The sequence below is a fragment of the Anomalospiza imberbis genome, chromosome 3 (genome assembly GCF_031753505.1).
Source record: "Anomalospiza imberbis isolate Cuckoo-Finch-1a 21T00152 chromosome 3, ASM3175350v1, whole genome shotgun sequence".
NCBI lineage: Eukaryota > Metazoa > Chordata > Aves > Passeriformes > Viduidae > Anomalospiza > Anomalospiza imberbis.
Window position 1 is genome coordinate 33112001 of NC_089683.1, and position 72089 is coordinate 33184089.

General features: G+C 40.7%; 1 protein-coding gene and 1 long non-coding RNA gene across 3 annotated transcripts; both read left to right on the top strand.

The window, feature by feature from the left end:
* The first annotated feature begins 6563 nt into the window (after positions 1-6563).
* SH3BGRL2 (SH3 domain binding glutamate rich protein like 2) lies at positions 6564-43401 on the top strand. The gene is made up of 5 exons (XM_068182995.1): positions 6564-6568; positions 6678-7353; positions 27604-27789; positions 39649-39735; positions 40831-43401. The coding sequence occupies exons 1-5, from the start codon at positions 6564-6566 to the stop codon at positions 40840-40842; spliced, it is 966 nt and encodes a 321-aa protein (XP_068039096.1). The 3' UTR covers positions 40843-43401.
* Positions 43402-45999: 2598 nt separating this feature from the next.
* LOC137470481 (uncharacterized) lies at positions 46000-48802 on the top strand. 2 transcript variants are annotated; one of them, XR_010997090.1, is made up of 3 exons: positions 46000-46268; positions 46366-46490; positions 47154-48802. It is a non-coding gene; the product is annotated as an uncharacterized lncRNA (long non-coding RNA). The 2 variants fall into 2 exon arrangements; XR_010997089.1 differs by having other exon boundaries at positions 46003-46268; positions 46366-46422.
* The last annotated feature ends 23287 nt before the right edge of the window (positions 48803-72089 follow it).

Consider the following 72089-nt stretch of genomic DNA (forward strand, 5'->3'; position numbering starts at 1 on the left):
AGCAGTTCTCCCAGTGGAAAAACATGGATGCAAAGAATATCATTCTTTTTCTGCAAAGAAGAGATGGTAAGATCAAATGTGGCCAGGGGTAACAGTACTGAGTTTTGTAGCTGACTTTTGGAAAGTGCTAAAAATTCCACTTAGCATTTTCACCACTTTACATTTTACAACTGAACAACAGTTGCAGGTTAATTAGCCCCCTATGGAAAATACTACTTTCCAACCACTACCTCCCCAGTACCTTTATAGCACAGGAAATAAATCTCAGGTAGCTCTGAGACAGTAGCAGCTGCACCAAAGTTCTATTCAGGGAAAACATTGTGCAGAACACAGGACACAGAAATGCAAAATATAACCATTCTACGAATCTAAAAGGAATAAACAAATATTAGCAAATTTTTCTGGGTTACCCTACCAAAGAATACAAAATGTACATCTACTTTGACAGGCAGGTCTGTGTTTAGTTCAAAACAGTTTGGGTTGAGACTTGTAAGGTGATGCATGGAAGGACATGAATGATTTCTCTACCTATCATCCGACACACTGTATGGTTTCTCATTTATTTGGCTGCCTTTTCGTTTGGCTTGCATTGCCTCCTACATGTTCCTTTGTTCAGTGTATTGGTTGCACAGGTTGTATCTATGTTAACCTGATGGTGCCAGGCCAGGCACCTGGTTTCCATTCTGTGTGCTCCTGCTCTGAGTCCACATCTCTTCATCTTCTGTCCAGGCAGTAAAAGGTCATCTTGGTTCAAACTGCCTGTGACATTGCAATCACTTCCCATGTAGGTCAATACAGCCAGTCTGCAGCACAGGCATAATTACTGCTGCCACTCTCCTTTTCTGCCTTCTCCCTCTACCAGCTTCAGCTCCCATTTGCTAGTCCTCTCTCCAGATTGGGTCATCCCCTCTCCAGTTTGGGAAACAGAACCCATGTGCTTTCTCCACTCTTTCATTCCCCTTGGCCCCTGCCCAAGAAGCCAACAATGCCCAATGTCAGAGCATCACTCCCCTGGTCCAGAAGAATGCCAGCAGGTTGGCTGCAGTTGTCTGCACTGCTTCCACGGAGTTAAATTCATGCTGCTCGTATGTCCTGTCTGTGGAGAAGGGCTCTGTCAGCTCTGTGTCACCTTCTGCAGAGAGATGGGCTACACCTGAGACAGGGTAGGGGCCAGCAGACCACTACTGGCCACCCATGCTGCATGTGGGGAACAGCTTTGGCCTCTGAGATGAGGATTAAAGGTGGGTGCCAAAGATTTTTTGTGATGGTTCCTAAATGTCATCTCAAACTTGTGACTGAGTACAGTCTTGTGCACCCTCACTGGGAGAGTGGGCTTGAACCCATGCTTGAAATGCAGAGCACACATAATCCTTATCCTCAAATTTACATCAGCTTTCCACGTTTGAGATACTTTCCCACCTCTCTGTTCTGTGAAACATCTAAAAAACTCCAAAATACTATAAAAATGATAACTATTCTTAGTTAATTTAGTGTATACACTTTAGGAAAGTTGCCAAAATTAATGTACTCAACTGCTCCTTATTCTCCACAAGATTACTCTTTTTGTCCTTGCATGTGTAAATATTATTGCCGATCCCCTTCTGCATCCTGCAAGAAATTAGTCTTCTAAAGTGCCTTGTCAGAGTGGAACTGAACAGATATGGGAAAAACGCTGAAAAAAAGCCAAAATGAATGTGGTAGTAGATTGTTTTTCTGAGGGCTTGGCAGAAGATCCCTCCCGGAAAAGGCTGGCAGGAATGTAAGGTTCCATGGCTGCTCTTTGAGAGCACTTCACATCTTGAGTGCTTGCTAATTTAGGTTTCATTGGAATGGCAGATGGGGAAATGAGATTTGTGGGGGCTTTCATCCCTCATCCCTCTGCAGTAAGGTTGATTACTAAATGTTGTTCAAATCAGCAGAAATATGAATGCAAACCTACTGGACTTGATATTGTTGGGCCTGATTTGCTTGCAGTATCTTGTGCTGAAAGTGTAGACAAGGTAGAAGGCTTGACACTGACTGAAACCTGTCTGAACTCCTGCTCCTCAATCAGAGCCACCACCTTCAGTAACAGTGGATCTTTAAAGACACAAGTAGAAAATGAACTCTAGAACTTCTTACACAATGTAGCTGGAAGCTTAAGGAATGATGACTGATTTATACAGAATGGGAAAGATGTTTTAACCTCCAGATCCAGTTGACTGAGCAAGTCAGATGACTGACCTATATCAGATGTGGGATTTCACAGGAAAATGTTTTTCTTTTCAAAGGTCCTTAGTATTAGGAATTCATGGAGGGAATTGAAGCAGCCACAGATAATAAAACTAGTCGTGTTTTAACTAAAGAGCAGCAGATTGTGACTTCACCTAAAGAGCAGCCGCTGAGAAGAATAGATTCATACAGGTTTTTAATTGTCTAAGTACATTTAGATTTAATGGCATGAAGGAAGGTTTACTTAAGATCTCTGGAATGAAAAAAAAATTGTTTGTTTGGGTTTATTTTCTTCTGTCAATTATAAAGAGATGATACAGAAATAATTCTGAAATGAAAAACAGATTTACCTCTCTGCTTTCTTCAACATGCCACAAATTTGTAAATGCAAGAATCAATAGTTTTCTCAAAATTGTTCCAGCTCTGTCTCTTCCCAAGAGATAACATATGGGCTTCATCGTAGCTTCAGAGTAATTCAAGGCAAAAGAAAAAGAGCTCTCTCTTGGGATGTTATCTCTAAAATCTGAATGTGGGGAAAACTGAGAAATGCCCTGAATGTAAACTTCTGGCCACAGTGAAGGTTCTGGAAAGAACAGAAACTGAATTTGTTATTGAGAAACATCAATGATTAATAAAACATTAAAAAAAAATTTGCAAAGGATGGAGTGATCTGGACTAGGAGCTGCTTGACCTGTTGTGCATGCAGAGGAGGATTCATAAGAGCATTCACAGCCCTCAGCTGCAGGCATTTAAGCACAATGGAGAAAATGTGGCCTGGAGGTTACTTCTGTGAATAAAATGATACTTTAAAAATACAGTGGCTTCTAGGATATATGCTTGGGCTCCAAGCAGCTCATGTGCTTTCAAGCTGTGTCTGGCCAAGACAGCTATCAGCCACCACACTGAGTGCCATTACTCAACAAGTGAAACAGTCCTGTACTTACATTACATTATCTTGGCCATTTTGTATGGTTTGGAGCCTTTCAGTTATCTTTCTCTGGTGTTCTGCAGTGCAAGAGCAGCTGATGATACTCTATAGCTCTGTTGAAGATGTAGCACTGTGTCTTCTCTACCCTTTAACTTAATTTTCTTCTCCCTACTAAGACAGTCACATTTCTACCAAAAAAGATTGATCTGAACTGTCAGAGCATTTAATGGCATACTAAATCTGTAATTTTCAACATGTTCTTATACTTGGAATTTTTAATAAGTGATAAAGATCTCTTTAGAAATTTGAAGTATGTGGACTGTTGCAGAATCAATGAGACTTCCCTTTTTCTTAGCAATATTTCACAGAACCCAGAGAAATAATTGATTCGCACCAACAACCCACAGACCAGAAAACTTCTAAAATGCCTCGGACAGACTGCTTCTTTCAGCTGGAAATAAAGCCACCTTAACAATTTTTTCAGTCCCGACCATAATATTTTGTTTCTCCTGTATTTTTATTCTATGCCTATTGCATCTTACTATACAATCATTTTTTATCATAACTAGAATGTTCTTTGTTCAAAGTTGTACTTTTATACTTCTGTTTCCACATACTCATGAGCCTTGGGTTTGTGTGTACATTGTTACCTTAGCAGCAGTAAAGTTCTGTTTAATCTTCCATGAAGATCTGGCATAACAATGAATCATTCTTACCACAAAATCTTTAGAAACTACTCCTGCCCCCCATAAATTCTCATTGTCTACTCCAGTCTTTCTGTATGTTCCTCCTGTAAACATGGGAAACTGCTAATAAATCATTTTAGCAATGTTTATAATTTATTACATTTCTTCTACTTAACTAAAGGTTCATACCACTTTGTCTTCAAGTGTCCGGAACTCTATAATAGAAATGGAGTTACAGGCGTGGCTTCAGGACATTTACCAGCAGCAACTGCAGGACAAAGGGCGATGTCCAATCTTAACCTGTACAGCACCTGAAATTGCAAAACATCATAGGGTGATATCCAATAGGTTTTACACACCATAGAGAAACAATTCTCTGCTTAGGAGCCACATAATGTAAGATGCTGCTCTACAAGCTTTAAAATATTCAGCTTCTCAGTGTAACATTTATTTTTCCTAACTTTCTGGATTACTTCCACAATGAACTAGTTTCATTATGTGTATGTAAAGACTGGCAAAAGAGAGACATGAGAAATCTGTCTGGATTTTCAATTCCCATGTTGCATCAAAGTTGATACTGAAAAGTGCTAGGTGCAAAATTTTTAGCCCAAAATAGTAAATATACTAACAAATTGAGAAATGCAAGAAAATTAATTGGAATACAGGCTGAGATTTTTCAAAATCAGTTCCAAAGAGTGTTTGAAAGGATCCTTTAATTAAGTTGTTGCATTAGTTATCAAGCTGAATGTAGGCAGGGAGCCCCTACTCTTTGATGATTTCCCTAAATATGTATGGAATAAAGATGCTGAAGCTTTGGCTGAAGTGGTGCCAAGTATGATAGAGGGAAGATCTTCGTGAGCTCCGGTACTTTAGCTCCATTTCAGTCCATCAACTCTGGCAATGAGTTTAGCTGCTCAGACTCTGTTTTGAAGTTCAAACAGTAGGAACCTACCAACCCAAGGGCTGAAGAAACAAAAGGGAGACTCTGAAAACAATAAAAAAAATGTGCAGTGTCTTGTCTGTCATTTTCCCCCCATAGCTTTTGAGGATTTATGCAGCTTATAAACAGTTTCAAATGAACTGAAATTAAAGTTGTCTGTTTTCCACATGGGAAAGGAGGCTGTATCGGTGGCTTTAGGAGCTATCAAAGGAGAGGATTCTTATATGAAGAGGAAACAATCTTAAAAAAAACCCCTTAGTTACAGTTTCTACAGTCCCTTTAGAATTCTTAATTTTTTTATTTATAGCTCATGCTTTTTCCATATAATGCCATTGCCACATACCTTCTCTGGTTTATTGGTTAGGTGTCAAGGCTGTCTTTGAGATGTAGGAGCATTCTCTTCTATTTAGTGAGAGATAAAGTTGTCCAGCACCCTTCAAATCAGTGTATCTTTTTTTTTTCTGCTTTGCAGTATTTATTAAACATATTAGTGAACAGGAGTTATTAATATTATAGTTTAAATCTAGTTAGTGTATTAGTGCTGTGAGTGAATCACGTACAACCAGCTGCAGTGAGTTGCCCTGATTTTGTTTAATAAAATGAGAATATGGCCAAAACAGAATATTAAGCCAAATATTTTCTAGTAGTGAGAAAAGAGAAATATGTAGGAAGTAAGCACCTCCATCTTTTAAAGAAAAACTTTGAGACATACAGGAAAATTTGTTGTCAGAAATAATCCTGCAGCATGAAGGAAATTCACTGAGTAAGGTAATGAGAATTTTCCAGCAAATTCCTATAATTACTCACCTATCACAGGATTTTAACAACTTGCTTGGTGTTGCCTTATGAACCAACATAAAAACAAGTTTGTCTCCTTTGCTGCTTTGCTTGGTCATTCAGCAGCAATTAAACAATAAACACTTCTTGTTCACCAGTTTGTGGTTTCCATAGTAAAGGTTATGCTCAAGTGAAGACAGGAGCACTGGAAGCCAGTACAAATCTTAACCTTTGTACCTAAGTGCACTCCAATAAAGTTTACTCTTTTTCAACAAGCACTCTCACAAAAGCAAAGCAATGCATACATCTCTGCAAGATTGGTACTCGAACTCCTGTTTTTAGGAATTCCTGATATTATATTCCTGTTTTATATTCCTGAACTTAAGCTCCAGTCCAGAGGACAGTGAAATCAGTAGAAAGCTTTCCAATGAATCCCACAAGATAAATCAAGCTCCAAGAGAGCACTGAGAGTTTTATGGCTCTTGCTAGGTACCTTCCTCAAGAAATTCAGGATTTCAAAATAAACAATCAATATTAAGAGGTACAACAAGCTTTAAGGATATATTTAGCAGCAACTCGAGGTCTGTGGTTAGTCTGACAGTGGAAATTCACTGAGGGCAGTGGCAATGCAAAGGTGTGAAGGAGGATGACACAGCACATTTCATCACTGGGGTGAAAGGGTGTGAAGGGGAAATTTAGTCAGAGGGAATGAGCAGCCATCTGGCTGCGCGGAGGCAAGTAGGAGGATGAGGGTTACGACTGTAGTAATATGTGTAAGGTTGTGAGCTGTGTGGTTCTTGACTTTATTTAAAGGCAGGCTGCATCCTCACAGACTCAAAAGCTGATGAGGACCGAGTTGCCCTTGGTCATTTGCAGATGAGCTGACTGATGAAGGGTTATTTGGGGTTATCTGCTTATCCTGATGATTAAAAGCATCTGTTCCACAGCTGACAATATTGGGAACTGTACATCCATACCAGGGAGTGAAAATGGGCAGCGCTTTTTAACTCCTTTGGGATACATGGCGTAGGACAGCCCTCTGACCCATTGTCCTGCCTCTCCTGAGTTGTCCCTGTTGCTTGTCTTGACAGGAATGCCTGTCCAGAACGGCTCATTTTCCATCCCTTTGCCGCAGTAAGCGGCGGCCAAGGGGCCGGACCCGGACCCAGCGGATCAGATCTGGCGGCTCCGCATGGGGTAGAAGGACCAGGAGCAGTCTGAACTGGACTCTCCTGCCGAGGGGGAGCAATTTCAGGCGTTGTTCACCTCGACCTGCGGGCAGCGCACCTGGAGGGCGGCACAAGCCCCTCTCAGCCTCTCCCAGGCGCACGGTGGCAGCGGGCAGCCCCGGGCTCTGGGGCACGGCAGCTGGGGCGGGCAGGCTGCCGCACGCCTCCGTTTCCCCGGCAGCTGGGGGCGGGCAGACTCTTTCCTGGCTCCCTCCTGGCTCCGTGCTACGGCTGTCCCCGCCCGGGGAGGACTACAGCGCCCGTCGGTCCCTGCGCGCCGCCCACACCCCCCCGCCTCTGCCGCTATCGCTGCCTCCTGCTAGCCGGGAGCCGGACCCGGCTCGCCCGAGAGAGAGGGGCTGCGCGGGCAGGGCAGGGCAGGGCAGGGCAGGGGGTGCTGCGGGCGGTGGCCACGCTCGGGGGTGGCGGCGAGGTGGAGCTGGGCGGCCGCGGCCCCGTCCCGTGCTGGGGAGCGGCTCCTCGCAGCCTCGCTGCCCCGTCCCGACCGCTCCTGTCGCCGCGGCTCATGAGGTGAAGATGGTGATCCGCGTCTTCGTCGCCTCCTCCTCGGGCTCGGTGGCGGTGAGTGGGGGCGAGCGGCGGGGAGCAGCGAAAGGAGCGCGGCCGCCGCGGGCAGGGCTCAGCCTGCGGGGCCGGGGACTGCGCGGGGCTGGCAGCTCGTCCTCCCCGCGCTGCCCAGCCTGCCCTCGGCTCCGAGCCTTGTCCCCGCAGGCCGGCACGGACCCGAGACCGTCCGTGGGCTGCCCTGGGACGCGGGGCTGAATTTGCAGCGATTGCGTGTGCGATGGGGGCGGAAAAGACAACTCTCCTCCGCAAGGCTGCCGAAGCTTAACTAGCTCGTAAATTACCTTTGGCAAACCAGGCACCCCGAAACCTTTGTAGGGGACAAATCTTGGGTGTATTTAAGGGTCTTAGAGGTCGTTAAATGGGGCTAAACTTTCCCTGTTGGGAGGCGACCAGCGCCGCGGTGCAGGGGAGACCATCCCGAGGAGAGCCGAGCCCGGTCAGGTGCGGTGCCTCGGTGCCTGCCACCCACGGCAGGGTGGACAGATAAATACAAGAGACTTGGGACAAGCTTCAGGCCACCAGCAGCTCTCTGCATTGAGAAATACTCTGGAATAGGTACAGCTCTTCTCAGACTCGCTTTTGAAGGGCATCACTGGATTCTCTGTTTAATTGAAGCTTGTACATTATTCTCTTGTTTAATTAATTATGCGTGTGACCTGTGAATTTCCGTATTTTCATATAAAGTGACAGCTTTCTGTTAAGGAAGTATGGGCATAAACATCCTACTGAATTAATTCTTTAATAAGAAACATCAAAAGGATTTAGATATAATTGATATTCTTTATGCTTCAGCAGTGAGTGCAGCAGCACTTTCTGTGTTTCAGAAGGAGGTAGCACATTCCTGTCTAAAGGTTTATTGTCTATTCAGTTCCTTCAGCCTTTTACTGTGTGGATCTAGTGTTCAGTTCGGTAACATGATGACAGGTATATGTTCTGATATGTTTTGGCATGAAGTGTTCAAAATGCTTAGTGGCTGTGTTACAGCTAATAAAAACTAATTATCCATTTCAGTAGCCAACTGAGTAAACACAGCATCTTCAGAACTCTGTAATTCATGTCCATCAGGCATCCATAAGAGAAACATCATCTTCCCTGCATAGGCAGTTGGTTCATGCTGTGGTAGTGTAGCATTGCTGGGTTTAGTTTCTGTTTCATGCCCCATGGGCTGAGCAATATGCATAGTTTTGTATTTTGTTTTTATTGGAGAGGTAGAAAAGGGCCACATAGTTCACTCACCCTCATGTCCAGTCTGCAAGGAGGATAGGAGTTTTTGATTCTGCTCTCTCCTTACCCTGTCTACCTGCAAGGTACCTATGCAGTTAGCAGAGCACTATTATCCTCATAACTATCTATTAACCCAGCAAACTAAATTTGAGTCAATTGACAAGCAATTTAAATTGCACATCAGTTCTCTTGCTGACTTTTTTTCTGGGTTGGACAGCAAGAAGATGACAGAATATAGGTAACAGTTTGCATGCTGGTGATAGTCAACTTTCTTCATCTAGTCAGTAGTACATCTGAATGCAGCCTAGCCAGAGCATAACAGATGATTCAGCGATTGAAGGTACTGTTATAAAGGGCCAGAGCTCTGACATCTCTTTTCTGTCTTTTTTTTTTCATCTGTGTTATCACAGCATTTAAGAACTTTAATCATGGGCTAGGTTCCTGCTGTTCTCAGTGTTGCATTACAGAGGCTTTCCATTTTTTCTGTAGGCTTTGCAGGGGGTGTCCTTAGATCCAGGCTAAGGATGGAGGAAAATGACGAAGGAAACACTATTATTAGCTAGTTATGTGGGGATCTGCATCTGGAGAAGAAGGTGGTTACTGTATTTCATGTCTTTAAACAGTTTTAAGGGAAGTTTTAAACTTATTATCATCTTTCTAGAACTAAACCTTAGTGAAAGGAAAGAAAAAAGTATTTGAGTCATACAATTGTCATCTCCTCCAGCCTTCAGCACTACACCAGCTATTTTTGGGGATCCTGTGCAATTCACAAGACAGAATTATTTCCCCATCGAGAAAAAATAAGTACCCTATAGACACCCTACTCTGTCTGCTACTAAAAATGTTGTCAGAATCTGTGGTTTAATTTCTACCTGTAAGTCAACTTGAGTCAAATTGTAGGCTAACTGCTTATAAGAGTGGGTGTTTTTGACCAGAAACTTCTATATGTAACACTGACTGACAAAAAAAAAAAAAACAAACAAAAAACAAACCAAACCAAAACAAAAAAACCCAGCAGCATCATTGTGATGTAATTATTTTTCCAATCTCTAGAGATAGTTAAATTACTCTTTATCTTAAAATGGAAAGTCCATGTAGTCTCTAAAGTAAGCCTTTGTTTTGGCAAATATTACGAGCTAAACTCTTTGTGTATGACTCCTTTTGAAATCTTCAGAATTCCCAGGTCAAATGATAGGCATTTGGCTGAAACATTCCTGAGAAATACACTGATTGTATACTCAGAAAAGGGTTTAGTTTATATAAATATAACTTTATCTAGAAGCTACTAAAGTATTTATTGATCTCAATACTTGATGTGATTTGTTTTGGGCTAAAGAAGATAAAAATATATAATTGTCATGCATAATTCTAAGAGTCTAGTGCATAAAATAATTTGAGGGTCATTCCAAAGAGTGAGAAAAGGAAGTAATTGAAGCGAGTGAGAAGGAGCCAAGAATAATGTGAATTTTCCCTTCATTTGGTTTTGGAGTTCTCCCTGCAGCATCTTCCAAACATCTGAAAGTTCTTAGACCCCTGAGAGGTTAATTCTTGTAACTGCTTTTTGTTTGTTTAATAAAACTTGTGACTATAAATGCTTCATGAGCTTAAAATAACTCACAGATCCTAAAAGGTAGCTGTTGCTGGAGTGGAAACATTGATCTTCAGTGTTTAGTGAAGCTGGACAGCGGGTTTAGCCTTAGGGACGCTGTAGAGAAGTTTCTGAGACCTTCTTGTGGGAAGGGATGGGGGAGGCATTGTGCGTGCAGGTGATTTCTAAATCACCTGGTGTTGTTTTAAGCATGCATTAGGCAGATTCAATCGAATCACAATGTGAAGCCTCTGAGTAGGCAGACAGGCATGTTTCTACAAGTCTTACTGTCTCCTGGTCTTTCTGACCTGAATTTCTGCTTGTGTCGGTAAGCTGTGTCTCGAATTCCAAGCACTTCTTTGTAGGGCTGGGGAGGCAGGCTTTGCTACTCCTCTCTGATAAGGGCAATCAATGTTCTTTTGTGTCTAAGAGAAAGATTACTTTAAAAGTAGCCTTTGCTTTTCTCCCTCAGCAGTGCTTCACTGTTCTCAGGAAATAGTTTATGCCCATGTTTTTCACCAAATCATTCCCAGATGACTGTCATTTTATCTGTTTCACTTTCTCCAGTCTATCAATAAAAATTTACACTTGTGCTACTGTACTACATACATAGTCCATCATAGTTAAATGGTTTTCATTGTTTTAAAGCAGCTTTACCTTTGTCAGGAAGCTGGTAGTATGAGCTAAGTAACTTTAAGTTTGGAATTCCTGCAGTTACCTAGAAATGCCAAACCAGAGAAGATTTCAGTCTTGCAGTTAGAGGGCTGAAGATCAGGTAAGGGGAATATCACTGAAGAGCTGTTAAATAATGGAGAACCTTTAAACAACTGCCTCACTTGTACTTTCTCCTTTGTGGTATTAATTTATTGAAGCTTCATATGTTGAGCTGAACAGATAATATAGGGAAATGAGTGAAATTATGGCACAGCATGTACAGTCTGCTTTGACTAGTGAGATATGTGAAACATTTTCCATTGAAATTTTTGTATGTTCACAAGATGAGAAAAACAGGTCACTGAAATGAATTCCTTTTAGTTCACAAAGATAAGTGCTGCTCAGCCACATTCTTCAGGAAAACATATTTGGGAGGACAGGAGAGTTTGAGGAAGAACAGCAGTGACCTGAAAAGAATAGACTTTTTTAAGTGACCAAAACTTGGACTTTGACTCTTGCGACTGAAGAGGATTATGGATTTTTTAGTAGGAAGCTTGATAAGATAGGTGCAGTTATAACTACATTGTTTCTATAGCAAATATTGGCTTTATGAGCCTAAAGCTCTCTTTTTGATTAAGCGTATTATGGAGGTCAAATGAGTTGGATTTTTTGTTTCCTGGAATGACTTTAAATCACATTATAAAACTTTGGAATGTCAGAATAATTATAGTAATGTTTGTTTGGTTCACTTGTTGTTGGGTAATGTTGGGAGACGAATATAGTGCTAGCATTTTTAAGGCTAAGCCTGTTTCCAATGGATGATAAATTCAACTCCACCCTTGTTTGTAAAAAGTCATCGTAACTCAACATTTCTCACAGCACTTATCAGAAAGATTGTGTTTCTTGTTGGAGTTGTGGAATAAGTTAACTTAGGATATGTCACTTAGAGAATATCCACCATCTTAACTTTTTTTGTTGTTTTCCTCTCTTCACCCCAAAAGCACAACAGTCAAAACTGAAAGTGATTTGGTTGAATGATATAAGAGCCTTTTGAGAAAACAGTATAAGTTATGGTGGTCATTTGGAGGGATTTGCAACTTGTTGCATGTGATTTATGCAAGTTCAACTAAAAAAATAATGAGCTTTGTAAATTTTAAACATTATCATGATTTTTTAGTACTTGAATTTTGTAAAATCAGAGCAGGAGGTAAACTAGCTTTTCAGAAATGAGACAATAATCTTTACAGTTGGAAGTGATCCTGAAATATTTACCTGGGAAGTAGCAGTATTTTAAGTGCTTAACCATGGTATTGTCTACATCTGTCAGCGTGCTGAGGATGCACCTATTGGATTGGATCCTCAAAGCCTGATTTATGGATCCCACATGAACATCATACTGTGTCACTTCGCCTGTTCAGGTGGTGGTGCTTTTGGCTGTGCTCCTACAGGGCACTGCTGTAACCACAGCAGTGCTCCAAGTATCCAATCTTGGACATTAGCGATTATAATAGGTGCATAGGAGACATGTGGGGACTTTGTGGTTCTAGTCCCTTGACTTCATTCTTCCTCAAGTTTCTTAGTATCAGGTCAGGTGACTCATATTCATTTTTGCTGGCTTCTGTCAGTCCTATTTTACAGGGTTGTGGTAGAGAGAGCCTGAGAGCCTCACTCATGACTGTGAATTCTGTGAGGCAGGGAGGCCAATGTTGAAGGCTTTAGCTGGTTTTCACCTTAAGGACTCTGCATCTAGGTTTCAGGTCTGTATTCCAAGTCTAAACTCTAGTTCCATTCTCCTGCCTTGTGATGGAGAGAACTGTGAGCCTGTGAATAGCAGTTCAGATCACTTAAGGAATGTGTTTAGGAGGGAGCTGAGTGTGAACCCTAGTCACAAGGGTGTGGGTTGAATTTGTGTATGGTATTTAGTACCTAACTGTTGCACCACTCCTGTATGCTCTAGGGCTTTTCAAATATTTACGCTTCTTCTTGGCAGGTAGATCATGTCAGAAATAATGCCACTTTAAAGAACACACTTTGGACTACACAGTGTCATGTGCAGAAAGTTTCTTACCAACCTTTGATTACAATCAGCTGTAATAAAACTTCAAAGGAGGTATTGTTCTGACTGAGGTTGTGAAGATTTTTCCCCTTTGTTTTTCTATAGAGTCCAAGTCCCCAAATGGACATACTTCACTGATGGTGACCTGTTCTCCTTAATCTTCCACCCATATTGTTAAAGTCTAGAAATTCTTTTTCCTAACTCTGGTCATAGTGCCAGTGATTGCTGAACATTGCGTATAACTGAATTTGATTATAATAAATGAAAAATAATATTTAAGTAAAAGCTAACTTGCATGCAATTTATTAAAATTACTTAGGAATGTTCAGAAATTGGGAGTTGTGGAAAAATAGCACTTAAGGAAGTTCTTAATTGTATAATATCAGTATCACTTTTATGTTTATCAATCTGAGTGCAACTTGAAGATAGAAAATTGTCACTGAGCTGGTAGCTCAGAATGCATCTCTTTGCTAACAAGTACTCTAAGGGCAACAGCTTCCTCACCTGCAGCCTCAAGTGTTGGCCCTCTAGGGGAGTCTGTCCAAAAGGAATTGCTGCAGTCTTTGTTTTCCTTACAGTGTGGAAGCTTGCTAAGAAGGGTAATCAACACAGAAACACAGTACTCCATGGAATCTATTCCTAGCTGAAATCTACTGTATCCAAAAAAGCATGACCATGTTCAAGTATGTCAGTGTTTTTTAACAGCTTAATTTTTTAATAAGATTTACAGAAGATAGTTAACATTTCACAAGTCCATTAAGTTGGCAAATTTTCTTCCTTGGCAAGGTGAGGGTAAATGTAGAGGCGGTGGTAGTGTTTCTTACCTGTGACTGTCAATGCAATTGGTCTGCAGATAGCTGCCAAAGCTCAGAAGACCTTCTGAATTCCTCAGTAGCTGAGATATTGTTTCCATAATCTTCTCTCCTGGGGTTGGTATATTGTTTAGTTGGCACCCGTTGGATGGGCAGATGGACTCAATTCAGAGACCTAAGTCACTGTTGTCTGTCCTTTCTGAAAACATCACATTTCAGCGTGTCTCACGTAGATGAGCAAAGGGTGACCTGATCTTTCAAGGAATGACTCAAAGTTGTTGGTGACTAAGCAGAAGCAGTGACTGAGATACAAATATTGTACAGGCAATTCATTTAACATAGCTTGTCTTATTGGAAGAGAACACGGACACAAAACTTCCTTTGTTGTCTTATGTGGGCTGTAGACCTCCATCTATGAAGTATTTTGGGGTGAAATCTTTTAATTTTTCTGTTCAAAGCTGTGGCAGTCTTTCCACTCAGGTGTGCTACTATACTGTAAGATATTTATTAACATTCTGAAGGGGCTGAGTCTAAAGCATGTGAGAATCCTCCTTTTGTGGTCATAAGAGCTACAGTGATGAGGAACATACTCAAAACAAGTTATTTCTATCTCATTAGTGGGGGAAGGGAAAATCAATTTGATTTACATTAGTAAACAAGCTTATTTAGTATAAATTTAATATTGTACTTCACGGTAATTGAATTTGGTACAAAGAAAAGGGAGTAACTGTCTTACTAGCTGATTTCTGAAGGGAAGTTCTTAGGAGATGCAGGTTGTTCAGGCAGTCTAGTGAGTCATCAGTGACACTATGCCCTTCTGTTGCTGCCCATCTGCCTTGGGTAGGACAGACCTTGTCTTCACAGTTAAGAGTTCCAGGATTTGTTATTGTTGATTTTGCTGTTCTATCCCTGGATAACTGATGCCCGTCATTCCTACTAAGACAAAATGGGAAAACACAAGGTGTTTGTCATTTTGCTGCAAGGAATAAACTTGCAGAAGTTAATGCCTGGGAGTGACATTTGCATATGTATCAGCTTGCATTTTGTTTGAATATGCATATGTAGGTATGTACTTTTGCATGCACACATATGTATGGAGAGATACAAATATCCATATATATATATATGTGGATATGGATATATATATGTTTATGTATACATACTTGATCCTTTAAATCACTGATAGATGCTAATTATCCCTCAGTAAAAATAAACCACTGGTTTTAGGATTCCCAGGAGAGAAATGAAGTCCTGATGCCTTTAGGATGCTCAAGATATGTCAGCATCTGTCAGGGCCGTGTCAAAAATGCCTGCTCCTTTATTGCAGCTGTGGATGTCTATCTTCAGTGTAAGCTAGAGAGCAGAAATCATGGTGATTGCTCACCAATCTCTATTATTCTATGTTATTCCATGTGTCTGGTCTGTGCTTAAGAGTTTTATTTATGTACCTTACTTCAGCTAATGAGTTGTTTGCAGAATATCAGAATAGTTATACCAACATACGATACACACCAGTATGATTGTGCTGGCTAAGGGGGACACTCAGTGGAATAAAATAGTTCCTTTCCTGCCTAGGAAAAAAGTAACATTGGTGTAAACAATGTTACAAAGATTTTTATCTGACAGCTCTGGCAGGGATATTGGAAGACTTTAGTGATGATAACTTCAAAGTTGCTCTTCTGCCTGTTTCAGAGCTCTTGGGCTGAACACCTGGCTGTGTTCTGGCCTCCTCCATCACAGCTGTGAGCATTTGCCCTCGTGGGTGCGGAGGTGGCCGAGTGAGACATTGGCCCGTGGAACCCAGCGTCTGCAACACCAGGCCATGTCTAGCTGTGCCCCTGTCACAGGGGTAATGATAACCTATGCCAAGCTTCTGATTGTGGCAAAGCCCTGAACAGCCACAATTTCTGGCTTTCTGAATGTCCCATTTCATGGGATTGTTCTGTTGCAAACTCTGCCAGCAGGGTTACTCTCAGAGCTTTTTTTTTTTTTTTGTGAGAAGAGGCCTGAAACCATGAACCTATACTTCATATTAAATGCAAATCAAAATGATTGGGTAGTTCCATTCACACATGCTAATATGCTTTCCCATTGTCTTTTGGATTTTTATGCTGTTACAAAAGGGCAGAATATTGTTTACTTTCATAGGTTGGGAGATACAGCCTGTTGTGATTCTTTTCACCAGTCCGTGTAGCACAGGTCCTCTGAATTCACTGGACAGGTCCTACTTGAAACAAGAGAAAGTTACTCAGAAAAAAATTCATCAGAATTTAACCGTGGAAATACTATTTAAACTTTCACAAGTTTGTTTTGTTTCCTGGCATTTCTGTATGCTGCAAAGGATGATGTTGGGTATTATCAGTGCTATTAAAACATTTATGCATGGTTATTTGGAACAATTTAGTAGTAACATTACAAATCAATTAAAGACTGGTTTCTTAATCTGTGTTTTTCAGAGAAAATCAAGTGAATTTTTGTGTGACTTCATTTGAAAGGAAGCTTCCTTTGATCTGATGAACAGTAGAGCATCAGCAACTGAAACTTGTCATTAATTGCTGCAGGGCTAGTGAAATTGTCATCCCTGTCCAATCTAAAGAAATGCAATTCAAGTATGCTTTAAACCTTTGATCTGCATCTGCATCTCCTAAGGTCAAATAGTCTTTCTGAAACATATCTAATTGAGTAATTGGATAGGTTTATGTAGAAACAGACAGGAGTGGCACTTGAAGGATGCCTACCATCACATTCTACAGTATTTACCAGGTAGGAAGCTAAAATTAGTTAGAAAAGACATACAAAATTAATCTTTGATCAAAGAAGACAGCTGCTATGAAGGCCCTGATGTGCAAGCAGTCCCTTCCTGCTTGGTCAAACTGGCTTGCCTGCAGCAAGGTCTGTTTTCTAGTAAAGGTTCCCAGCATCAGGCCCCAGGGAAGTTTGGAAGTCACTGGGTTTATGCAGTGTGGTGTTCAGCAATACCTTTGGCTACGTGGAGGTGACTCCTCTTGACCTTACAGGAGATGTGTCTGCAATTTTATGGAATAATAATCAGATGGCTGCTGTGTTTGGGGACGCACCTTGTCATTAAGAAATGGGTCTTCAGAAGTATAAAAGAAAAGAGAATTTACAAATACAGAGCTGCAAAAACACACAAGCTACATAGATATAGTTGCATTTGTTGAAAGAGAAATAATGTTGACATTTATTAATAAGGTTAGAAACCTTGTTCTGCTCAGTTGAGTCAAAGATAATTTTGTTACCAATCTGAATAATAGCAGTGGCAGTCAGCCCTGGTTTAGAAAAATCCATCCTCCTAGCCTTACAAAAACATGAGAAAATGTTGCAGTAATATAGTCCAATTTTATCTGAAATACGACATTTGTCTCAAGCCACAATGCATTTTTCAGTTGCAGTTTCATATAGTGCTGAGAAAACCTGTAAATATCTGCAAAAACGTAGCAGAACAAAATCTGGATGACTTGCACTGCTGTTACTGCTGTTATTTTAAAGTGCATTGTCAGGGGTGTGTGTATCTGTAGTTGGCAGAATGACATCTGTGCTGTGTGGATAGTAACGGTCAGGAGAAAATAGTGAAAGCACTGACAACTTTATTTCACAAACTTGTGTTTGAAATTCTTGGGAGCATGTTGGAATCATAGTATCTCTGCTTCTTTAAGGTGAATGAGTAAGTAAATGCAAGCATAGTCCTTCTTAAGGAAAGGCTAGATGTTTTTTCCAAGTGGTCAAGGGGATTTATCATTCCCCCAAATTCATGGAGGAGGATTAGTACCTGTATGAGAATAATATGGCTGTGACCTTTTGTTTTTGTAGGAACAGGATTCTGCATTAAACCCAGCATGTCACTGCTGTGCTAGACAGTACTGCAACTCTCAAGCTTGCCTTGATGTGCCTTCAACCCTCTGCCTTGCTGTCCGGAGACTGCTGCACGTGGCATCTTATGGATCCACGTTCTGCATCCACTGGCTCTGGTTTCAGAAGTAGCTGGAGTGCATTTGGGTGTACCTGGTGTTGGGCTATGGGCCCTGAGTGACAAAATCTAGAGGCTGCAGCTCATGGTTATGGCAGGAGAGATGGCCAGAAGAACTTGTATCTTGAGCTGACAGAACTAAGACCCCACCCAGATGAAACAAGGCTAATTGCTGGTTACATCTCCTGGTAACACACTGCTAGGTGTTTTTATCCATTCTGGTAGATAAATATTCCTATTCCACTGGGTTTTGCTGCTTAAAGCTAATAAGAAGGAAGAAACATGACCTACTTTTGTTCGTGCTGAAAATTTTCTATCTCATTTGCAATAAATACAGGAAATACAGCTGGGAATGCTTTATTCATTGTGACAAAACAATGTGACTGATAAACACAGAGAACTAGTTCAAACACTTTCTGTGTTCTGCTGACTCATCTCATCACAAAAAAAAAATTCTGTGTTTTCATCTTAAAAGTTCAGGTGGTAAACATGTTACATAATAGGAAATGTACATTAATTTCTTGTTAGGGGGGAATTTTGTTTTTAAACTTTTATTTTTCTTCACAGAATTTAGAGTAGAATGGAATATTTCAGTTGGAAGTAACCTACAGTGATCATCTAATCCAACTGCTTGACCATATCAGGGCTCACCAGAAGTTAATAAAAGCATGTCATTAATGACATTGTCTAAATGTGTCTTAAACAACTGCAAGCTAGGATGCCTGCTCCAGTGTTTGACTCCCTGTGGAGAAAGGCTTCCTTATGACAAGTCTGAACCTCCCCTGACAAAGGTATTACACATCCCATCACTGGATACCAGGGAGAGGAGATCAGCACCTCCCCTTCCACTTCCCCTCCTCAGCAAACTGTAGGGAGCCCTCTCTTTCTCCAGACTAGACAAGCCCAGGGCCCTCAGGTGCTTCTTACAGGACTTTCCTTCCAGCCCCACCACCAGCTTTGCTGCCTTCCTCTGGATGCATTCAAGGACCTTCACATTCTTCCTGAACTGTGGAGCCCAGAGCTGCTCATGGTACTTAAGGTGAGGCAGCACCAAGGCTGAATGCAGGGGGGATAATCACCCCTCTGGATCAGCTGGTGATGCTGTGCCTGGTGAACCCAAGGATGTGGGTTGCCCTCTTGGCTGCCAGGGCACACTTCTGAGTATTAGAGCATTTGCTTACTTTCCAAAACCTGCTTATAAAGCTGCTGTCTTTGGTGCTATTTCAGTGAACTTTAATCAATTACCAAATATTTAATGTTTTAGGAAAATAAAGAAAAAAAGTGGATTAATGATATTTTACTTCCCAAAAGCATTATTCTACAAAGGAAGCTGATGCATACAACAAAGCAACATCTCTAAATCCCTGCAGATTTTTAGCTGTAGCAGTTTTGGACTCCCATGTGCAGGATACCAAACTATTTTGCACTCTGCTTACTCTGCAGAACTGTGAGACTAAAAGATCAACTTTCTATTCATTTGTGCAGGACTGAGTTTCCAATAGTTTAGACTTGAGAGTTCTCATCTACCTTGCTGAACTAGAACTTTTCTGGGGAACAAAGGATATTCCTCAGAATCAAATAAGAAGAAATAAACATGAATAAATGTAATATGGCATGGAGATCAGAGAACAATTTGCATTTAGTTAGTAGGTACCGAAAAGCAGTTGTAATAATAAAGGTTGCAGTTGTCATAGTTGTATTTATGTGTATGTATTTTGACAAAGAAGATAGATGTTGCTTGTTGAAAGGGTTTCTTTCATGATGCAAAATACTTGCTATAAATATGCCACTTTGACAAAAGGGAGTAGTACAAAGAGGAGGTAAATGTAGAATGCCAAATATGAGATTTAAATTATTCTCTGGCATCTTTGAAAGGTTTCTGCTGAAAAAATGCCTGAAAATAACACTTTATTTTTAACCACTCTCTTGAATTACTGAAACATATGGTAAATTGCAAACAAAACCATCTATCTATTGAAAGAAGTTAGCTGCCAGCTAAGATTCGAATTGTTAGGCTTTTGAAGCAATAGTCTAGCCCTGCAGGATGGTTCCTTCAGGAGAAGTTCTTGATAGCTGAGGATATATTTTACGAATCCCTGAGATCTTCCAAGCTGGTCAAAGTTTCTCCTGTCTCTTGTGCTAGCCACTAAGATCCTCACTTTGTTGAAAAGGAAAAAAAATGTCCTAATACATAATTCTAATAATTTTGGCTTTTTGGCTCACTGTTGGCTGAGACATTTTTAAAATCAAATGAAGCTATGGGCAAACTCTGGTAACCTGCCCTCTGTTGTAGTTAGAGGTGAAGAACCATTGAAGAGCCAACACACTTTCCCAGTGTCCTCACAAGGAAATACCTATGACTAGGAAAGATCCTGTATCTGAAGCAAAAATATAATTTCAAGCATGCATTTTGTCAAATAGAAATGTTTTCAGGATAGTGTAATTCCACAGATTCTTCCCATGAGTTATAATCTAAACTGGCAGCGGGCTTTGCAAGCTCCCCTACTAGAACACCCAGCTTTGCATCCTGACCTTTAATCTGGCAGTCACCTGCTGCTTGCCAGGCTGGGCAGGGAATCTTCTGGCTATGTTACTCAGTCTGCTTGGAATCCTTTGGCTCTTAGTCTCACTAATTTGGAGCTGCCTGTACCCTCAGTGGGACTTCCAGGTTTTGGTTCAATTCCTGCTGTGCAGTCTTCAAGTTTCACCTTGTTTTAGCCATTTTTTATTTCCACAGCAATGCTGTATATTTTAGTTTCACACTGATACAATAGAAGAAAATTCACACCATTAATTGGAGGGTAGATCCAGCATCAATGGCATTCTTATTCTTTTGATGAGGAAGCAATGAGCCAAATTTTGGGGTTTATAGCATCTGTTTTCCTACAGTCCATCAGAGACTCCTGTGTAAATGGATTTTCAACACTGTAAGAACACATTGTTCCTACTGCAAGAAGAAAATTATAGAATCACTTACTTTATTTGTGTACATTGCTGGGAAGTCTTGTTTCCCAAAATACAGAAGAATTCAAAAGAACTAGACTTGGGTATGACTTCAGAGGCTTTTCCAGCTGCGCATATCTCAAAGGCAGCCTGTGTGGCACTGTCTCTAGGTGATTTTTCTGTAGAACGTTCTTTTTCCTTTCTTGGTGTTTCCCCTTTTTCTGTTTCTTCCACTTTTGTCTCCTTTTCCCTTTACTTATTGAAACAATACCTAGTAAACCTGTGAGCAAATTCCTGTCATCTCTTGTTTTTAGCAGTGATAGTTGTATTTATACTTGCTAAAGACCCCATTGTGTTTCAGAATATTACACTGTTACTTGCACAGAGAGCAATGATTTTAGACAAACTGCCTTAAAAAATAAACTTTTCCCCTCACCTTGTGATGGACATATGTGCACACACAGAAATAGATTTAAATGCATTTATCAGAGTGCAACATCTAGCTAGGAAAATATGAGGCTAGCAGGCATTGGGCATGGAGCAGTTTAACTGTCTTTGTAGCTTTGTAGAAAATATTTTCCTTTGCTGACTGCTTGTGATTAAGAATCTCTTAAAAACCAAACCTGTCTCAAATTTTAATTGCATTTCTTCAATACTGGGTTATTTGCACAGAGGCAAAGGTGTGCAGAGTCCTTGGCTAAGCTGTATCTCAGCAGCTCCCAGAGACCTGCAGACTGATTTTGCATAAAGCTGAACAGATTGTCCTCCCAGTTTAATAGTGTTTCCTGTTGTGTGTCCTTAATTATGTCTCTGTGTGCTAGCGGAAGGTTGCTGCTAGCAGGAGACCAGGGCAGTGCTGGTTGCTTGTGGCCTCTGTTCACATACTGTTCTGTTGTTCCTCTTGAGGTTGAAAAGTTCTGTCGTTAGTTTTTAGGATATTGAAACATTTCTTTTTTTTTTTTTTTTTTTGAGGATGAAGCTTTCAGGTTCTTTTAGCTATTTGGAGGTCTGTTACGAGAAGACAGTGTTTTCCTTCTGTCAAATGCAATGCGGTATTTGCTATGGTGGAGAGCCACTCACTTTACTTTTGGAAATAGTTATGCAATGCTGATTTTTGTTTATTTTTATTTATTTTTTTTTCTCTGTTAATCTTCTCTTCATCACAGCTTCTCATCCTTTTTTCATATGTACATAGCTGAGTGGTATTTTCCTGTGCCAAGAGCAATGAATTAATCATATGAACCTTTGTAAAGTTCTGCCACAGTGCTGCCATTTCACTGCAATAAAAACTACCAGGAGTCAGTTATGCTCTTCTTTCCTAAGTCAGGCAAAGAAAAGAGAAATTTGGCAGAAAATCTCTGTCACTACAGGTCTCAAATGTAACAGGACCGTGAGGATTTGCATTTCAAGCTTATGCGTGCATGGGATAGTTTTTTATTGCTTCTTTATGGGAGCAGAAACATAGTGGAAACATAAGAGGAAGATGTTTCAACACAGTTTAAAATTCTGTTCCTTTAATGTGTTTAGGGTTTGTCTTGGTTTGTTAGAGCATAGTATCTCCTTATTATCTGTGAGTATATGTTAAGCCACATCTGTGTGAAAAGTGAAGATAAGTAATCCTCTGCAGTAGCAATATTCCATCTGCATTTTACATTGCAACAGTCCCTTTGGTTATGTTTGCATGACTTGTAAAGGCAGAGGCTCACATATAATATTTTCAGTTGTGGGAGTGAGTTGAGCTTGTGTTTATGTAACACATGCTGCTTCTGCAGTTCATATTTCAGATACCTGTACCTTTAGCCACTGCTGAGCCATTTTCTTAGGATGCAGTTTTGTTCCTGATATAAACTGGTAAGATTGTGGTGCTGACGTTATTGATGCTCCTTCCCTTGTTCCCCTGGTTCCTGCATTATGCTTGTGTGAGGAAAGCTGCAGGAGGTACTTGGCAGGAGAGAGGAACATTGTGTCATCTCAGTGACAGCCAGCAGTGAGATCTGCTGAGTTGTATCATCAAACTGCGCCATAAAGGTGCCCCTGCCAAATGCAATACATTCAGTTTTTGGCTGAGTCAGTGGGTGGATAACGTGGCTGATGCAGTTCTGGAGTGAGGGCAGGTGTGTGGAAAGAGTAACCAAATTAAAAAAGAAGGAAGAACATTAGCAGGACCATCTCTGTCTTTAGAGGCACAGGTGTACTAGGCTGTGAAACAAGTATTTGAGATGAACTTAGACATGCATTCAATTTTTGTTTTTTAAATGTCAAGCTTCTAAAATGTGCCTGTGATCTGACAAGCCAACTTAGAAGATAACCTCATAAGGCTTTGTTCTCACTCAACATGTGTGGTCTGAATATTTTTGGGGGGAGGATTTTGTGTTAGAAAGTTGTTTGTTCTTGGGATCTGTCTGGAAGGAGTGGACAGTTGAGGCTAGGCTGTCAGTTCCTTCAGTTCCAAGAGGATGAGACTGTAAAACAGTCAGTGCTGCACATCTCAGTCACCAACCAATTCATGGAGGGTATCTGCTGTGATTCCCTCCACTTGCAGGCAGGAAGACAGAAACCCAGGGAATACCTTATCTCCAGAAGGTGGGGGGTAGAGTCTACAGCAGAAAACCAAGCTTCCACATCCACTTTGTGAGAACCAGACACTCAGCAACATTCCTCCTGTTGACACTGTGAAGAAATTTGAAACTGAGAATGAGTCTGCTTTTTCCCATTTATATTAACTGGGCTAGTGAAAAAAGGCAGAGAAGTTCTCTTGAATCAATGGCACAGTTCCTATTAGTATTGTGACTTGAGTCATCTTGCATATAGTAGTGCAGAAGTAATATTCATTTATCTTATCTGAGTTAGATAAATCCTGGACTACTAAGATTTTTGCAAGGTATTGAATATCTTGGTTAAAATAGTATGGAATGATGAGATGCAGCTGATTATAGTAATTAAGAGACCACATGCTATGCTCCTCTGGTTCAGCAGCTGTCAGTAGGGAAGCCTTTCGAGGACAGGAGAACTTCTGAAATCAGGTTCAGGAAACATAGGGCAAAAAAGAAGGAAACTTTTACTTGGAAGTTGGAAATGATGAGAAGCTTCCAGGGAACTTTGGATAAACGATGTAATCTGATTTTTCTAAACTTCTGCTCCAATTTGGACATAATTTATAATGGTAGCATCCTCATTTTCTCATTCTGCTACTGAATGAGCAATATGATTTCTCTTGCTACCAGAGATCAGTGTTCAGCTTAGCTGGGAGATCTGGTATTAGTTGTGTGGGAAACAGAAATATTAGAACAGAACCTTTTTTAGTCTGGGCAAAGATGTGAAAAGTGAGGTGGCTGAAGTGAGGTGGATTCTGAACAGAAGCAAGAAAATATTTCGAGTTAAGACAGTCAATTAATTGTGGAAACAAATTGCAAAGACCAGCTCTCTGTTATTATCAGCTCAGGAATTTGAATGGAGCTTAGAGTGAAAAAGAAGTCTGAAGAAACCCTTTACTCCTTAGAAGAATTAATTCAGGGATGCTGAAAGTCAGAACGGATAATCCCAGTGGTCCCACCTGGACTGGCCTGAGTATGTCTTTGACATATTTCTCCAAAGCAGTTTGAAAATATATCCTCTTGTTACCTGTTGCAAATCAGTATAAAGAAATGAAAACTAGGACAGAAAGAATACTTTATCTACAAAATACTTCCTTTATAAATCAGGTTACCGATTAAGCGATAAGCTCATTTTAGCAGTTTTATGTATCACAATGGACATCCTATTTTTGCTGCTTTTTAATCCTAATAAAGATACCAGCTCTGAATACAAGGATAAAATTGAGTTGTCTCTGGGGATTTTTTTCCTGACTTAGTTTTGTGAATAGAAATATAGATTAACACTAAAATCAAACCCAGATAAATGATGTTCAGAAAATAACTACCCTCCTAAAAATAGGGGAGGCAAACATTGGACTATAATAGCAGACCATTAACTCCATCAGGGTTTTCTCACTGCATTTAAAGATAGATTAGGATCATATTACATGAAGACTTTACTCTGAAACTTCACAGTGGATATATGCTTTGAAAGTGTATTTTGCAGTGTCATCTGGTGTGCTGAAAGGTATTAAACACAAAATATATTGATGCTGAAGCAGTGTGTTGTGTAAGATTACAAACACTTTCCCAGAGTGGTGTATGAATAGCCACAAACCAAGTATTTCTGAACATGGTACCTCTGACAATGAATTCTTTTTTTCAGGTTGCTTTCAGTGTCATCAGACTCGAGAAACCTTGGTAGCAGCGAGATACTTTACAGAGAGTATTATCCACCTCCGTAGTTTGTCAAATGAGGATGTATTTTTCTCCACGGGGCTCTTGACAGGACAGGCTGGTGAAGAAGCAGGGACTGACGCTGCTCCTTGTGCCATGCTGCCTTTGCCCCGTGTTTCCTGTGGCCAAATGCTGGCAGCTTTTAGGGCTCCGGGTGAGTGCAGATGAGAGCTGCAGGCAGGACTGGGAGGCTGACGCACTGCTGAGGCACAGATCCAGTTGTAGACAGAGACAAAGGTCCTGTGGTTTTCTTGGGGAATAATCAGCTGGCTTCTGTTGTGACAGATGCTCTGAGCATCCCTCTTAAACAACAAGGCGTAATTTAATAGGATTTTAAATACAACTAATGCTCTTGTTTCAGTTTATAGGCCTGAATCAAATAAATTGGGAGGGAGAAAATGCTAGTTTTTTGGTTTGAAATTTTCAGGCTAGTTTGTTTAGGTTTATGCAGCTGGTACATCCACAGCTGATAACTCAAACAGATGTCATGTGGAGAATTGCAAGGCTTATGGCTAAAAAAACTGAAAACCCCAATTTACTTCACTTCAACATCTTAATTAGTTTTATAAAAATAAAATGAGGCATTAGGAAATTTGTGCTTGTGGGAGAATTCTAATGGTGTGAACTGTAAAATGATAGGGATCTGACTAAACCTAAGTTGCTTTGTTTACTGGCTGCTGGGAGACAGCAGATGGAAATGGGTCCATGTGGATACACCTGTACTAGTGCATGTCCTGGCTCTGAGAATGGAGCTCTCTGGTGCTCTGGAACTGTTTGAAGAATGGTTGCTGGCACAGTCAGCTTTAGCCAAGGCTAACTTAGAGTCTCACAAGCATGACCATGATTTAGATGTTACAGCATGCCAGGGATCATTCCCAGTGTGCAGTTTGCGAGCAGCAGCTTTGAGAGGCTGAAGGTTTAATAGCTTTGGCTGGAGGATTCCAATTGGCCTTGGGGCCAGAGGGGTGGCCCAGCCACTCTGGAGTTTGCTCATTGCTCTGACCAGTGCAGGAGGGATTTCATGTGAGGAAAATATTTTTTTCTTTCACTTCTATACTTTGAATTTTTAGGGACGCAGTAAAAGGTGTGTTGCCTTTGGTACCACCAGTGATGATGATGAAGTAATTTTGCTGTTGTTGATAATGCATTATTTACATGAAAGTTTAGGAGCTGCCTTCTCTATGAAAAAGTGATTCTTCCACATATGCCTAAAAAACTGTGCCAGTGTGTGCAAATAAAAGAAAAAGAATAAGACATTGTGACACAAATTTACTGTGCAGTCCACTTCTTAAGAAAGGCAGTAATTGTTTCAATGCTTTGTATTTGTAGTTTCTTAGGATGGCTGCCGTATTTAAAGGAAATAAGAATTCCATCAGTATTGCTTCCAAAAATTTGTATTTTTGTGATGCATTTAGATAGGTAGACTCGGTTGTGTGACAGGAGCAACTAACACATGCATTTTAAAAATCCTCTGATTTCCAAATAATATCTAGGTCATATGATACCCACAGGCATGATTCATCCACCTGGGCTTTATGCCAGCCAGCAACTGCATGGATATGACACTCCAGGAATACTGTAAAATTATTACAGCTGAATTTTTTTTCAAATAACACTGTGATGATAGCTGTAAAAAATATGGCACATAATTTATAGTTCCTTTCTGAAAGTATTCATTTCATCAGGTTGATGCAAAAACTACATAGACTTTCATTTCCAAGGTTGCTGTCTTGATATCAAGTCCTATTTGAGGCAGAGGTTGTCTTTACCTGACAGTATCTTCTTGAAGCCCAGCTAGCTCTTAAGGGCTGATCTTAATATCATAGAATTGTTAAGGTTGGAAAAGACCTCTAAGATCATTGGGTCCAATCAATCTTAACTGCAATGAGATGAAAACTGCCAGTGTTCTCAGAGTTCTGCCTCTCTGTATAAAGATGATAATCTCTTTGAGGGGCAGAAAACCCATACATTTAATACAAACCTTGTGCTTTTTTTTTTTTTTTTTTTAAATACATTTTCAGGAGATGACATCATGCTTACTTTCAGGCATGTATATTATGCTGACAGACACTCTTAGCTAAATATTCAACAAGCCTGGCTTGGGAAACTGTTGAGCTGCACTTAAAAAATGTGTAGGTGTTTAGAAAAACAAAAATGTGTGTAGCTGAGGTGGGTTTTTTTCAGATGTATTGACATGTTCATCTCAATGAACACTTTTAGGAGTAAATTCTTCTGAGACATGCCAGGTTATTTACCTTGCATTTTTAGGTACATTGCATTTTTAGGGGCTAAAAAAATATAGCCCCTAATATCTTTGAACACTGACTGCCTCTTTTAACTTCTACTTCTGAAGAGACCCTTACAGTTTGCTTTTTAAAATATTTTTAGAGGGTAAAGGCTGAAATTACCAAAGCTGAATTAAACAGACAGCCACCTCACAAGTGAGGTGAAGAAGTATAATCTTTGCCAACATGTAAAGAAACAGCAATGCTTAACTTTTATGAATTTAAAACTGAAAAAAAATTCTCCTTTGTCTTTCTGAGTTTGTGACTTCCCATCTTATGAAAGTGGGATGGGAGGGGAGGAATGTTCTCAGATTTGTAAGCATGTCTGTGTTATGGAGGGCTTGATCTGATTCTAGGTTTTTAAATTTTTCTTCTTCCATCTAGATAAAGAAGAGGCAGCAGGATGTGGTGAGGTTTCTGGAAGCCAACCGCATAGAGTTTGAAGAAGTGGATATCACCATGTCAGAGGAGAAGAGACAATGGATGTATAAAAATATTCCTGAGGATAGGCAGCCTGCACAAGGCAATCCACTGCCACCACAGATATTCAGTGATGATCGGTACTGTGGGGTAAGTAAGTTATGGTTCTCAGTGGACAATATATTAGTACACTCAGCTGGCCATTTAAACATGGGATTTGCTGTTGAGCTTTCTCTAGTAGAATCTGAATTAATGGGGCAATAGGATCAGGTAATGATCATACATGGAAAATTCAGGTCATTTTTCTGTAAATCCTAGGGCTGTCTAGGGGATTCCCTCCAGGAATGTAAAAACAGAAATGACACAAGCTTAATGTACGACCTGTTGATGGTAAAGTACCTGGTGAGACTACTGTAAGCTGGGAATTTATGGCATTCTTGCTGCTTGGGTCTAGTCCAAGCACAAAAATTCAGTAGGAAGTCTGTGTTTGGCAAAGTAAATGAGAACACTGGCTAGATTGAGTTTTATTGTTATTGTAATTAAGCTCCTTCTCTGCTGCTGTCATGGTGTAAATTTCATTTATGCTCAGAGCATCTTTATGCAATCAGAGTGTTTAGGATAAATGAGCACTATTTGCTGTAAATCTGACAGCAGGGAGATGGTTGGGCTGCTTTTTTGGTGTAAGCTTCTCCATCCACCAGTGCAAGATGAAGCAATAGCCTTCGATATGTACATCCAAAGTGGTTCTGACTTAGTCCCTGCTGGATTCAACTGTGCTGCTCAGATCTTTTGAGAGCCTGTTGACTGCAGTGCAATTGTTTGCTTAATGCAGGAAGGATATAAAAAGTGATTTAGGATCCTCTGCAACAAAGAGATTGAGTATGATGCAGCAGCTAACTGGTTTCTCAAAGCAAAGTATTTAACATCCTTCCCATGTGCTTTGTATTGGCCTTACTTGTTTACCTCAGCAGTATAACTCTTATCTTCTTATTTCCAGGTGAGGTAAGTCAATCAAAGAAATGTATCTGGGACATGGAAGGGATTATTACCCTCGCTTATGGATCAGCCCCTCACTTACAAATGACAACCTTTACATTGTTCTGTGTGATTGTAGTTTGCCTGGGAAACACAACAATTTAAAGCTGTTGTTTCTTACCCTTTCAGATTGCCTTTATAGAGTGTTTTAACCTAGTCTTAGATGTTGCTATTTGGAATTAGCAAGGCAGAAGATGTCATGCAACATGTTGAGATGATCTCATTAATCTGTCTGCTGAGCTGATAGCCATTTCGTTTGAGCAGAGTTAATCCTATTACTTGACTTCACTGTCTGCATGAACATCTTTAAAAGCAAACATGCTTTGAAAGAAACTATATTTTTTAGGATGAAGGAGAAAGTATGTGCTGGATCTCCAACCTTCATGAGTTAACCTGCTGCATTAGTTAATGAACTTCTTAAGTAATAATGTGGAGGCAAAACACTATGTAGAAGGCAAAGGAGGTCAGTGCTGGAAGCAGGGATAAAATATTGCAATTAGATAAAAGTCAGCAAACCCTGCACATCTTGTCTCTGTCATTTCCACACTGAGTGTTTTCATGTGCTTATCTTGACATAAATAACTAAAGCATAATCTCTATTAAATAACTTAAACAAAAAATACTGAGTTTTCTGTTAGTTGGGTTAGTGAAATTTGTAGCTTATAATTTCTGATTTGTGCCCAGGCAATTTTTAATCCAGTTTTATCTATTAAAATCACTGTCTGTTTTTCTGCATTCTACAGTCTTATCAGGAGATTTTCTATGTACTTATTCTGTTTTATGCATTGTTGCTGACAATTTACACACACTTACGATACAAACTGGTCAGGCCCATTGCTATTCCTCTAAAGGTAGGAGGGCTAGACAGTGCAAAGCAAAATAGGTATACTTTTTATTTTGGTCATGTTATTTTAATAGAAGTTCACAAGCATATGATGTCCATGACTCAATGTTATGTTCATAGCTATACTAGTTTTTCTATGTTAATATTAGCATTAATTGTTTAGGGATATTTTTTCTCACTATTTTCTCCTTAATAAAAAACCTCAGCAATGTGCACAAGGGGTTTATTATCTAAGATTAGATTTTCCTGGCTGGGACATCACCATTTGTAATAATCACTTTTCAGGATGTAACTGCAGGCTAGAGGAAGTTTGTATCTAATGGTTTCAGTAAGTATCCAAAATGAATTTGTGTCAACCATTTGAACATCTGACAACTCATGTAGGAGGGGAGAAAGGTACCAAAAGATGATTGATGTTTACTGGTTCACAGAGTGTCTTGTACCACAGAGGGAGGGATTCTTCTGGTACCAAGAAACAAACTCCATGTTTTGAAGTGTGGGTAAGACCTTGTGGTTTTTCTTACTTGATGTAATTGCAAATACAATCATTAATCTATATTCTCCTTTTCCTCAGTATTCTGAGATGCACTCCCAATTTTTCAGTAACAAGTTATGCTAATAGATTTTGAAATAAAGTACTTGGCAAGAACAATTTTTATTTCCTGTGAACAAGATAAGAGCTGCAAGCACACAAAAACACAAATAATTTTACTGATAATTAAGTGCTATGTTATAGCACCAACAATATGATAATTTACATATTTTCATGACTTTACAGTCTGTTGTTTCATCTTAGTGACATTGCTATAAAATTGTGTGTAAGAACAGAATCTACCTTTCAGACAAATCAGACAAAATCCTGCTTTTCAAATTTGCAGTAGTGTAAATCTGAAATTAGTATAGGTATCCTGCTCTAGTTAGTGCTCTGTAAGATTGAGGAGATGTTAGTGTCTAGTGCATGTTTCTGGAGAAAACTCATGCACTTTGCATAAAGAATAGTAAAGTGGGGTTAATTTGGAGTAGAGCCTTAATCAGATCTGGTAGGTTGTGTTGTATTGTTGGGCACTGGAATCAGTTTTGTCTTGCCCAGTTTCTTACAGAGCTCATCTTCAGTTAGATTTAGTAGCTCCTGATATAGCACTTTCACCTCCAGCTATGAAATGCAACTCAAATTGTGGATTATATTCCCCGAAGAATATAATCCCATAGTGTCTTTCCCAGCCACTGTTCTCCACAGCAGAGGGGCTTTTCCCACCTGACTTGCTTGATCATGGTACACGTTTCACACTCATGGATAACCTGCTGAGTGACTTCAGTGGTCAGGTCCCCGCCTTGATTATGAGCCTGTCTCTACGTTGCATCTCCTCCTAGGTGTCCTGATGTGTCACGGGCCCACTGAGCTGTGGTCAGCTTGTCCTTACATTCCCAATCCAAGTTCACTGCAGCCATTTCAGTTCTGGCAGCCTGGTCTGCCTGTTCCTTGTTTCCGTGTTCTTCAGGGACATGGCTCTTGGTTATGTGAGTATCTGCATAACGTCCTTTTACCAGGTTCTCTACCCAGGCAGCAGTGCCCTGCAGCAGCCCAGGTATTTAAGCAGAAAACCAGAAATGCTGGAAAACTGAATGTCTGAAATTAGGCCTGTGCTTCACACCTCCCTCTTTTTGAATTCTCCACAGCTGAGTACACAACTTTTCTTAGACTAGAAGTGACTCCTGGATCTTTCAGAAGACTGGAAATAGCCACTTCCCAGTGAAACTGCACTTTGTGGAGCTGCAAGTTAGCACTTTGAACAGTGATGGTTTTATATGCAGAAATCTGCCACTGAAGGGAGATTGCCTGAAATTCAGGCCAACCAAAATTAAAAGGAAATCGATCTCCAGGTGGGAATTTGAGCCAAAGGGAATATATTTACATAGCAGGCTGTTTTTTTTTTCCTTTGAAGCTGTTCATATGGTTTAGAGTGTTATGGTGAGTCCTGATAGAGTGCCTAGTGGGCAGCAGTAGAGACAGAGATATGTGATATTTATTGTCCTCCCCTGAAATGTAATATATGGGTGTTAACTCCAACAAAACAGCAAAGGCATATAGACAAGAAAGAAAGAAAGTAGGCTGCTGAAAGAGGTACAGTGTTCTTGGGAAACTATTCAGTGCACAGACAATTATTGTAGCCCTGATTTCTTTGCACTGTTCTGTATCATTCTGTTCTGGGTTTTTTTAAGACTGAAAAGGTGCACACATGTTTCTTTTTCTTCCTTTTTTATAGGTGTCACATTACAAATAAGTAACTGCTCACTGATAAAAGGAAGAAGAGAATTTAACAAAATTGGCTAGAGGCCACCTCAGATTTTCTGTCCTGGCCTGTCATTGGAGAGTTTGTTATTATTCTTGTGCCTGCAGGTACAGAGAGCTTGAACTCCATCTCTAGATACTCAAACAATGTGGCAGAATTCACCTTAACATGCCTGCTGTAGTGTGTTCACTTTAGGAGCTAGAGGAGTTGTGAGGCTAATTTGGTATCCAGCAAGTCTACATTTGATTCTCTGCACCCTTGGAGATATCTGACTCACTTAGCATTTTTTTGGTCCAGGTCTGCTTTTAGAAGAGGGATTATTTTGCCAGATAAAAGTTAATGTGAATTGCTCAGAGATCATGTAACAATTGTTAATAGTTAATGATGCTGAAACTTTCTTGACTAATTATTTTTGCCATCAGAAGTAGAGTTTCCTGTATGGCTAATTTAAGCTCTGTGTGAAATTGTTCTTAATTACCTTTTGCAGTTGTATTGGAGCAGTTCTTGGCTCACAGGCATCCACAAACCCTAGGCTGAATGTGACTTGAGGCCAGTGACATGCACAGTTTATCTTCCTGATTAAGGCCTTGTCTCAAGTGAGGAATATAGAAGGCAGAGCTGGTGTTGGAAGGCAAGCCCTGCACAAGAGTCTTCTCCATGTTGGGAGGATTCTGCTCAGATCATTCACAAGGGCTAGTTATAACTTTCAGACTATGCCTATGCTTTTGCCATCCACTTCTCCATTGCTTTTCTGTGTCCTGAGGAAAAGAGCTTTAGTTCTGTGCAATATGTACTTCATAAAGGAAAATGTGGTACCAGAGGCAAAGTGTAGAGTAGCCGGCTTGCCTGGTGTCAGGGCTTAAAAAATAGAAGCTCAGCAACTGAGTAAAAATGAAATAATCCAAGAATTTTATTTTCTTCAGAAAAGTCAGGAGTAATTTTAGTAAAGTATAATAGTTCTGCTGTTTACCCTGTAGTGGAGAGAGTACAATCCTGTTGAGCACCACAGTTTTTATTTGGACTAAATAAACTTCATTAATTGCTGCTTCAAAGCAAAGTAGCCGGTATTTTTTAAACAATCCCTTAACATAAAGATGATAGGCATCAAAGATGTCTCTGGAGATACCTAACTCTGTTTGCAGACTTTTTATTTCCTAAATATAACAATGTAAGGTTTTTATGCATTTTAGAACACTTAAAAGGGACTGGTATAAAATTAAAATTGTTACTTTTGCAGGATATAGTGGAAAATACCACACATTTCTTTTTCATATTTATATTTATTACACTGATAATCTGCAAAACTTTTCAGCAAGTATGACATAATTATTCAAAATGTTGTTTGAGATCCTAATTCTCCTTTCCATGGAACAGAAACTTCCTATTGTGCCATGCTTTCTTGAAAAAAACAGGTTTTATTATTGAGGATGTTGGACTACTTTAACTAAACTCTTTTTAAGAGGCCAGTTCTAATATAGAAGATAAATGATATGAGGAAAGGCTAAGAAATTTTAATAAGTGGCAGTAACACTTTGAAGTCACATAGTATTGCACAGAATACAGATGTAGCAGTATTTTGGAACAATATCTAGAAAAGGCCATTACTGTTGTCAGAGAACAGCCAGGATGAAATAAGTAGTTCAGTCCACTACTGTTCCACTTGTGTCCAAGTTAAAATATGTGCATGCAGAGCTACTGTGCAACATGGTCATTTTGTGTCTTATAGTCATTACCTCATGTAACAGGCTGACTACCATAGTTAACTCCCTGGTATTTCCATCTCTCCCTTTCTCAAATTCCTGTCGTGGTCTGATTTGATAATATTCTTATCCAAAAAATTTGTAAAATGACACAGTGAGCTGGAAGGTGCACAGAAGGTGGAGGTGACAGCTCTCACCATCACAGTACTTATGGATTCTGCCACTAACTCCCCAGAATATTCCCCTACCCCAGGTGGGCACTAGGCACTAGATTTGAGGTCTTCAGTGCTTGTCTAAGGGAAGTCTTGCTGCACTTGGACTCCCGGCCTTGGAGGTGAGGAGTATCAGTTCTTAGACAGTTGATGTCTGTGTACCCTGGCACCATTGCTGCGTGAATGGCAAACATCACATCAGCCTGAGTTTGTCCTGTACTGTCCAAACAATAGAGATGTGGCTGACATCTGCTCCCTTTTATTAAAGCCTTTGTTTCTGGAAGGCTACAACTAGACAGATTACCAAAATAAACATCTGGCTTTTAGTAGAGGAGTAACAAGTTGTTTCGTAGAGTCAATTCTATAAGTTCTTTAAAAATCCTGTGCAGAGATCTTATCAGAAGGTTAGGTAATGAAAACTGTCACGTTTTGCTTGTTCTGTGTTGTACAGACAAGATCTTATTTTATTTATATGTTTATATAATATTAGAAGAGACTCACACATGCACACGCATTCTCCAAGGAGAGCTGTGCTGCATAAGAGTTTTCCATTGTAATCCTAATCAGATCAGTAAATGAATGTCATCTGTTCTGGAGAACTGAACTGCCCTTTTCAGGGAGGATGTTAACAGCTCATTCTCAATGGCACACAGTATTAACTCAGTCAGTAGCAAAGTGCTGATTCAATGTGTTTAAATTATGAGCTCCCCAATATTACTTGAAGGAGCAATTATGTCATCTGTTTTATAAGAACAGAGAGATCATAATCTTACATTAAAAATATTGACAAAGAGAAATAAATTTGAACAGCATGCCATTGGAGTAATCTGTAAGTGTTGTCCAGTAATCACTGCACTTTAAAAATCTTCATAGGAAAAGCTCTGCAAGCTACATTTGGGTGGGTTTCTTGTTTTTCTGCTTCTCAGTGTGGTAAGCAATAAAGTTTTGTCTGATGTTTAATGAGCTTACTCTTGTTGCCAACTAAAAGCAAACAGCAACAAAAACAACTTGCTTGTTTACAGAAACTTACTGGAAAGAATTTTATTCACAGTTGCTGTCTTTGAATGTTCATTAGATGTCATGTTCTCCTAATTTCAGTGCATTAGTGAAGGTAAAATTGCTAACTGTAAATCTACTTTGTTTTAATGTTTTACTTAGATCCAACACCTTCATGTTTCTGCTATGTTCCTTGAAACCCAAATAATTATTTATGCGGATCTTCAGTATTACCAATTTTAACTTTGGTGTGCAGTAAATAGTTTCTCTCAGCAGTGACAGTGTTTATTTAAACAATCCTGAGTATACCTGCTTAACAAAATCCTGAGCCAAATTAATTATGGCAGCGTCTGTAATTACATCACTGCAGTGATCTGGTTTTCCAGCACCAGGAATACATCACACTTAAGGTCTAGTGATCATCACAGCTGGGATACAGCTAATGCTGTATCCAGGTTGAGCTTTGTGAGCTTGGCCATTGCTGTTGAGAGAAGAACCTACCCTGGAAGTGGGATTCTTAAAGAGGTGAGAATTCCTAAGGACCGATTGTTTTCCTGGCGGAGTAAATTGGGATGAAACCCACATGAAGGCCAGAAGAACCTAAGACATTTGTGTCAGATTTCCTGAATGTTTGTCCAGTGTCTCAAAGACTAAGCAGATGTTAGTTTTTGTAGCATTTGGGCAGTAGGTGGTCTTTGGGATTACTGCATAATGTATACATTAACAAAGTTCTCCTATCTTTGATTAATCTGGTTTTAAAGAGGTGCAACACAGCTACAGCACCTTTTATTTCCAGGATAACCTGCAAAGATTCAGATTTTAAAAACAAAGCTGTGGAAGTGTGAGGCTTGGAGGCTTGGGTTGTTTTGTGTTTTGGTTTCTTTTTTTCCCCTTTACCATCATACTTAATGGACAACATCACATGGCTGTGCTGAGTATTGGGGGTTGGAACTAGATGATCTTTGAGGTCCCTTCCAGCCCAAGTCATTCTCTGATTCTGTGATCATTTTAAAACCTAGTGTATGATACGCCTTAAAATTAGCATAAATGGCCTTCCATTTGTTAGACTGAAGGTCCATCAAGCCCAGTTTTGTCCCAACAGTGGCCATAAGCCTAGGAAAGACCACAAACAAGTCAAGATATAAAATGGTTGAGTATTTTCCTTGTCTCTGGTTATTTTTCTGAAATAAATGTCACTTTAACCAATTTAGTAATTCTTACGACATTTTTCTTTCATTAACTTGAACCTTCTGGTGGAAACCTTTAGCATCTTCAATATGCTCTGGAAGTGCATTCCATGTGCCCACTAACACATCTAGTACCAAGCATTCTGCCACCGCAGTGAGCTTCACAGCCTTCCTAGCCTTCCTTCCATTACCCTCTGGGGTAACATTGGTCCTGAAGACCTTTGCAGCCACAGTTTGTCTCTCTGTCCCAGTTTAGAGTCACTCAGCAGGAGCTGGGAGAGCAAAGCAGAGCTTTAAGCCACACAAGGCCACCAAGATTTTGCCTGTTTATAGGTGAGCTACAGGCAAGCAGCTCACCTACAGTGGCTTCAGTTTATTTTCAACAAAGCAAGAGCTTATTAGGTCAGCTAATCCACTCCCTAGCAGCTCATTGAGTGCATCAAATGCTGTAACTGTTGTGGTGTTAAAACAGAGAGGCTGTATCCTGCTCAGGTTAGGGTGGCTGGTGGACCTGACGCCAACTTTAAGGGTGAGGAACCATGCCTAAAGCAGTCAGCTAGCTGTTATCCTGTTGAAAAGTCCTTTCTGCCTTGAAATAGCTTTTTAGTTACCTTCTTTATCCTCCTGTCCCTTCTTTGTCCCTTTCAACCATCCTGAGATGTATTTTTTCCTCCTAACTGGCATTTGTCTTTCTCAGTAGCATTTCATACCCTCAGTCATGGGATTTATTATCTGTATTTTTGGCATTTCAACTTCTCCAGAGGGATTGAACATCTCTGCATTGCTGATGATTCATGTGCACTGTCTCCATGTCCTACTAGTTTTAGTACTCAGTTTTTAGTCAGTTTTGATAAGCTACTGATGTTGCCAGAATTCTATACATTAATGAAGTGTGCTTAGCAGCTCTGGAAAGCACCAAATTTTATAATTTAAAATGCTACAGTCAAAATTATATTTGTACACATAGTTGCCTTTTGAAGTGGGGCAGTGGGTAGCAGTTTGTTGTATATTTTTAGGTTAACTGCTGCTGTCTGGGTGCCTCCCATTGACAGTGGGAGCCACTTCCTTGCACAGGGCCAGGACAGCACTGCTCCACTGATCCCAGCAAAGCCACAGCACTCCCTGTGTAGAACTGCATGGGACAATGACAAGAGGGTTGTAGTAACTTGCTGCTGGTGGTGGTGAAGCATGGTGCAGAAAGAGGGAACCACTGACTTGCCAAAAGCAGTGAATGGTGGTGTCCTTCCTCTGTGGGAGGCAGAATGTCCACAGAGTTTTCCCAAATGGAACTCATTGGGTCACCAGTGAGTTAAGCTCCTGCCTGGGTATGAAATTCTCATTTTCACTGAACTTGTGCTGTTTTCCTTCTTCAGCCTCTGCATCTACTGCTGGTAGCAGTGTGATGTTCTTTATTGAGCTAAGAATTTTTATGTCTTCACCCATGGATTTAGTGTCTTTACATGTGGCCCAAATCTTCACAGACTTCCTCTCCTTCTAATGGTAAGATCAAAGGCAGGATGTTTTTGGAGTATCCTTTATCTCATCTGTGTTACAGGAAAAGCCAGGGATGCCCACTTTGAACTCCTACCACTCATGACACAGCCACTGAGTCATTGAGATCATACTTCTCCATAATCTCTTAAGAAACTGCTGTACTAAAGGGATTTCTTAAAAAATTTATAGGACTATTATGCATTTTTGTAACATTTTTTGTTTCACATTTGAATATTTTGAGATCATAGATTTTAACTGCAGATATCACTAGGAAAATTCTCCTATTTAAAATGTACTTCTACTTTATCTAAAAGCATGATGCTTCTTCTCCCCCACTGCCCATGAAAGTAAGTGTCAATAGAATTTAAATACGTTTTGCAATGCAGATATTTCAAAACATCAAGGAGATTGCTTCTGGTGCATAATCTCTTGTGGTTCCTAAATATTCAGATCCTTTTAAAATGAATCAATCCACTGGGTTTTGTGCTCTTTCAAACATAGACTTAGCTCACCATTTAACCTTCACAATTTTTTCAGTAAGTGAATCCAGGTTTGTTAATGAGTAAAAATATGGAAAAAACATAATAAGTCAGGACTCGATAATTCTGAAAGTAAAATGATAACTAGTACTTGAAGACAGCTTTTTATTATTAAGTATTAAATTACTTTACAGAGCTTAGGTTAAACAGATGTTGGTGGATTAGCTGAGTGTCAGTCATTGTCAGAGCCACAAGTGCAGCCTTTTTTCTTATGACATTATTTTCAGTTTATGAGTCCTTCTTTGCTCTGTTTTTCTTACCAGTTTAACAAACAGTGAAAAAACCATGGTCTTAAAGTGATAGAACTAATTGAAGTACTGGGATTAAGAATCTTCAGGAGAATACCAGCATTTGAAAACGGTGCTGAGAGATGGTGACTCACCCGAACAAACACAGAACCTTCCTTGGACAAACTGCTGAGACAAAGAAATGTCTGGGGGTTATTGAAGACTCCCTGTGATGCTTAGGAGGGAGAGTATTCCTGGCAGGGACCCAAAAAGGTGTCTGCCACAACAGCTGCCTGCCTGCAGGTTGGCTGCTGGTAGTTTATAGGCTATAATGGGCATCTTCAGGCAATTCAGACCTGCCCTGATGTTAAAGAAAGGGTCCTTCTCACTGTGGGCTGTACTCATCCACTGCTGCCCCACCTTCAGCTCCAGAGAGTGTGACTCACTTGTCGATGAGTCCCGTGGAGCAAATGAAGGTTATTTCTCAGGTAGATCACAGGCTGTCTTCTCGTGTGTTGCTTATATAGCCTGTGTCCCTCATGGGTTTTCATCGGCCTTGGAAGAGTCAAAACAAACTTTTTTAAGGTTTAATATGTCCATGCAGCTTTTGAAGTCTCATTCTTAGAGGTCAAGGGCTTAATAAAACATCCTTCTGCAGAGCTTCTGTATTACTGTTACTCCTCTAGGTATTCAGTGATTACATTGTTCCTTTTTAATCCATGGCACTGTTGGGAATCCTTTCAGTAATCTTTCAGTTTACACCATGGCTTAGTTGATTTGCCTGTTTTACTTGGATTTACTTTCTGGCAATTAATTGTAAATTTTTATTAATTCCTAAATTAGCATATGTCATATTTTATGAAGAAAACAACAAAAAGTCATCTTAAGAAGGTTTACTCTTTCTAATTATGTCAGCTAATATATCTGAGGCCTGAGAACCCTTATACACTCCTGCTGGCCTTTCGGTGTCTTTCACAGGTGCTTTTAGTATAGAGGGTCAGGCTGAGAAAATGTCCTTGTGCAGCTGTGTTTGTGGTTTTGGGGAGGCTGAGGCTGTTTAAATAATTATGCAACTGCACAGTATCCCAGTTCACACTGATATAGCAGTATATCGTTGTTGAAATGCGGGTAATGCATTTTAATCTAGAGCACCATAAAGGTTTTAGGAGAAATTCTGCATTTAAATACCTTTAAAATATACCCACAATAGAGTTTCTTTTGATTCAGGTACATGCTTATGCTTTCCTGTCAAAGTAGTGAGAGATGTTGAAGTTAGAGAATTTATGTGTTTTTCTTTGCCCCTGTAGTTTGTGATATCATTGCACTTTACGTTTTAGGTTGGGGTAAGAGAATAGGGGTAAGTATCAATATTTTCCTGAGCATTATTACATGTCACACTTTAGTCTAATACAAGGTGTGGTAATATCAGTCAGGAAAATAGGAATACAAATGTCGACTCATCTTTTCTTTTTTTAATTCTCTAGGATTATGATGGCTTTTTTGAATCAAAGGAGAGCAACACTGTATTCTCCTTTCTTGGACTGAAACCTACTTTGGCATCAAAGGTCAGTGTAGTATTGCAGACTTTTAATGGAATTCTAGAGATGTTGAGATTGAATTTTCTTTGATCCCTATGTGGGATGGAACTCTGTGTTTGGATGCATCCCTGCTGTGATCCATACCTTGTTCATATCACCCTAGTGCTAATGAAGCAATCGAGATGGTTGTAAGGAAGAGTAAAGCATTTTAAATGAAAACAAGCATATACATGGGAGTAATTTTGGACAGCAGATAAATTAAGTTTAAAGATTACATTCTCCTTCACATTATCAATCTAAATTGTAAGTAACTGGCTTAATTATAACAGGAGACAGAACTCACTCACTGGACTTTCTGAAGCCTGGCATAATGGCTCAGCATTTTTCATTAGACAATAATTAATTTAATGCTGAAATGCTGGAGTAGCCAGAACTTAAATATGAACATTTTTGAATTCAGTTTTAGCAAATACATATCTAGAGGTCAAAACACAAAGCCCGGTACCATCTTTCTGTTGCGGGCAGTATAACAGAGGAAATTTTATTGCCATACGGAAGTCTGGACATTTGTTCAAACAGAATGTGTGGTGCACCTTTTGGCAGTAGATCAGACACAGAGGGGAGGATTTTTCTTTCCTTGGATACTGTAGATATAGATGTATTTGGTGCTAGTACTATTTCAGGCCTGGGTGATAGCTCTTGGGTATCTATAGAGCTCTTCTGCCAGGAATTCATTTATTTCTGAACCCCGTGAGGGACAGCAGTATGAAGGAACCTCAGCAGAGGACCACAGAAGCAGGTTATTTTGGCAGCCTGCCTCACTTTGTAGTTTGGAGAACTTGTCCTAGGAAAAAGATGATGTTCTGACATGACCTGAAATAGCAGCTTCTATGCAGCTCTGTTCCTAGAAAATACAGTGTTGGAGGCCTGGAGCGGTGTCTCTGTTAACTTCCTCTTCAGTCTGGTGGTACTTCAGAGAGATGCATCCTCAGCTCCTAGGTGGTCTGGGGTTAGGGTCACCTTATAAGCAAAGGTCACAGGTACAGGAGATGACAATGTAGTCATAACATTAATATTATGTTAATAATAATTAATAATACTCTTTATTTTTTCTCTTTTCAATAGGAGTCAGAACCCTAGAAAGCCTATGTGAAGGATCAACAAGCACATTCCTGAATGAGTGACTCTATTCTTCAGCACATAACAGCTTCCCTAATGGATCACTGTGATACAGCAAACATGTGTCATTAGTAGTAGTCTGCTTGCCATGAGATGGTGCTCTCCAATAATGTGGAGCTAATAGCATGCATATGAAATAGGATTAAGGCTAGGCTACTCATCTCCTGTTGTAAAAATGCTCACGATGTTTCACTTTTGTCTTTTGATTGCTTTTGCAACTGGCCCTGATATTCTAACAGGCACGTATGTTTGAGAATAAGGAATGAAAGTGTAGGGCTTATATCATTCATGGGTAATCTTATATAGTCATACTCCTTACCTTTTTTAATTCTTCCCACTACTGTAGTTCAAATTAGCTCATCATGGTAGTTAAAGTGCTGGTGGTTATTATGATGTTTATGCTGGCTGTGATCCAGAAGGTAAAAAGCATCAATCTTGAACTCTCAGTCTAAGCCAATAACTGCCATATTTTTGCTCTACATTTATTTATTGCGATGTTTATTCTAGATCATGGTTATTTTAAGAGATATGGGCTGCTAATCTTGTTAATGAAGACTTATCTAATGATGCACATCACAACTGACTGTTTAAAACAAGTTGCTATCATGAAGGAGGTGCCAAAGTGAAATACTTTGACATGTTTCCAAATGCAGGTGAAATGTTCAGTAAAACACTCCGTGGAAATACTTGGGAGTCCAGAAGAACTAAAGGGGTCTCATAGCTAATGATAAGATGAAATTATCTTTTAAATGATAAAGTCTTAACACCTAAGGTTGGAGCTCTATAGTTGGACTGTCTTAAAATGAAATTTTGCCAAAATGTCAGTTTACCTTCAATAACACACAGCTCCACCACAAGCCACATGAGAGTCAGGGGATACTTTGAGAGCCAGGTTTCAGTCCCATGATGGTTAAACACTCCACCATGGTCCAAGAGCATGCCTAACTAGCCTAGCTGTTGTCCTGGTTATATCCCCAGATGTGGTGATGTGGAGGTGCCTCAAAGACAGTGAGAAAGCTGAGTGTGTGCTATGCCAAATGAGGTCAGAGAGGTTGTTCAGCTGAGGAACAAGTAAAGAAAGTGGAGATTATTCCAGTGGGACTGCACTGATGCACATAGCAGAACTTAGTCCCATGACTTGCCAATAATCATGACAAAATGCGTTCTAGACAGAAGTAAAATTACATCATGCATTTTGAATCAAATCCGGTTACATAAATAACAGCTATGCTGTAATGTAGCTTTTACTAAAGTGATCTCATACTGGCAAGGTAGTGCCATCACAGTGAATGTCCTTATGTCTTTGGGTAAATGGAAGACAACCACTATGTAGAAAAGCTAACTTTGCAGTCACAGCATCACTCAGATTGTGTGGTTTGAAGCAAGCCAGACTTGTAAAAAAGTGTTAGAAAGCAACACTATCACAACAAAAGCAACACTGTGAAACAAATCACATGTTCTGTTGACATCAGTAATCATGGCATACCATACATGTCAGCTGGAAGGGACAGCTGAAGGTCATCTGGTGCAGCACTGTCAAAATCAGGCCGAAGAACCACACTAGCTTGAAATAGATATGGGTTTGTCTAGAAGAGCATTAAGAATATCTGGAGATGAAGATCTCATAACTATCTAGGTAATCTGTGACATTGCTGCAGTGCTTTCCTAGTGAACATTTTATCTTTTGAAGTCCAGCTTTGACTCCTAGACTTTAATTTGAGGCTGCTGCCTTTGCTGTGTTTTTTTGACACTTACAAGAAGAGATTGGCACCATTCTTTTTTTTTTAATGTACCTCAAGATAGTTGGTAGGCTACCATTGGGTCACCTCTTAGCCTTCTTACCAGACTGAACAAACCTGGATGTTTAGCTGAGCTAAAGAACCAGATGGAGCAAGAGCACACACAGATTTGAAGTCCGTGGCTGTATTTGCTGGTCAAAATCTTTGCCAGAGCACCTTCTCTAGATGAATGCTGAATGGGCATTGATGTATGTATGTACATTTTTAAGAATTATGTTGTCTGTATCAAGGTACTGTGACATTCTTGTAACCAATCCCATATTTTCATAAGACTTGAACTTCACTATAGGAAGGGAATATGACATGAGGTGGAGCTGTACATTGTTAACTTCACCATGTTCAATATAACTATTCCTAAAAAGAAGTTAAATATTTAACTTTGTAACTGAATAGAGATATATATGTATGTAATTTTGCAGTTGATTACAGAGAAGCCATCCTGGATTTATCATGTACTTGATACATTGTAAACTTTGAGAACTGCCTGAAGTCCCAGGTTTGAAAAATTTACCTAACTATGTAAGCATATAAACATGAGTAATCCTGGATGAAATCCCAGGCTTACTGTTGTGAAAGGAAAAACCACACTGATTTCTCCAGGGATAAATTTAGTTTCACAAAGCTCCTTTTGAATTTTGATAATTGTAGAATAGAAGGCTCTCATTTAGTGGAGAGTTAGTCTTATTTCAGCTGTAAAGTGAACCTGGCTTATTTCAGAGCATGTGTGTGGGCATAGTCAGTTGTATGGAGGACAGCACTAGCTCCAAAGATATCCTGCTTGCTTGCATGGATTGGCAGTGTAAGTCCCTTAGAATGCATGCGTTTGAATTATAAATAGCTAGTTTAAAAAAAAAGTGTATATGTTTGGGTGTGAATTTTGTCTGTTGAATGACAGCCTTATTTTTGTAATTAAAGCGAGTAGACTTCTAGTTTGTTACACAAGATGATCTGGAATATTTTTAATCAGTTTTGTAGTAATGAAATGTAGCTATGAGGTAACTGAAAAGGTCTGGGGAATCTAGAGACATTTACTGAAAGAAATAGGAAATTCTTAATTCTGTTTAAAATTTTGGTGTGTAAAGTTATGCTTAAGAACCAAATGATCCCAATTTCTAGATAACACATATAACTACCCCACTTTTTAAAATGGAGAGCAGTGTGAGAGGAACTTAATCTTTGTACCTAGCTAAAGTTGCTGTGTGGGCTGACGTGCACATGCACATTCACTGTATCAGTGGCTTTGATAGAGGTGTTTTTGTTTGTGCCACACACTACTGGATAGTGCCTTGCCAGAAAGAGGACTGTTTCTGTGGGGTCTTCTTAGATGTGCTTAAACTTTGAACTGAGAAAGGCATAGTTTCTATATTGCTATTTTTTAATAATACAGTAAAATTATTTTGATGCATGAGTCAAAAGGCATATTCTTTGTAAGACTGAAACAGTTTTTGATGAGTCTTCTGAACTCTTGATTTTTCCTAGATGACTTTGTTTTTTTAATTTTCTTTTCCTTTTTGTTGACTGTCTAGAATCAAACCTTCCAAGGGAAGTGAACCTGGAGTAAAGCCCATAAATTCATGTTTACACTTTCTTTAATATAGTGTCTGATTCTAATGTTTAGCAGCCCAAGTGCTATCACTGAAATGAAGAGTAGCTGCCAAGCTCTCAGTGGATTTCTTGGTTGTCCCTCCCTGACTTTTTCCACCATCAGGCCATTTATTTGAGGTGTTCTATTCAGGCAATACCATGGTTCAGAAGTAGGACCCTGAAATTGCCTTGTGGCCCTTCACAGAAGTGCAAGAGTGGGATGAACACCAGAAAAATGCAAAATCTCATTAGTTTTCAGTAACTTATTCACTGATTTCACTACACCTTGGCATGAACAGTGGAGGAGGATGGAGCCCCTTATGTTCACCCTTCACAGAGAGCCCGAGTGGAGGACCCAGTGCAGAATGGCCCCCAGCTTGCTCTGGCACCCTGAGCAGTGGTTCTTACAGGGGCCCTTGGCTGGCAGTGACACGTGTGACACCATACACCACTGCTTTCCACAAGACTCCAGCTGCATCATGGTCTGTGCTTCACCCTCCTGCTCCCTAAGGAATTTGGGAGGGAAAACAGAGAACATCTTGAGAGCAGTCCTTCAGCCAGGGCAGATCCAGCTTACTCCCTTCTTTGTGGTCTTTACTTCTTCCTCATGTGTGTAATCCTGTCCTGTGTAGACCTACCTGTGTGCAAAGCTTCCACTCCCAGCCATCTGTAACATCCCTGTGGGGTCACAAACGCAGAGCTGGTGTTCCCCTTCACGGCATCAGTGTTCTGTAGCTCGGGAGGGGAGGGAGCATGTTGCATCCTAGGTTGTGTACACGTTATGTTATAAACTGTGTTCATCTAATAAAAAACTGCAATTCAGAAAATAAATTTGCACTGTGTTGTATGTGCTAAAAGAAACAATGAAAAAATATGAGTTTATTCTTGCTGTGGCTTGCTCTGGTGGCAGCCTGGTGCTTTGGTTTGGGCAGCCTTTGCAGGTGGAAGCACTGCAGAACTTTTCACCTGGGATGGGTGAGCCTGATTCTGTAAGATGTTAATAGGCTTTGAACCCCAGTGGCTGCATGGGAGTTGCAATGTGTCCAGAATACTTGATGGTTTGGGGACTTCCCAGGTAAATAGTAGTAAAGAAAAGAAATCAAAAAAAGGGATTATGTGTTGTCTTCCATTTTTTATAGTTGGGTTACCTGGAAATAAAGGGCAGATCCTTTGGGGTGGCTTGGACACTGAGGACAGGAAGTTTTCACACAATGAAGTTTTGTTCCTAGGGTTAAAACCTTCACTGCTTTTTACGTCTGAAAGAAATGTGAGTTCCTGGTTTGCCTATCCACTTTACCAATCCATAGAAGGTGTTTTAATACATTTTACCAGTTAAGTGGCTAACCAAAGGTACAAGTTGCATAATTACAGTTTTCCCTTGATTCTCAGTCTAGTAAATAGTTTTTAATACCTTATCATTCCTGTCTTAAACTGGCCCAGTATCTCGGGGTTGCTGCCATGAAAACTCCATTTGTGACTTTTGCTGCACCCTGGAGCAAGCACAGAACCTTTAGGCTACACTAAACCTTAATACATCCTGCTTTAGGCAGGATGCATTAAAGTGGTGCAGATGGAATAGGCAAGTCTGAAATGCTTGCAGTGGGATCCTGAGCTGCTATAGAATCAATAGCACTGCTCTGAAGTGAGAGAGGCTGTGGTAGCTCAGCTCTTATGTCATGGTGGGTAGACGCAGACAGATTTTGCTGCACGGGTGGGCAGGATCTTCTTGATTTGCAGAGGAAGTGATGTTCTGGGTCACGTTGCTCATGTTGCATCACGGCCTGCACTCTGTGTGAAAACCAGTGGCATTGCCATTCCTCCTACCTGGCTGCTGGGGACCACACTGAGAGCAGAAAGCAGGCAAAGGTCACACAGTGTGGCATGCCTTGCCACTGGCTGTCATCCTTCTGTGCATCCCAGCTCTGCCTCTGCTCCCTGTGCCAGGGCAGCATCAGTGCAAAAAAAGTGCTTGGAAGTCATCACTGTGTTTGTACAGCGGTGTTTGTGCCAGTCTGTCTGCATCTCATTCCTACCCCAGGGCAGCCAGTTTGGGCTGTTACAAGGTCCTACTGAACTTTCATTTGCTTGATTTGCTTTTTAGGTTTCAGAAGGACTTGCCTAATTCATCCCCTAGACTTCAATCAATCTGTCACTGAAGGTGCCTTGATGGTCTCATACGAAGTAGCCTCCTCAGGCTGCGTGGTGCAGCACAAGCAATCATTTTGAGTGCAAGTCCTCTATGTGATTTCTTTAAAGGTGATCATTGCATGTAATTCAATCCCCTAGTAAATTTGGGAAACAGGAAATGAAAGATTTAAGGAATTAGCACTCTAAAGAAAAGGTCAACTGGAGCCTTGAAAAATTGTGTTCAGAAGACAAGAAAGAAATTGTTACATTCTGGTTTGGAAATAGGGAGTTGAAAAGCAGAAACCTTGAGAAACGTGTGCCAGTCTCTAGATGCTTGGCTGCCCCATCCGGTTTAGCTGTCCACAGTACATAGTACATCTAGTTCAGGAGAGGAACCTCACCCTCCAGGGAAAGTACACACTTCCAGGTCCAGGGGTCTTATCCCCTCCAACCATGCCACACAGCAACCTGTGCTTATCTTTCCTTTGTACCTCTTTGGAGATCAAGATCAATTCCACTGCAATCAATGACTATCAAGATGGGAAAAATAAGAGCTGAGCCAACATCGCTCTGCATTACAGCACTTTCCACAAATAAATCTGGCAGATTGAATTACTCTGCTGGGAACCCAAAAAAGAAATAGTAGCTTGTTTTTTTTGCCTTGTTTCTTTGGGTAAGGCACTTCTGTGAAGTGCCAGAGGGTGTAGAGGACTTCCCCCAGATGCCAAACAAAAGCTGTGACTGCTTTTCTGACTCCCAAAGGGACTAGACCACCACTGCACCTAGGCATGAGGGATTTGTTTCACCAAGGTGTGACTGAAGGAGTGAGGAGCAGACCAGTGCTGGCATGGAGACAAACCTGCAGAAGGTGATCAGGAGCACAGGGGCAAGGCCAGGCAAATAATATGGAACTGTAGTGGGTGAGGTTTGCTGAAGATAACAGCTCAGGTTTGTCTCATTCTGCTTCTCCAGCTGCTGCTACCCCATTACTCCTCTTCATTAAATATTTCCAGTTCACACCTTCCCAATAGGAAAAGGGTAATTATCAGATTTGATGTTTTCTGCATGCATTTCCAAGATAGCCTAAGCCAATTTTCCTTCTTTCCTGCCAATCTGTGTGTCAACTTCTCTTTCACAGGGCAAAGCTGTAAGGAAAGCACACACAGTGCTGGATATGGCATGGGTGCTGCCACTGTGGGGCTCCCGTCTGCAGCACATAAGCACCAGCCCATCCTTCATTTGCAAAATCCATCCCATGGAACCTGATGTTAAGGCTAACAGCTCTTTCCTTTGTTTTTCTTCGTTTTTCTTTTCTTAGAATGTCACAGTTTTATATGCTTAATGAAGGGAGGTGGGAAGAATGTCGGTGTGAAGAGGTCAGCCTTCCAGGTGTGAGAATGAAGAAAACTGAATCTCTTTTGAGCATGATACAAGCAGCACACCATTGTGTTCAGATACATTGCATTTATCATTTAATTGTGGATTTTCTAATTAAAGTTGTATCTGGATGGAGCTCCAGCTTTCCTGCTTCACTTCCTTTGGCCACACACCCATATTGTCCTCTTTCATTTATTGCCTAATGGCTGTCTGCTGGGAATAGCCCTTGCAGAGTCCTTTGGTGATACCACAGGCCTGGAGCAGTGACACAGCCATGAGCCCTCTCCAAAAGACAGGAACGTTGCTTGCTGAGATGGCTGTGGTCCCACAAGCACTGCCTCTGACTGGTGCTGCAGAGTCTGGTCATCCTGCTGCTGCCCTACCACGCTGCACCTGGTAATGTCTGTTTAATGGCTTTCACTGCTGAATCCCAAGGTAATGGTCTTCCTACTATGAGACTTCTATAATCATTGGCACTCTTGGTATAATTTTCCTTCAGCATGTTTTGATCTCTGGGTTTTCACAGCTTCAAATCCTCTGTTTTTCTTCCTGGTGTCAATGGATATGCTTTTTTTTTTTTTCTTTTAGATGTATTCTGTGAGTGCCATAAATTTGAACTTAAGGCACAAAAGGGCTTTTAGGTCAGAAGAGCTATACAGCATTGTTGAGAAATACGCTCTTGAGTCATTAAGGTAAATTGCTGTAGCATCAGTGCTGCTCCAGCTGGACTATAATACTTAAGCCCTAAGTGGCCATTTCATGTCCTTTGGAACATTCTTGCTCAGAGCAAAATTTGATTATCCATCAAACCCACTTATACCTACTGAAACCTGCAGAGGGGATGGCATTTCAATGCAACAGATTTCATGGTCTGCATTAAATATTCAGCCTAGAGGAGATTCTTGGTTTACAGAGACAAGTCCTCTGCTGTTTCTGTTGCCACAGAGACTATTTCATAAAACTACTCAACTCCAGCTAAAAGCACAACATTGGGTCTGGGTTGATATTTTTTTCCTGTGTTTTTTTGGCTCTGCTGTGCTAGTTGGAAGGTTGTCTCCAAATCTTGCTTCTCTTGCAGAAAAAAATAAACTGAAGTTCCAGCTGAAGCTTATGGCCAGCTTGTCTTAATTGTCCTGGTTGTTCTTTCATTGGAATAAGTCTCCCTTGCAGTAATTACCTGTCATATGAGTTGGTTTCTTCTGCCTTAGCTATGCTTTTGTCAGGTAGAAGAAGTGTCTGAGTCAGTGCAGAGTCCAGTTGTCCTGATGGCACCACTGACATCCAGGGCCAATTAAGATCCCCAGCATAAGGAGATTCCCACTAGTCAATAGCATGGAGTAGCTTCATGAAGCAAGTCCAGAATGAGCTCTTTAATTACTTCAGCTAGCAGAATTTGTAATTAGAGATGATCCTGATACTCGCTTTCAGTTTCTTGGCAGAAGTGTTGCTGTTTAATGGTTTCTCATTTTAGCCCTGATTGAGCAATTGCTCCAATTTAGCATATTTCCTGGCATATTGTGTGGGCAGATGAAAGAACTGTGCTTGCTAAATACATGAATTAAACATTCTCTTGACAGACTTTAACCTTCATTTAATTCAAAGATGTCAGAAAAATCGATAGCCAGGGATGCGCTCCTTGAACTTACAACAGCTGTGGGAGTGAAATACAGAATCTGGAAAAGACCATGGGTTGCCAGCCATCTTTTAAAACCTTTAAAATTTTATTTCAGTTTGATAGATAGACATATATATTAAAAAATGTTTGTAAAGGCAGATCCCAATTCCCCACTAGTTCGAACAAGGAACATGACTATCCTTGGCAGACAGCAGCAACTCCAGCATGAGATCCTGTATGTGAAGGGCCTGGGATCTGTTGTGCTCATGGCTCTGTTTGTGAGCTGTGCTGAGTGAGACAAGGGCAATGGCCACTTTTCCCCAAGCATGTACACAGTCTGTCTCCTTCCTTTTAGCAGCTGAATGCTGCCTGCTCTTTCTGCACAGGTCTCAGGCTCTCCTCCTTTCCTCTTCTCTGGTAGTTCTTGCTGCTGCTTCTCATTCACCCCCAGCACAGCGCTGCTGCCAGCATTTCCTAATGTCTAAGCAAAATCACTCTTGTGGTGTTTGCTCCAACCTGCTACCTGCACACATCTCTCAGCAGGCTCCTACAATTAAATCCCCCAACCCTTGTTGTACCATCCTACCTAGACTTCCAACACATTTACCAGAGTAATTTCCAGTCTTCTCTCCTTGCTTTTTGCCTTTTCATACCTTCAAATGCAATCTCCGTGCTGTTGTGTCTCCTCTTTGCCACCATCCCCAGCTTCACATCAGTCTCCCTGCCTTGTGTCACCAGCTGAGAGGTTATGAAGATGAATGAGAAGTTTTGGGATATTTTATAAGGGGATATGTAAAAAACATACTGATTGTCTTCTTTCCCAGGGTAATCAATTGCCATTGCAATGCACCACTCACCAGAAAACACCTCTTACTGTAGTAGCCAAAAGCCCCCAGAGCAGATGCATCAAGACGATGCTCTCCAAACCCCAATGAGAGATATACTCCTATGTTTAATAATAATAATAATAATAATAATAATAATAATAGTAAGAAAAACACTGTTGCATATGTCCTAAAAGCATGGAGAATGAAACATGAAATGGTGACTGCTTCAGCAGCTTTTTGCAGCTAAACACTGGGGAGAGTTTTGATCACTCTAACTTCATAGGACTTTCTTTACCATGAAGAGCTGCTCAACACCCTCTCAGGGTTAGGAAGACCTAAAATTTATATTAATCTGTCCTCAGGGATGGTAATAGTTGAATCTAGAAAAACATCTCAGGTTTTCTTAGCTTCCTCTATCCCACCCAACTGCATTACGATGCCTTAGCAACATCTTCAACCAATCAGCAGCAATCATTATAAAAGATGCTCTTAGAGACTTAGCACTACAGGGGATCAATAAAGGCAATTGTTGTACCTTTCTGAAGACCTTTTTCCACTTCCTGGGGAATAAAAAGGGAGGTGGAAGGCTGAAAAAAGGGTAAAATTAGAGAATGATGTCCCTAGTGAATTTGGGCTTCACACTGTGCTGACTGTAGATCTTTACATTAGGGGTGTTTAGAAAAATGTCACTCACTTTCCTTGTAGAATAAAAAGATTGAAAACAAAACAATGCAATAATTATTTTTTGCATTTTTCTTGAAAGATAAAAGCCCCAAAGAGAGAAGGTATGTTGACATTTTTTTATATGTGCACTTTCAATCACCTCGTTTTTCATCAAGAAAAGCTTTGATGGAAACTATTTTACCAGCAGTTCCATAAGTTCACTTCATATAAACTAGCACAGGAAGCCATTCAATTGCCTTCTCTTTCTCCTGCACTTCCTTAGCTATCTGTTGTTGGAAGATCCTGCTGTAACACCACGGTGCACACGGTGGTGTTCCCCATCTTGATCAGGGACCACCTGATCGCCTCTGAGGAGAGCACAGCTGCTTTGGGAAAGCACAGCCGTGTTATCATGGACCTCCGGGTGGTCCACCAGTGCATAGTGAGGCACCCTGTTACCAAGGAGTGGTAACCCATGGGAAAACAGGAAACTGGCCTTTTCAAAAAGTGGAAGTCATGGATTTGCATCTTGGCTTGCTTTGGAGGATGAATTCCTTTGGTGCTGCCACAAAGTCCCGTATCAGAGTCAATGAAGTCAGGGAAAGGGAAGGAGGGAAGAGCCTGGGAGTGGGATGTGCTGCCTGTCACTGACATCTAGAGGACAGCACAGACAGTCTGTACATTGTGAAACATGAGGTAACCAAATCCCGAGTGTGGTGAGCCTTCCCTGGTCCGGCACCCCTCACAGGCACAGAGATACTTGCAGCTGAAACTTGCTGGCTTTCCATACTCATGCTACCTTTAAGTATTTTACCCGGGTTTGAACACTAACATGGCAATCTTTTTTTTCTGTGAGGCACCAGCTCTCTTCTGTGGGTGCCTTCTTCCTCTCCCCAGCAGACACAAAATTTGAGACTGACCAAACCAACTCACAGCAACGGAAGTTCCATCAAGGGGAGCACGCTGGCAGAGCCATCATGCACTGTGGCTGTGAAGCCCATGGGCTTTGCTCAGCCAGGTGAGGGAGGCCAGGGGCTGGCAGAGCCCTCTGTCTCTAATGCCGGGGTCCATGGGCACCTGCTTGGCACCCTGTGCTGACTGCAGGGTCAGGAGGGGGCTATGGGGTGCTGCTGGGTGCTGTAGGATACAAGCTCTACCACAAGGTGTGTTTCCTGCCCCACTGGACTCTGGCTGGGGGCTGGATGGGATCCGTCTGCTTGGAGGAGCATCCAGGAGCATTGTGTGGTCCTGTTGTCATCCATTTGCATTATGAGCACTTTACGTACGCCTGCCTATAAAGAACATGTTGTTCAAGCCTCTGTTAATGCAAGATAAGGCAGCTTTTAAAATTCAAGAAAATAAGTAGGGGTGCTCCTGATAAATTATTTTTAATTTTAGAGACATATTTTCACAGTAGGCTCCTCTTGTTGGCACAGCTGAAGAGAAAGAAAATAAAAGTTATTACAGACAGACCATCTTCTCTGTGTCTTTCTGCCAACACCAAGCTTTTGCAGATGTACAAAACAACAGAAAAGGCTCAAACTGCAATTCCCACAATTTCCAGGAAGCTTTAGAGGGATTATTTTTAACTGTTTGCTGCTCTTTGGGGTAGGGTTGATTCTTTTGCCCCAGGAAGTGGTCAGGAACCACTTCAAGCCAAGGAGCTGCTTCTGCATCAACAAGAGCAGCATCAACAATGATAAAGGAGTCATTATCCCACTTGTGAGGTCACACTTGGAATGCTTGTTCAGTTTTGGTCTCCGCTAAGCAAAAAGAGATGTGGACAGGCTGGAGAAGATCTGGAGAAGGGCCACAAAGATAATTTAAGGACTACAAAGACACCACATGGGGAAAAGGGTTTGTTCAACCTTGAGAAAAGAAGGAAGACCCTATTACCTGCCCCAGTCTTTATAGGATGACTATAAAGAAGATGGAGACTCCCTTTTTACAAGGAATCACATTGAAAATACTAGGGGTAAGGAGTAAAAGTTAATCTTGGGAAGATTCTGAGCAGAGATGTGAGGACAATTTTTCACAATGAGAACAATCAGCCATTGGAATAACCTCCACAGAGTAATGGTGGATTGCCCAGCATTAGACAGTTTAAAGATTTGGCTGGACACTGTCCTGGGCCATCTTGCCTACATAATGTTTTTGTCAAGAAAAGTTGAACCAGATTGTCCATGAGGTCCCTTCCAACCCAGTATTCTCTGGTTCCATGTTTCCTCTCAGGGTAGCTGAGCATGCAGGCAGCAGCTCAGCACTCTCTTTGGAACACATCAAACTGGCACATATAGGGTTAATTTCACAGGCTCAGAGATTACCCTACACCTTGGTTTTTCAACTCCCCTTATCAGTCTGTCCTCATAAAGAAACAGAGAAGAATAGTAAAAGGATGAGTAAACTGTTCTGCACAAAACTAATAAAAATGTTTAGAGGGATTTTAATTGAGTGCTGCATTTAATTAGCTTTTCCCATGCTTTCAGCTTTGCTCTCTGGATTTACAAGGCTGAGTTCAGTGACAGCAGCTAAGGCAGTATGTGTAACCTGTGCCACTGCTTCCCAGCAGCTCTGCACATTGGCTCTGGTCAGACACCCCCATTGCTGCCTACTTTCCTGCTCGGGAGGCTCCTGCATGTTTGCTTTTGCAAGCATTGGATCCCAGTGGTTGACATTTGCAGGTACTTATTTTATTTCATTAGATTGTTGAAAGATCTTCAGTAAAAAGAAGTCAACAGTGAGCATGGTCCTCATGCCTGTGGTGATAGAAATGGCATTTCTGCTCCTTCTGCACACCATGTCAGGAAAAGTAGACAAACACAACAACAAGAAAGTAGGAAAACCTGCTCATCTGCAGTGAAAGCATATTATGCATGGAAAATAAATTGGGCAGTGGACATTTGATGGTTCTTCAGTAGAGCTGAATGACATGGGGACTGACTTCTTCACAAAGCTTTAAAATTTCAGAGTTGTTCCAGTTATGCCCTGGATCAAAAATTCCAAATATTTATTGTTTCATGTTATAAACCACTCAGTAGTCACTATCAAGGAAATTTCTTCAGTGGATAGAGAAAGGTTGCTTTATTCCTTCTCCCTGTTCCCCAAACAGTGGGGCTGTCATTTACTGTTTCAGCATAGATCCTAGAGAAGGAGGTGTATGGATGAGGTAGAAATGTCCCTAGCTGAGGTGACGTCACCCCCCTGGGACAGGAGCCACTTCTTTGGAGCACTCCTGCATGAGAACGATGCTTTGGGGTCTGTTTTGCACCATCTGAGACAGCTGGTGTGGAGGACAGTGCCTCCATGGCCAGGGAAGACGTATGGAGGCAAGTCGGGGGGCTCAGCTCAGTGCCACACAGGGACACCCCAGCAATCAAGCCAGTTGCTAAAGGAAATCAATTTTAAAAGCAGATGGTTTAATTAGAGCACTAAGCTTCCTTGTTGTAATGCTATGTCTCCAGATAGTTTTACTGTTTTATTAACAAGTCTCTTGTACTTATTTCTTTCCTGTTGACAGATGCTTTAATCAGGGTTATATAAAGTCCTGTTTTCATCCCTACTTTGCCTAGAAATAGATTGAAGAAAAGGTGAAATACACATTAATAATTATATGCAGAGTGAAATATTATCCACATACACTTTTCAAATAAAAAAAAATGCAATTTTAAGCCAATTGCTTTATTGCTCCCAGCAGTATGTGCTTGCCTAGGAGTGGTCTCTCCAGGGAAGCAGCTGTTTTGCTGAGGCTGACAGGAGCTCTGCGCCGCTGGGGGAGAGGAGAAGTGAAATGTCTCTCCTTGCATAGGCACACAGAAATGGGAAAATTCCCCTCAGAGAATTTCAGTGCTGCTGCTGTCAAGTCAGAAAATTAGGCTGCAATTAGACAGGCCTCAGTGAATCTCTGTTGCTTCTCCTACACACTTTACTGAGCAGCCAGACCGAAATGATGTAGAAAGATACAAGTTCACCAAAATTCCTGGAGTGAAGTTAGCCCTTCTCATTGCTGGGTTCAAAGATGCACTTGCAGGAAGCAGAAGCTTGCCATCAACGGTGCTCCTGCATGCTTGCTTGGCTGTGTAGGCAGAAGGATCAACAGATGGACAGGTACACCTTGAAAATAGCAGTGTGCTTTCTCACAACCCAAACCACCTGAAGTACAAGCTCTGTTAAAGCAAACCATGGTTAGAGCAGCCACAAGACATAAACAGTACTGCTCTCAATTGTTTAAATATTGATTATAACCCTTCAACATTAAGGATTCCATCATGATCATAGCAAGTCTATAGATGCCCCCACCTCATCAGCTGGTGTTACCACTGGATAAGTGCATCATCATTCTGTGGACATGAATTGCAGTCCAAAAGTTAAATTAATACTTTAGCCCTTTATTTAGTTTGGAAAACATACTAATGGTGGGATGTAGCTTAGCTCAATTTAAGATAAGTAAATGAATGTTCTTAAATGAACAAGGCATCAAAGTTCTCATTACCACAAATGGACATCTGCAGAAGGCTACTTGAACGCAGGCATTTGGCTATGACCCAAATCCTGTCTTCTGTGGAAAAGATAAGAAATCTCCGTATTTTATCCCATATCCATCTCCAATGCACCAGTGTCACAGCTCCCAGACCTCCAGAGACACACTTTCTTTTTGCTTGTTCTACTACAATTGCCCAAAACTTTGCTGTAGTCAGTGTGAGGCAAGATTTTAGGGATAGAGGAAAATTAGAAAAAGTCTGTTTAGAATAATTTTTGAAGTTCCACCTTTTAGTGAAAAAAAAAAAATCATTTAAGCATAAAATAAAAGGCCAGTTGTAGAAATTTGGTCTTACAAGAACTTTGAAAGTCTCATCTGTGCTTAAGATTTTCTCAAAACCTGTACATTTGCATTACATTTTTTTTGAGTGAAAATGCTTAGTGCTAATAAGGTATTAACTTGGTTGTGCCTGATTTTACACTGTAAAAAAGAGCAGAATATCCTTGAATTGTTCTTCAGGGAAGGACAAGACAAGTCAGGGAATGGGACAATCGCAACATTCCCTAATATGCTTTTCACAAACTGCATTAAATAAGCAATAAGCACTATATGTTGCAGGCTCTGTGGTTTAACTAAAAATGCCATAACCCTCTGGAGTTTACGAATCCTTTGTATGAACTAAAATAGTTTGGCTGACATCTGCTTTTGCAGCAGATTTCCCATAGCATCCAGCTATTCCAGTTTCTTAATAATTAAATCACAACAGAGACATCTGCTTTAAAAGTGAAAGCAAATCTTCCAAAGCAGTTACAGCTCCATGGTCTTGATATCTTTTTTTTGTTTTTGTTTTTGAAGCAATGGGACCAACTTCCTTTCAAAATGGCCTTTATTTAACCTCCTTCTTCCAACTACCTCTATAAATACTACCATGGTCCATGGTTTGTTACCACAGTAGATTACTGAACTAGAAACAACACAGAAGGACTTTTTAGATAAGATTACAGGGAATGCAGCCATGGCAGCAAAAGAAGGAGCAGGAGTGGCACAGAGCTTAGCAGAAATGTCACTGACATGAGCAATGATAACTTTAAAAAATGTTTCCTATGAAGAAGAGATCAGGAAACAATATAATCAGATCTTTACTGATATCAGGTAAGAACATAATCAGGTCTTTATTGATATCAGATAATATAAAAAACCCTCTTACACAGAAAATGCTTACTCGGGCTTTTCTGCTCAACTGGAATTTCATCTAGTTTGGGCGATGGGAAGGAAGATAATCAATGGAGCAAGCGATTCTTTTCACACTGGCCAGTTGTCTTCATAAAATGTTTTATAAATTGAAGGAATAGAAGTAAAGTTCTGTTCATCTGTGCTTTTGTAGTAAAACATCACCCCCCATTTTTTAATTGTTGCACTTCTGTTTCAAAGGAAGCCCAGATTTCTTCTCTGTTTTCCTTTACCCTTTCATCAGGTGTCCTGATTATAACATCCTATTTTTGTGTTCACAAATTGACTTGTCTTGAATTTGCAGCCAAAGCCTGAGAGGGGAAGTGACTGGCTGCAGGGATAAGAGAGGTCTCCCAAAACTTGTATTCCTACTAAAATTATTACAATAAATGATTTATCACCTCTGAGCAAAATATCTGAAAAGAGAAAATAGTTTTCCCAGATACTTAGAAAGGAAACTGCATTTCCCCATTAGGTGTCAAGTAAAGTTGGTTTTCTTCCTCCTCTTTTTAGCCAAACCCAGGTTTGGTCAAGTCTCAGCAAAGCTGTATCACTCAGAAAATTTGTTTCCTCCCTGAAACAAAGCATCAGGGTGCACATCTGTTCAATCACAAACCTTGACATGGACAAACTCACTTCCAGCAGTGACAGATCCAGGCAGACCTAAGCTCCAGAGACATTTTGGGCAGCCTCCAGTCAATTAGAAGTTGTACCTGTCCCTTGTCCTGCCCCTGCTGCGGTGCCCAGACTGGTGGTGTGCTCAGACTGGGTGTCCCTCCAACACCAGGAAAGGCTTGTGAGTTGCAGAGGATAAGGGTGGTGTTGGGATGATGCCTTTGCAGGAAGATGGTGTCTCAAGGACATGTTCAGGGTAATGACTTGTGACTGAGAAGGGAAGGGAGATCAGGATGTGCTGTGACCCCAAAAAAAATCAAGGTGAGAAAAATGTGTTCCAGGAGCTTTATATGGGACAAGACAGTGTTTGAGCTTACTTGAAGCTGAATAGGGGACATAGGTGAGACATAGGTGAGACATCATGTCTCAGACAGAATACAAGACAAGTCAGCTGGAACTAGTATGAACCAGGGAATTCAAGGGGAACTCAAGATCTTTTGCAGAACTGAGCCTTGTAAGGGCAGCTGCGCCTAGGAAACCAAATTATTAAGGACATTTAATTTTGAGATTGCTCATGTAGTGGCATCAGGAATTTGGAAATAAATGTAGCAAAACAGGGATAACCAGGTCGTTTTTTGGGAGGAGACTGGGTGGAGAAAGGTAGGCAGGGATGGTGAAAAAAAGAGCAGAAATGGGGGAGGGGAGAGGAAAGGGAGAATGTGGCAATAAGCCATTCTGTGAACATCAGGAGGTGGGATATTCACTGGCAGGAGCATGGACACCAACGGGCAGTGCTGAAGCTGATGTGCACATCTGAAGCCTACCAGGGTGCTGAAGGAATCACCTTGGATGATCCACTTGAATCCCCATCAGTCCAAAGGATTTATGTGGGAGGTTAGAGCAGGGTGGAAGTGTATTGCAGTGACACATGGAGTGGGAGGGCACAGAGTAGTGTCAGAGCTGGGACACCTTGGAAATTTTCCAGGTGTGATCTATCAATCTGTTAAGAGTTTTCCATTAAATTTCTCAGCCTCATAAACAGGTAGATAAAACTGCAGTCATCCAATGGAAAAAATCACCCAACCTAAATATAAATGTAATAAAATTCATATTGCCTACTCTGAAAATAAAGAAAATAAGTATTGCATGAGGCTTTGAACATTGTTTTTGTTTGTAAAAAAATAATCTTTGCATTCAATGGGTGTTTCTTAATGCAGGGGCAGGTAAGGCGAAACATTTGTTGACAGATACATTGTTAACTTTGCTTTTCCTCTTTACAATTAATCATGATGAAACATGTATGGATTGAGAAAGTGACAGAATATGGTCATCATTCATGAGCTGATTTATGGACAAATAATGCTGGACTCTTCCCTATTAACCAGATGTTCTGGCAGATATTAGTTCAGTGCCAAGCACTGCCTTATCAAGAATGGAACAGCCTCTGCAGCTTTGCACATCTTCATGGGCCTGGGAGTGCAAAACACAGAAGGGATCTCATTGGGTTAAGCACTCAGAAACTCTCCAAGTGCATCCATAATCTGCTTACTGGCTAAGCTGGTTGGGAAGCAAGTGGCTGAGATTCTGCTGACCTTGCCCAAGGGGTCATCTCAGTCCACACAAATTTCAGAGGGTCTCAGACTGCAAAGGTAGTGTGCCGACCCTGCTCAAAATTATTGTAACTGCATCAGAGATGTGTGGTTGCCTTGAACCACATTGTTCTGCATAAACATTTAGAAGAAATATGGGTGAGGTAGTGACAATAGTCTGCTGTAATTTGGAGAGTTTGACGAAACTGACAAAAGACAAAAAATGGTTGCAGGAAAAATAAAATGCCCATTTTTCAGCATCACTAATAACTCTAAATTTGTGTAAAGGCCAGGGATTTCTCTTCCATGGTGCTCATTGAATGCCTTGAAGCACAAAGTTTCCTGTACATTTTATTACATTTATATTAAAGAAAAAAAAAAAAATATATATATATGTGTGTGTGTAAATTCTAAGGGACTGGCTGGGTCCAGTGGAGTAGAACTATGTCTCTATCTTGAAAATTCAGTGTGCTATGATGCATTTTCATACTTGTTCAAGTTATCTTTAAAAATATTAATTATACACACTTTTGTTTCCTCAATTTAAATATTTATCTATACTTCAGACAAGAACACTAACAGTGACCATTTACTTGGTGTAATATTAGGTCTTTTATAGCTCATTTTCTCTTCAAGGAGGAAGCCACATCCAATCCCAGGTATTTCTAAGGTCTGGTTTTACTGAAAAAGATCAAGGCAAAGAAGGTATTAAGGACACTGGCTTTTTTCATCACCTTCCAGAGATGAAGGTGTCTGACCAGCCTGTAATTCTCTGAATCTTCCTTCTTACCCTGCTTGAAGACAAGACTCACATTTGTTTTCTTCTAGTCCTCAGGATCCTCTCCCATTTGCCATGACCTTCCAAAGACGATTGGGATTGACTATACAATGACACCAGCCAGTGCCCTCAGTGCTGATGGGTGCATCACCAGGTCCCATGGACTTGTATGTGCCCAGTTCCTTGAAATGATACCTAACCTGTTCTTCCTTACTCTAGACTTTCCCACTGGCCCTGGGAACCTGGGATTCCTGAACCTGAAGACTGGTTTTACCCATAAAGACCAAGGAAAGAAGGCGCCAAGCTTGGCTTTTCCCATTTCCTCCATCACCAGCTCTCCTATACAATTCCTCAGCAGGCTCATATATCTCCTACCTTTTTTTTTTTTTTTTTTTTTCTGATGATACAGTTGAAGAAGCCTGTTGCATTATTTCCCTCACTGGATTCAGTTTTGGAGAGTTTTAACTGTCCACATCTCTTTCCACCTGTGCTGTGACATTTTTTCCCGTGGCTTGGAAGTGGCGTTGTCCCTGCAAATAAAATAAAAAGTAAAATAAAATTAAACATTCTAGCATTTGTATTTTTTATCATTTCCTGCAGGGAACATCCATTTTTACAAAGTAATGAATTCCACACTTGTAGGAGATCAGCAGAATGAGACCGCCATCTATGTCTGTGTTGCAGCGACCAGGCATGGATGACCACCACACTTCTGTGTCTTAAGGATATTCTGGAGTTTCTTGCCATCTCATAGAGTTTTCTACAGGAAGCATTGCTGCTCACTGTGATGCTAGCTTGACAAATCCCCCCCACACAAATGCCTTTGGTAGAGACCACTTGTTCCCCTCCATGGCTTTTCCATCCCCAGGCACTGCAGTTTGTTGACACTGCAGGAGTGTAGCTGTTCCTCATATCCCTAGTCCTGTTTGCAGTGTGGCCCTCAGTGAACAATGGCAGATGGAAGTCAGAAAATGAACTGGAGAAAGAAAATAATGAAACAGAGTAGTAGCTCCTGATTTGAGCAGGACTAATTGATCCAGCTTTGCATGAAGCCAGTCTATTATGCAATTCTGATTTTGGAAGTCAACTACTTCTTCAGAGAGTGAAGAAGTTGCCACAAATCCAAGATGTTTTGAAGGATTATTGTTTTTAACCAATTTGTTTTTTCTGATGTGTCTTGGTTTTTCATAAAGAAAAATAATGCTCTTGTGAAATGAAATCATACTCCATTTCTCATGTTACACTGAAATGAGAAACCAGTATGTGTAGGTAGTGGAGAACAAGGACAAATTTCCCTATGTTGGAACCCAGGAATGCCTCAGTTTTTTTCAGGTACAAATGATTCACATTTGTTCAAATGCACATGGATTCATTCTATTTATTAATTTACTTTGAACTGTCTCCAGAGGTTGTCACTGAGATTCTGGTTTCTAAGTCCTGCCATGATAAATGGGCCTTTTATTGCAGGCACCTCACAGTTCTGATTTATTTAGTGATATTCTTCTTAAATATCCATTGGAAAGATAGCTTTATACATCTGTGAGTCTGGTTCATTTGAATTCTGATAATAGCTTCATTTCAATAGCTTATTATTTCTAATCTAGAATTTAATGACCAAATCTACACATATATATCTATTTTTAGACCATATATAATTTATATTGTTTACATAATGTTATATATATATTATATACAACATTATTTATATGTTTGTGTTTTCACTTCTCTTCTAGATTTCATCAGACTATTTACTAGATTTATATTTCTGGCATAATTTTAGTATCTTGCATTTCTCTGTTTTGCTTTCCTGGCATCAAGAGGAAAAGCAACAATAAAAAAATCTGATAGTTAGAATCATACAATCATTTTGGTTGGAAAAGACGTATATGATCATCCAGGTCCTACCATTTATCCAGCATTACCAAGTCCACCATTGAACCATGTCCCCAAGCTGCCACAGATGCCCAGCTTCTAAATGCCTTATGGGATGGTGACTCCGACACTTCCCTGGGCAGCCTGCCCCAATGCTTGACAACCCTTTCAAATATTTTTTTCCTAATACTCAGTCTAAACCTCCCCTGACACAACTTGAATCCATTTCCTCTTGTCCCATTCCTTGTTACTTGGAGAAGAGACTAACTCCCAGCTCCTTTCAGGCAGTTGTAGGGAGTGATAAGGTCACCCGTGGGCCTCCTTTTCTCCAGGCTAAACACCCCCAGCTCCCTCAGTCGTTCCTCAAGAGACTTGTGCTTCAGACCCTTCACAGCTCCATTGCCTTTCTCTGGACCCGCTGCAGCACATCAATGTCCTTCCTTGAAATGAGGGGCTCAAAAGTGGACACAGGATTTGAGGTGTGGCTTCACCAGTGCCAAGGGGAATAATCCCTGCCCTGGTCCTGCTGGCCACACTATTGCTAATACAGCCATGATGCCATTGGCCTTCTTGGCCACCTGGGCACATTGGCCAGGAAAGGAGACAGCCCAGCAAGCAAGTCAATGTAAAAAGGCAATTAGATGTGAGGAACAAGGACAAATGAGAAAGAGTAATTCCCTTTCACTTTGTCACTGTCTTTCAGATATTTGTTATTTTTATCCTCTTACACTTACACTTATTTTCAGCTTTGGGTCTCACTGAGACCTGTGCTCTTTCTGGGTCACTCTTCTCTTCCTCCTCTGAGAGATGATCTCTTCATGTATTTTCCATTTTCCAAGTTTATTCATCATTTATAATTACATCTTTGAAATATTAAATTCACTTATTTTTACAGTCCTACCTTCAATTTCTTGTCAAATAGCTCAAAAATTCACTTCTCAGGCTGGATCCATGTCACTCTATTCTTCTAATCCATTTGGCATGATTTTCTGTTGACTGCCATGGCCAAAGCAGCATGAAAGTAAGCTGTGTGATTGAAAGGCATCTTTCATAAAAGCCAGGAATACAACCTGCTCTCAGCATTTCACTGAGAGCACTGCACCATTAGCATATGTTACCTCTGCTGGAAAACAGTCAGATTGCTTCGCCAGGTGTTCCTGCAAGGATTTTTTCTGCTGAGTCACAAAGAAGTGTCAATGCTGGAACCTGATTTTCCTTGAAAGGCAACAACCACCTTGTAAAGTATCTTATTACTGAGGTAGTTAAAAAAAAAGGGAAAGTTTACTCCATAGTGCCTATTTCAATTATTTTTATTCCAGATACTCTTATTTCAGCTTATTTTCCAGCAATCAGCTATAAAATAAGGGAATTCTGAATTTCATTTTACTGTGAATTTAGATGCACTTTTTGAATTCTCACAATTTTTTTTTTGCTTTTCTAGTGAGAGAAGAAAAAGAGAGATTCGAGAATTTTAGAGGAGCATTGGCCTTCTTTTGCCTGGAAGACTTGTAGCTAAATCTGTCTGTCCTTACCAACCCAACTAAAGAAAGTTTTTTCATCTTCAGTTACAATAACACAATATCCTCAGTGCATACCCCAGTGTTTTTTCTCTTTCTTTTGGATAAATGTCACAATTCAACTCTAATTTTTCAAATTACAGACAAATGGAATAAATCACAGTACAGACAGGACCACCTTTGGAAAGCAGGCTAGTGGCAGATAAAATTTTCTTTGCATGATAAATGTTCTTCGCTGCTTTTGTGAAGAGTAGCAAATCAAGTGACTGCCACTCATCTAGCTAAAGAGGAGACAGAGGGTATGATACCTTAGATGCGCAGCTGAGACATCGAGGATGTGTGTTTCACCTCTCCCTTAAATAATCACTGGAGGTAAGATGTGTACTGCCATGCAATTTTGACCCAGAGAGATAATCTGGGACATGCTCTGGCTCAAGCAGAGTTTTACCAAAGAGTCAATGCACCTATGGGTTTTCAGGTCCTTTTCATTCATAAGGGGAACCAAGCATGGGAGAGGGTGGTTTCCTCTGCAACCCTTCTGTGGTGGGGTTTCGGAGAGGCTCAAAGCAGCCGATGTTCTCCAAAATGCCTCTGGGCCAGGCCTAGCAGGTGAAATAGCAAGAGAATTCCCCATCTGCCAGGGCAGTGGGTGTCCAGGAGCTTCTCCAGCCTCAGCCAGGAACACACCTGAAGTGTTGCTAAGAGTTATTTGCAGAGACAAAGGTACAGCCATCAGAGTGTCTCAAATCAGGTGGCAGAGACATGTGCACAAGTGTCTCAGGAGCAAAATATTTACAGGAACACTGTATCTGTTGGAAGTTAGGCAGTGTTTATGAGAGTCTTTACAAACAACAAACTCAGCCAAACTGAAAGTTATATTTTTTGTACCATACTTATTCATGCTGTCTTTAAAATTATATCCCTTATATCTGAAGCTGTGGGAGTGTGGATGGTAGGGGTCACGGTTTGACTTTATCCCTCCCTTCTCTCTCATTTGTAAAATTTATTCTGTCAGACTATAGTGATAAGAATAGCCTGTCCAGGAATATGTTTATCTGAGCCTCCCAATATTCAAACTCTTCTTTTTCCTCCCCATTCCTGCAGTAGGCATTACTGTCACAAATGTCTATGAAGTGTGGAGGAATCCCTGGGCAGCAGAGGATGATCCTTCTAGTGTCTCCACAAGTCAGATAAACAACATTAAATTTTAATTTTAACATTAATTTTAGCATTAATTTTTTCTAGGCTACATAATAGGTTAGAAGGAACAACCTGTTTCAGAGAGATTATTGAAGAGTAATGCTTTGGCTATGCATTTGCATACTCCTGAAAAGTGCTGGCAGTGACAGTTTTGTCCTTTCTAACACTGTAATCTCCTTTTATTGCCTACTGTCAGCAGCTTTGTCAAACATGGTGAGGTAGAGTCTTTTGCATATGGACATTATATATAAAGCTCTTAATTAAGAACATTTTTGATACAAAAAATATCATGCAAACTGAGAATGAAAACAAATAAAACCCAGCCAACCTTCTTGTAGAAAAATCTGAAGTGTTGGATGACATGGTTGCATGAAAAGAAAACCAACTAGTAGTCTGAAACTACTTTTTGTTTCCATAATGGTGAGCCTCATGATAAAGTAGATTTTAAAAATCTTTGGGGTGGAAGTTGCAGCAGATCCATGACAAACTCCAATTCACTATCAGCAATGATTCCCTGGAAGACCTCTGGAAGGCTGATGCAGCAAAGGGAGGTTCAGGTGCCTCCAGGGTCCTGTCCTCTCTTCAGGTATGTGGTAGCATCACCAGGCACATCCGTGTGCTGTCTGAAGGGGACAGTGGGTCTGGGCTCTGCACAATCCTGTTGGTTCAAGGGGAATGTGACATGCTGCATTTTTTAAAAGCAGATGTGGTGCCTTTTAGTGGATGGTTTTCAACCTCTTCTGAGAACTGAGCAGGGTACCAAGGGTGTGCTCAAAATGGAGAGGAGGCATCACTCACTGCTATTTTTACTTACATCATTACCAGCCTGCTTTGCTTATCCTGCTGAGCTGTGCCGAGTCCTTTGAATTAGTAGGAGACTCAGTGGCACAGAAGGCAGAATTACAAGGCATGGTAGTTTGTAGAGCAAATGCCTCTAAGTGTCACTGTCTAGAGCAGTAAAGTGGTGTCAAGGGCTGTTTTATTCTGCCATGAATTTCAGAACAATGTTCTGTTGTTCATAAGCATTATTTGAAATCTAAATAATTCCAAGTAATTTGTGTGAGCGAACTGGTTTTGTGTGATAGTCATGGTATCTGTCAAACTTTGTTCCCTACTTATGAGAATAATGAGTTAGAATGGGAGAGAAAGAATTCCTGATGTGGTTGTCCTTTCTCCTGGGACTTCCTGAGTGGAGATATTCAAGCACAGATGACATGGGCACAAGAATTAGTGATGCAAACTGGCCATGAATAAACTTTCACTGCTTTCTAACCACGTGTGATATACTCCAGCTGAATGCAGAAAGCCATCTTCTTTCAAATAGGAATTTTAAAAATGTAGGGGTGAGATGAGAGAAGGTAAGTAGGTACATTAGCTGCCCTACTTGCAATGACATAACGTGTTGGAATTGATTTTTCATGCAATAGTCTGAGTCATGATGTAAAGAACACATCACACACATTCTGTGTCAGTGATCCCTAAAGCAGAGCAGCATGTGCTCATGTAAGGAGGTTTACCCTCATCGATGACCAGGGAATAAGGTATTTTTTAAGGATTAGTGTTTTAGGTTGAACTGGGGAAGCCAGCGTTTTAAAACCATGCTTCTGTATGTTGGGTGAGCACCTGTGTCTTCTGCCTGGCTCAGCAGAGAGGTTCTGAGACAGTTTCTTGGGTATGCAGGATCTTGAAGACAAGGCAGGTGAGGAAATAGCTGGTTTGAAAATCCTTCCACTGATGAGATGGGACATAAATCTCTGAGTATCTTAGTGGCATCAGGCTTCTTCTAGCTGTGCATGAAGTCCCCAAAGGAAACCCATTCACCGTGAGGAAGGCAGGATAGTGGTGACTGGGAGACAGCCTGTGCCGAATGTGGTGCAAACAGGAGGCTGGGCACCTCTGCTTTGGGGCTTACATCTGCTGCACAGTCCTACATTCAAAAACCCTTTGGAAGGAGATATTTTTATTGTTTCACATAATTGCTCCAGAAAAAGGTCTTTCCTTCACCTTCTGCCTGCTCTTCTGCTGACAACATTGGAAGAGCATCGTCTGAATAATAAAAGCATCTCAGTATCCCAAATCAAAATGATGTCAGTATTTGAGGACTGGAAATAGTGGTCAGGTTTTATGCTTGGACTGGTGTGTAGTTCAAGCCCCAAGGATTGTTTGCTGCAACAGTGGGAAAACATAAATATAAGTATGGCTTTTGTAGTATATTTCAAACATCAAATAAATAAGATATAATCATATTTCTTTTATGTGCTTTTAAAGGCCCTAATCCCTGAAGGAATAAAAGAAATTATTTGGTGGATTAATGTAAACACTTCTTTACACACTCAGAGTTTTTATGTTTGGGCCAAAATATTTATGTTTTCTATCAGCAAAAAACACATAACAGATATCTGCCCAATATTAATCATCTTTATGTTAAGAACGTTGTTCATTTATAGTTACTGAGTACATATTGTGTGATTAGGCTATTTTAAAATGTGATGAATGGCAATTTTACCTCTGTTTTGCCAATGAGGCAATTCTTATACTCAGATGATATTTACAATATAAATAGCACAAGCTGACTGCATTAATGCTAATAGAATCATTTGTTATTGCCCTCTCAGCACTTCTCCTGAAAGCTAGCTTCATTGGATTTAAATCCAGCCAGCACTTCCGCCGAGAAGGTATTTATGTACCTTTAACATCCACTCCATGCTGGCATTGAGGTGCCAGTGGGAAGCTGTGTCCCCCTACATGTGAGATTCACATAGAAAAAAATCAGCATTCTTTCATGACTTAGAGTATTTCTGCCTTCCTCCCCTCTCTGATTTGAAGTGTGATTTTCACATTAAACTGCTAAATAAATCTCGAAGGCACCTGTATGATATTTCCTTGATCATTTTAGATATCCAAATTTCTGTGTGAGGTAAATCAGGACATTTGGCTCACTGCTGTCTCAACAGTTTTCTTTTCCTCCCCTTCTTCATACAAACAGTATTTCCAAGGGAGTACTCCAAGTCTAATAAAACGCTATGGTAGTTGGACAAAGGCTGCTGGGTAATAGTGCAAAGTATGCTGCTGGCATGATTAACTCACCATGAGCTCTTGTCATCACAGAAATACATTTCTATGCTGGAATTCATTTCCTCATTCAGCCCCTTCAGCAAACAAAACACTACTTTCTGGATGAAGGCTGAAATTACCCTTTCTTGTATGAGTTTCCAACAGTGCTTAAGGCCATGTGACAGCCCTGATGTGAATGGGAATACAGAGAATCCCAGTGCCAGAACTTGCTGTGGACCTCCAGCACCATCTGGCACTGTCCCCTGGCTCATGGGGAGTGGGAGGTTGCAGCATCATCTCAGCATGCTTTGCTTTACTTCTCCATGGGTAATTCCATCTCACACACACTCCCACAGAGCACATGCAGGCAGAGCTGCATTAAAAGCACTCCAAGGAGATGCAGTGGCCCCTCTGGGGCAGCACTGCCGCCCGTGCCAGGCCCTCAATGCTCCTGCTTGGTTTTCCCGATGGGCTGCTGCCTGGTTCTGAGCTGAGGAAGAACCAGCCCTGCTTTGGGACCAAGGTGCGTGGTATTTTGTTTTTCCTTGCTGTTGAACATGTGGCTCCAGGCCCTATTTACTGCTTGCCAGCCAAGCCCTGTTCTCAAATGCTAATTTCCTAATACTTTTTTTCCTGTGGCATTCATTGCCTCATAATGTGCCTCCTTCACAAACATTAATTAACTTATCTTCACAACATGCCTGCAGCAGCAGAGAGGAACGATGACCTTGCTTCCAGCCTTTCCGAGGCACAGAGCTTTCGAGCATCCTACTGAGGGCTGGCCTGAGGCAAGCTTGCTGCAAGGGCAGGAGAGAGAAGGAATCTTGCTCAAGTGTGTATGAATCTAAGAGCCCCCCATAACCCCACAGGTAGTGACAAAGTCCTGCCCTACCTGAAGTCAGAAGGAGATGCTCTAGCTGGGTATTACTCCCTGTCCTTTCTGACATCCAAGGCACTGGACTGGGGCCACAGCTTCTGGTACCTTGGGTTCAGTATCCCAATGAAACAAAAGGGGACATCTCCATCCTCCTTGTAAATCCTGCAGCCTACTCAGAAGAATTAGCACAGTGAACTAGATTTATGGTGGCAGAAGATGGCTTCTCCATTGCCTGGAATGAGACCCCAAACAACACAGCAAAAGCAAAACTACAGAGAGATGAGATCCTAGCTTTCTGTTTTCAAGTAACCTGCTGTATTAATTAGTAGAGAAGCACTAATATGAAGCAGCCAGTAGTCACAAAGGGACCTGTTCAGGCCACAGAAGAAAATAGCAATGGGTGATGTAGACTCTCTATTGCCATATGCTACCCTACAGAGGGAGCAGGGCAAGTTGGGTTAGACATCCAGACAAGAGCTCTGTGACATGTTCCATTTGTCTCTGAACTGCAGAGATCAAGGTGTGTCCACCCTGGGGTTTTGCAGGTCTGGTTCACTCAGTGCTTTCTGGTGTGGAAGCTATGAAAACTTGACCTTTGTGGCATAGCAGACAGCTTGACTATGTCATGGTATTATCAGAGACATGGTGCAAACCACCATCCCTCTGTAAAGGGAATATATGTGAGGAGTAATGGGAAGGACATTGCAAATGGAAAACAACAACCCTGAAATCAGCAAAAGTGTGATGGTGTGCTCCTACTCTGTACTACTGTGCTTGCCAGAAACCCATCCTTGGTTTATAGGTCCTCTCACATTTGGACTCCAGACACTTCACTGCTTTTAGTATTTATTTCCATGTGCACAGATACATAGTGACAGTCAGACTCTAATTATACATCCCTAGTTAAAAACATAGTATTTCCTAAAAGATGGCATTTCAAGCATCCTGCTATAATAATTGGTGGTTTTGGTAATTTTGAGATTACAGATGTTACAATTATCACACAATTTTTCTGCTAGTTGGAAAAAATATGTTTATCTTCTTTTGGAGGAGAGGAAGGTGATTGGCTGCTTATGTATATATTTTGGCTTGTTATGCTGAGAAAAAGAGACATACAATAGCACAGGGTCCCATTTAGCTTTTTCTGTCTTCTCTTAGGGTATGCATTAGCTGCCACTAACCAAAGGTCCCTTTCAGGTGTTTCAAAGTTTCTCCCTCAATATAGTTTATATACAATCACCATACATTTCATTATCAATACCTTGATAAAATGTCTTTAGGGTTATTTCTTTCTTAATTAAACCTGCCATTTTTCTAACACCGAATCAAACTTGATGACTTTTGCAATTACATCTCTAACCTCATTTTTACTGCAGGTAGAGTGAACTTGGAGGATTACTTTGTCATAGAATCATGGTTGGAAGAAACTTTAAAAATCACCTAGTTCTACCTCCCTGCTGTGGGCAGTGATGCCTTTCACTAGACCAGGTTGTTAAAAGCCCCATCAACCTGGCCTTGAACACTTCCAGGGATGGGGCATCCACAGCTTCTTTGTGCAGCCGGTTCCAGTGCCTCACAACCCTCACAGTAAAGAATTTCTTCACTATTTCAAATCTAAATCCACCCTCTTTGAGCCTAAAACCATTTTATCAAGTAGCATCTCTAACCTCTCTAATGTTTGGTTTTTGGGGTTTTTTTTGGGTTTTTTTTTAGCTCTGTTGGAGCAGCAGTAACAAAATACCCTTTAAGTTGTTGCCTTTGTTCTTTAAATCATAGTATGCAATGGAGCTGAGATGAGTGTACGTGGACCATCATTCCATGCAATATTAGATTGCTCTGGGGTTAAGTTCTGAGCAATGAAATGTTCAAATAAATAAATTGCAGCCCACAAAATCCTCTTATACTTCTACTGTGTTATTCTCTTCTAAACCTCAGCTGATTTTACAGTCACAACTGCAGTATCAAGATGTCTCCAAAGAAACAATTACAATGTTTTTTGCAGCTGCAGAACATGGTTTTTACTTTTGTGCCGCTTTACACTGTTTCACTATTGCCTTCATCCCTTCTGTGCCCACAGTTCATACAAATTCTCTGGGAATTAATTTTTCTGTGGTATGTACATTTCTTATAAATTTGATGTCTCTAAACACTAAGGTACCTGCATCATCATGAAGAAAATACCTATGCATAAGCAGTCAGGCTATGACAGATTTTTGAAGAGGCTAGTGGAGATTTCAAATATTTCTTTATAACATATCCTTGGGATTTAAGTAGAAATGTAGCACTTTATTTAAATCCATTAATTTTAACCGTATTGCAAACCTCCATAATTTGTCATTAAAGCTGTACATCACAGAGGCTCATCTGTCCAAACATTTCAGCTGTGGTTTTGTTGCCCATTTTATCCCTGCCCAGCATGTACAGCAAATTTTAGAAGCTTAAAAATTAAGGTTCTTAGAGATAGATAATACTAGCTCTTGTCATAAAACCCAATCAACTATATTGAAATAGTATCATTCCTTGACACTAATTCTGGATTGCTCCTGGAGGAGCTCCTTTCTGCAGCCTGCAGTGAAGGTGTGGAGGCGTTCAAAAGAAATAAACAGGCAAAATGCAGCACCACAGCATTAAAAAAAGGCCCCCTAGTTTCCCTCCTTTAGCTTTGAAGCTGATGTGAGCTTGCTGTTGTCATTGTGGAATTGCAGGTGTAAGTGAGCGGGTCTGTATGTTCCCACACTACTCTTGTGGGAAATTGGGAGCATTTTCCAGAGACTCCCAGATCTACTGTCTCTGTGGGATGAAGGCTACAGGGACCTAGCTGGGACCCATGGTACTCTCCAGTTCATGATTGGAGGGTGTCCTGGTTTTGGTCAGAAGAAGCTGTCCCAAAGTTGCTCCTTTCTATAAGCACATCCCAAAGAGCCTATTTCAAGTGCCTCTAAATCGGGCTGGAAATTACAGCCGAGAAAAACCTCTAACATGGACTCTTGTGGGTTGTAACCAATGCCCAGGATCACTCAGGCAACATGGGGAAAGATGAAGTGGCGAGGGCCAGCCCAAATATTACAGCTAGTGGGGAAACCACAGCAGTACTTCTGCATCTGGGGTCATACAGTGAGCCACACTGAGGAACTGATCTGCCTAAGAGAATCCATTAAAGAAGGTTCACTTAAGGCCTATATCAACATCATTTTATGGTCCACAAAAGCTGTGGAGGCAACACTGAGGAAGTAACATGGGGCTGGGATTACTGAAAGACAAGGCAGAGCAGGAGCCATCAAAGGGAACATTTGTCAAATGGCAGCCTGGCACGCAACATAGCTGATGTTGTTGGTAAGTAAATCAGCTGATAAGTTATGATAATCACCGACCTAAAATGTGCTTTCAGTAACCCTACACATCTATCTAGCGTATGCTCAAGCAATTTGACTGTACCCCACATCAGCATCTGACTGACACAACCAAGCCTGCCAAGGTGCATTGCACTGGGAAAGGATTTGGGATTACGTGTTACCAAGTTAAGAGGCAATATATGAAAGGGAAGCTAACATTTATTCAGAACCAACTTTAATTTGTCCAAAATAGCACAAGTTTTAAGTTCTTAAGGCTCCCGGGTGTTTAATTTATTTAATACATTTTAATAGCTTGATGGTATATTAAACATTGAAAGATTTTCCCTTCCTCATAATGATGAGGTTCTGAGAGGAGATTAAAAGTTGGATTTGAGGTCATTGTTATGTAATTGGACTTGTTTGGCCTTTTGTTAGCCAGTGCAATTGCTCCCTTGCACCTGTCCATGCAGTGTGATTTATAATTCAGCACAGAATACACAGGTTTTCTTGTCTCCGCGTAATTGCTCAAATTTTTATTTGTCAAGTGTGGTAGATCACATGCATTTTCAGTTCTGCACAGACAGGCAAATGCCACTTAAAATAACCCACATCCTGCAATTCTTCCCTCAGGAGCTTATCCATGAACATTTTCAGTGTACCGTTTAATGAGACCAA

Coding starts and splice junctions, on each gene's coding strand:
- SH3BGRL2 (XM_068182995.1), top strand. Junction 7,354..27,603: donor CCTCCTCGGGCTCGGTGGCG/GTGAGTGGGGGC, acceptor TCTTCCATCTAG/ATAAAGAAGAGGCAGCAGGA. Junction 27,790..39,648: donor GTGATGATCGGTACTGTGGG/GTAAGTAAGTTA, acceptor TTAATTCTCTAG/GATTATGATGGCTTTTTTGA.